We start from the raw sequence: 72,089 nt of genomic DNA, 5'->3' as shown, positions 1-72,089 counted from the left end.
ACGGAGCGGAAACGGACGGAACTGAGTGCTATCATATTTGTTTTCATATTTTTTTGCAGAAGCGGAAATGAATACAGAAACCCCGGAAATGAATACGGAAACAGATACTACCGGAAACGGACATGGAGCGAATACAAAGCGGATACGGAAACAGAAATAGGCATTGATCGGAACTTAAAAACCCCTTGAATCATAGAGAAATACACACAAAAAACAAATAAATTTATGAGTTGTTAACATGGCGACAAAATAATATCAGTATGTTAGTAACTTAGCGTAGTATTGTAGTAGCACCGGACAATTGCGTATAGGGTCAAGCTGAGTACATGTGGGGTAGTAGAAGTTGGGCCTTAGATCCATTCTACTAATTGTGTCATTGTGTTCTCTTTGATGGTTGGGCTACAAAGCAGCTATAGGTCTATATTAAAAACATAAATTCCATATTCACGGAAATGGAAAGTTCCATTTCCATGCATGTTCCACCGGAAAACACCGTTCTGTTTTTGTTTCCATTTCCGCATAAAAAATTCCATTTCCACTTCCGTTTTGCAAATTTCTGTTTCTATTTTCATATTTCCTCTCCGTTTCCATTTTTCCTCCGGAAAAACGGAAAGTTTCCACTCCATTTTCATCCCTACTGCTGGACATACCCTACACGGTGGCCACCTGGTTGAAATCCCGTCAATTCGATAAACTCCTGCAACTTGAGTTCTACCATTACTACAGCGATAGGTTACCACCAAGAGCTGCATCTGTGCCCTCACCACCGATGCCCATCTCATGGTTCTCCTCCTCTCTCCACACCGCCACCTTGACCCGGTGCCATCTAGCCGACAATCTGGTACAAATGCTTAGACTCCCACTGCTGAAAAAACATGCGCTTGTGTTGGTTGATCTGTCGGTGGCCTCACTTCACAGCATCATCCACTCTAGCTGCCCTGCACTAGAGCGTTTGGTGCTTGTTTTTGGACTAAGAATCCATATCTCTTGTCTCCAAATAAAGTCGTCTCACCTTGTAAGCATTGGAATTCATTTTGAAGGATAGGAGCTCATCATCGAAGATGCCCCTTCACTTCAAAGGTTGCTCCTTGATTGTTGTTATAAACCTTCGCAAATAACTGTGGCCTCTGCGCCTAAACTGGAGACCTTGGGTGTATTTCCTCATCCATTTGAATGTTACAAGTTTGTGGTTGGCTCCACACTTGTTCAGGTACTGTATGTTATCCATGTACACTTTAGTAATCTGCATTTTTCATTTGTGCGCATAAGTTAAATATCATCTTGGAGTACACTTTCGGTGCTAATATTATGTTCTATGCTGCATGAATAGCTTGTCCATAGATGGTGTATCAGGGGTGCTGGATTCTGTCAAGACCTTATATATTTTAATAGGGTGTCTTGATCTGTACACCACTATTGGCTTGTTGCGATGCTTTCCATGTCTGGAGAATTTGCATATAAAGGTGATGATTTCACACTGATACGTCTCCAACGTATCTACTTTTCCTAACGCTTTTCCTCTTGTTTTGGACTCTAATTTGCATGATTTGAATAAAACTAACCCCGGACTGACGCTGTTTTCAGCAGAACTACCATGGTCTTGTTTTTGTGCAAAAATAAAAGTTCTCGGAATGGAACGAAACTTTGCGAGGATTTTCTATATCAATAAAGAGAATTTCTGGAGCCAAGATCCACCAGAGGGGGGCACGTGGGTGGGCACAACCCACCAGGGCGCGCCCCCTCCTGGCACGCCCAAGTGGGTTGTCCCCACCTGGTGGCCCGCAGACCTTGAAACCGGCGCTATAAAATCCTATTTTCCAGAAAAAATTATGGAGAAAGAATTATCGTGATCCACGAGATGGAGCCGCCGTCACCTCCTGTTCTTCATTGGGAGGTCAGATCTGGAGTCCGTTTGGGGCTCCGGAGAGGGGAATCTTCGTTCTTCGTCATCACCAACCCTTCTCCATGACCAATTCCATGATGCTCCCCATCGGGAGTGAATAATTCCTTCGTAGGCTCGCTGGTCGGTGAGGAGTTGGATGAGATTCATCATGTAATCTAGTTAGTTTTCTTAGGGCTTGATCCCTAGTATCCACTATGTTCTAAGATTGATGTTGCTATGACTTTACCATGCTTAATGCTTGTCACTTTTGGCCCGGGTGCCATGATTTCAGATCTCAACCATTTCTGTTATCACCATTATATCCATGTTCTAGATCCGATCTTGCAAGTTATAGTCACCTACTACGTGTTATGATCCGACAACCCCGGAGTGACAATAGTCGGGACCACTCCCGGTGATGACCGTAGTTTGAGGAGTTCATGCATTCATCGTGTGTTAATGATTTGTTCCGGTTCTCTATTAAAAGGAGGCCTTAATATCCGTTAGTTTCCAATTGGATCCCACTACCACGGGAGGGTAGGACAAAAGATGGCATGCAAGTTCTTTCCACAAGCACGTATGACTATTTACGGAATACATGCCTACATTATATTTATGGACTGGAGCTAGTGCTGTATCGTCCTAGGTTATGACTGTCACATCATGAATATCATCCAACAAATTACTGATCCAATGCCTACGAATTTATCTTATATTGTTCTTGCTAAGTTACTACTGCTATCATTACTGCTGCACTTGCTACAAAATCAATGTTATCACTGTTACCATTGGTACTGCTATTTCCACTATTATCAAACTATCATATTACTATGCTACTGATCTCTTTGCTGCAGATAATTAATCTCCAGGTGTGGTTGAATTGACAACTCAGCTGCTAATACCTTCAAATATTCTTTGGCTCCCCTTGTGTTGAGTCTATAAATTTGGGTTGAATGCTCTACCGTTGAAAACTGTTGCGATCCCCTATAGTTGTGGGTTATCACACACACATTCAGAGCTCATATATCATGTACTAGAATTAACCATTCAGTTGTCGCTCCTTTGACATACTCTATTTCAGACATTAATTGTTTTCAATCTTCATGTCTATTTAGGTACTAGGCCTTCGATAAAAAGGTCTAACCAATCGATGGTAGAGGAAGCACAAGGATTTTCTCAGATCTCATGACATTCGTTTGAAGACAATAACGGTGGAAGGATATGCATCCAACCATGTAAACACTGGCTTTGTCATATTCTTCATGAGGAATGTGTCGGCGTCCTGGGAACGGGGGCGCCCAGACTTGCCTGCCTGCAGCCCCGAGCATGGCTCCACCAACGGCCTGGTATGACCCATCTTCAGTAGCAACAACTCAAGACCCTCGCGAGGGGCCAAGCCTCGCGAGGCGGGCGACACCAAGACCTCCATGGGGGCAGCCTCACTAGGTTGGCTCCTGAGGAGCGGAGATATCTATGCAGGGAGCACCTCGCGAGTTTCACGTGACGTGAGCCATGACGACCAAGGCCAGGCGAGCGCTAGCGGGCGCAGTGTACCCGTTTCCTCTTTGGTGCTAAGGAGGCAAGTGCAGGCGCGGGGTCCCAAGGAATTAGGCAACGGTTTCCATATCGGTGCAAGGAGACCAAGACTAGCAGGACGACAGGACGGAGATCATCATGGAGCCCACAACAGCATCACCACCAGAGCCTTTGGCAGGCGATGACCACCTTTTTTCAGGATAGCTTGTACTTGTTGTCCCCCTTCAAACTTGGCCGTTGTGGGATCTCTTCCCGCCTAACATTTTGGAAGAGGGCCAAGGCCACTATAAATAGGACTTAGCCACCACCATAGAGAGATCTGGGATCAGATTCATTCCACCCTAACGAGCTCACCAGTTCATTGAGACCAAGAACACCTCACCTCCTGAGGCGGTTCACCCATTGTATTAGTTCATCCTCAGCCCCCCGAGGCAATCCACCCACAAATTGGAGTAGGGTATTACACTGCAAGGTGGCCCGAACCAGTATAAACCCTCGCTTCTCTTGTTCTTTGGGTCCGTCGAGCTAGGCCATGGAATCGTTGAGCGTGTGAGTCGGGAAGAGAGTGTTCTTCGTGCGCACCCTAGAGTTCGAACCTCACAAGGGTTTTCCGGAACCCGTAATCCAACATTTGGCATGCCAGGTAGGGGGTGCGTCAGAGCTCTGCCTCTTCGCTCAATCCGCCCCTTCGCTCGCTTCATCTCTCTGCCCGGCCCTCATGGTAGGCACCGCCCTACCGGCTAGATTGATGGGCGCGGACAGAGGCGCCATGGGCCTCTGGGCCTTCACCTCCACCTTACGACAAGTGCAGTGGTCGTGCAAGTTCAAGACGGATATGCCACCTCGCTATGATGGCACAGCGGACCCAGCAGCCTTCCTGTTGGTATACAAGGAGGCCGTTCGGGAAGCTGGAGGAGATGACAGGGTCATGGCCAACTGGTTCCCCATGGCCCTGGCCGGCGTGACGCGCGCCTGGCTGCTCAGCCTGCCAGGATCCTTGGTGTCCTCCTGGGAAGAGCTACGTGGTCTCTTCATCGCGCGCTTCGCGGCACCAGTGCCACTCGCCGTTGCTTCCATCCTCAGCGGCTCGCAGGCACTGCCCTCAGATCGCCACGTCAAGTAGTTCTTCCGCTGAATGGGCGCCACCTCTGTGCAGTAGGGGCCTCCCCCGGGATGGGCAGCGCCCAAGGCCGACCTCACCTTCAACTCAGAGGACCATCTGGCGACCATCGTTGGCTCGGGCGTGCTACCGATGCTCTGCACGCCCACCATCTGCAATGTGGCGGTAACCAAGACCCTCATCGACGGCGGGGCTGGCCTCAACGTGCTTTCCGTGGAAGCTTTCGGCTTGCTCCACGTACCACACGACCGGCTCCGTCACACCAAGCCCTCTGCTCCGGAGTTGGCGGCGGTTCCACCAGCCCCCTAGGGCATATCCGCCTCCCTATCACCTTCGGCACCCGCAACAACTACTACACCGAGCTCATCGACTTTGACATCGCTCGCATCAGCCTACCGTACAACGCCATCCTCGGGTACCTAGCCCTGGCTCAATTCATGACAGCAACTCACCCCGCATACAACCTCATGAAGATGCCGGGGAGCAATGGCGTCGTCATTGTGGCTGGAGACACCAAGGAGGCCCTGATGGCCCTCAAGCTCGCCTTCAGGGCCGCGGCCGCAGCGCGCCCTGCGGGCCAAGCAGCACCCGAGACCTAGGGGGCTGCGCCGGCGAAGAAGAAGCAATTGTTCTCCCAAGATTGGGCCAAGATGAAGCAGGTGTCGGTCGACGAGGACGGGGCCTCAGGAGCCACCTTCACCATAGGCGCCAACCTCGACCCGGACCAAGAAGAGGCACTGGTGAAATTCCTGTGCGCGAACAAGGAGGTATTCGCCTAGGAGCCCAAGCAGCTGGTGGGGGTCCCAAGGGGAGAAATTGGGAAGCACTTGAGGGTGTGCCCCAATGTGCGCCCGGTGAAGCAGAAGGCGCGACGACAGTCCACAGAGAAACAGTCCTTCATCGTTTAGGAAACCCGCAAGCTACAGGCGGCGGGTGTTATCCGCGAAGTTCGGTACCCGGAGTGGCTGGCAAACCCCGTCGTCGTGCCCAAGAAGGGCGGGAAGGAACGCATGTGCGTCAACTTCACCAACCTCAACAAGGCCTGCCCTCAGGACCCATTCCCACTTCCGCGCATCAATCAGATCGTCGACTCCACCGCCGAGTGTGACCTGTTATGTTTCTTAGATGGCTTCTCAGGTTACCACCAGATTAAGATGGTGGTGGAGGACGTAGAGAAGACGACGTTCTTAACCCCGTGCGGGGTGTACTACTACACCTGCATGTTGTTCGGGTTGCGTAACGCGGGGGGGGGGGGACCTTTCAGCAGCTGATGCACAACGCTCTAGGCCAACAGCTCAGGAGAAATGTTGAGGCCTACGTCGACGACATTGTGGTAAAATCTCGGGAGGCTAGGACCCTCATTCAGGATCTAGAGGAGACTTTTGCTAGCATGCGCAAGATAGATCCGCGACTCAACTCGAAGAAATGCGTGTTCGGCGTTCCCTCCGACAAGCTGCTAGGTTTCCTCGTATCGCACAGGGGGGTCGAGGCAAACCCAGAGAAGGTCAAAGCAATAGAAGACATGAGCCCGCTGTAGACTCTCAAGGAAATGCAAAAACTCGCGGGCTAGGTAATCTCGCTGGGGCGCTTCATCTCCAAGCTGGGGGAGCACGCCCTCCCGTTCTTCAAGCTGATGAAGAAGAAGGTCCCGTTCGAGTGGACTCCAGAGGCTGATGTGGCATTTTAGGACCTCAAGAGATACCTAACCATCCCACCTGTAATGGTGGTGCCTCGTCCTCTCGAGCCCCTGGTGCTTTGCCTGGCCGCCACACCTCATTCCGCTAGTGCAGCGCTGGTGGCTGTCCGAGAGGAGCGCCAGGCCAAGAGCCTGACACCCGACGCCGCGCATCCGGTCAGAATGGTGCAGCACCAAGATGGCGCCCCTGAGGCCGCAGCAGAGCCAGCAGGTGACCAAGCACCACAAGACGGCGCTCCTCAGGCCACGGTAGCCCCGATAGGCGACCGAAATCCCGAGGTCCCCCAGCCTCAGGGAGCGCCCCGCCCTCAGGAAATCATGGACTCCGCCAACACTTCCGCCCTTGTCGAGCACCCGGCGTACTTCGTCAGCACGGTGTTGCGAGACGCGCGGGCCCGCTACCCCATGCCGCAGAAGCTTCTGCTCGCGCTCCTCGTGGCCTCGCGCAAGTTATGCCACTACTTTCAAGGCCACCCCATCAAGATTGTCTCAGCTTACCTGCTGGAGAGGGTACTCCGAAGCCCCTGCGCAACGGGGAGGGTCGCTGAGTGGAATATCGAGCTGCAGGCCTTCCAGCTGGAGTTCAGCACCACCAGGGTCATCAAGGGAGCCGTGCTACCTCTTGAGCACTGCGTTGGTTTTCCCTTGAAGAGGAAAGGGTGATGCAGCAAAGTAGCGTAAGTATTTCCCTCAGTTTTTGAGAACCAAGATATCAATCCAGTAGGAGACTACACGCAAGTCCCTCGTACCTACACAAACAAATAAGAACCTCGCAACCAACGCGATAAAGGGGTTGTCAATCCCTTAACGATCACTTACGAGAGTGAGTCTGATAGAGATAATAATGATAAGATAAATATTTTTGGTATTTTTATGATATAGATTGAAAGTAAAGATTGCAAAATAAATGGTGCCTGAAATAACTTGTTGGCGGGAGATTAATATAATGGAGAATAGACCCGGGGGCCATAGGTTTCACTAGTGGCTTCTCTCAAGATAGCATAAGTATTACGGTGGGTGAACAAATTACTGTCGAGCAATTGATAGAAAAGCGAATAATTACGAGAATATCTAGGCATGATCATGTATATAGGCATCACGTCCGTGACAAGTAGACCGACTCCTGCCTGCATCTACTACTATTACTCCACACATCGACCGCTATCCAGCATGCATCTAGAGTATTAAGTTCATAAGAACAGAGTAACACATTAGGTAAGATGGCATGATGTAGAGGGATAAACTCAAGGAATATGATATAAACCCCATCTTTTTAACCTCGATGGCAACAATACAATGCGTGTCGTTTCCCTTTCTGTCACTGGGATCAAGCACCGCAATATTGAACCCAAAGCTAAGCACTTCTCCCATTCCAAGAAAGATCAATCTAGTAGGCCAAACCAAACTGATAATTCTAAGAGACTTGCAAAGATAACCAATCATACATAAAATATTTTAGAGAAGAATCAAATATTGTTCATAGATAGACTTGATCATAAACCCACAATTCATCGGATCTCGACAAACACACCGCAAAAAGAGTTACATCGAATAGATCTCCAAGAAGATCGAGGAGAACTTTGTATTGAGATCCAAAGAGAAAGAGAAGAAGCCATCTAGCTAATAACTATGGACCCGAAGGTCTAAGGTAAACTACTCACACATCATCGGAGGGGCCATGGAGTTGATGTAGAGGCCCTCCGTGATCGATGCCCCATTCGGCGAAGCACCAGAAAAGGCCCCAAGATGGGATCTCACGGGTACAGAACGTTGCGGCGGTGGAAATAGGGTTTCGTGGTGCTCCTGGATGTTTTCAGGGTATATGAGTATATATAGGCGAAGGAAGTCGGTCACGAGAGCCATGAGGGGCCCACGAGGGTGGGGGCGTGCCCAGGGGGGCAGGCGCGCCTCCCTGCCTCGTGGCCTCCTCGGTTGTTTCTTGATGTCCACTCCAAGTCCTCTGGATCACGTTTGTTCCAAAAATCATGCTCCCGAAGGTTTCATTCCGTTTGGACTCTGTTTGATATTCTTTTTCTGCGAAACACTAAAATAGGCAAAAAAAACAGCAATTTGCACTGGGCCCTGGGTTAATAGGTTAGTCCCAAAAATAATATAAAAATGTATAATAAAGCCCATTAAACATCCAAAATAGAATATATAATAGCATGAAACAATCAAAAATTATAGATACGTTGGAGACGTATCAAGCCGCGCTTGCCGACTTCGTGGCGGAATGGACTGACGCTCCAGGGCCCGAAGCATGCGAGGATTGGTCTCTCTCGCCAGGGAGCAAAGCACCAGATGGCTGGGTCATGTACTTTGATGGTGCCTTCGCGTGCCAGGGCGCGGGGGTTGGAGCTGTACTCGTCTCGCCCACCCAGGACAAGCTCTACTACGCCATCCAGCTCTGCTTCCAACGAAGTGAGAAGGTCTCCAACAACATCACGGAGTACGAAGGTCTGATCGCCAGCCTCAAGGCTACGACAACCTTGGGAGTGAAGCGCCTCACCATCAAGGGTGATTCCCAGCTCCTCGTCAACTTCTCCAACAAGGTGTACGAGCCAAAGGACGAGCACATGAAGGCATACCTCGCGGAGGTACGAAAGATGGAGAAGCACTTTTTGGGCCTAGAACTGCAGCATGTGCCCCGCGGCACAAATAAGGAAGCTGGTGATATCACCAAAAGGGCGTCAAGGCGTCAGCCCCAGGAGCCTGGCATCTTCGAGGAGCGGCTCTTCAAGTCTTCAGCGGCCCCTCCAGCTGCAGAGCCTACGCCGCCTCAGGAAGAGGTCCCCCCGCCCCCAACCTCCGGAGCTCCCGCCTGCGGCCCGACCTCAGGAGTGCGCCTGCTCCTCGTGCTTGAACCCCAAGAGGGGTGCTGGACTGAAGAATTCAAGGCGTACCTGATGCAAGGGGCTCTACCAGAGAAGGAGGAGGGCGCGGAGCGAGTAGCTCGGCAGGCTACAACCTACTGCATCCAGGACGGCGAGCTGTACCGGAAACGACCGAATGATGTTTCCTTGCGATGCATCTCCAGGGAGCAGGGGCATGAGCTATTAGCTGACATACACGGCGGAGACTGCAGGCATCACTCGTCGTCGCACACCTTGGTGGGCAAGGCGTTCCGCAGCGGATTCTATTGGCCCACGACACTCAACGACGCAGCCGAGCTGGTGAAATCCTGCGAGGCTTGCCAGTTCCATGCCAAACAAATCCACCAGCCTGCCCAGGGCCTCTAGACCATCCCGCTCTCCTGGCCGTTTGCGGTCTGGGGGCTGGATATCCTGGGTCCGTTCCCTCAAGCACCTGGGGGCTACCGCCACCTCTACGTTTCCATCAACAAGTTCACCAAGTGGGCGGAGGTGGAAGCCGTCCGCACCATCCTGGCCGGCTCCATAGTTAAGTTCATCAAGGGCCTCGTGAGCCAGTTCGGAGTCCCTAATCGCATCATCACCAACAATGGCTCGTGGTTCACTAGAAATCTCTTCAAAGCATATTGTGCTAACCTTGGAACGCAGATATGCTATGCCTCAGTGGCACACCCCAGGAGCAACGGCCAAGCTGAGCGCGCCAACGCAGAGGTCTTGAGAGTCCTCAAAACAAGGACCATCAAGAAGAAGCTCGAGGCCTGTGGCAGGGGCTGGCACGACGAGCTCTAGTCCGTGTTGTGGTCCATCCGCACCACCGCCACCAAGCCAACAGGCGAGACCCCGTTCTTCCTCGTCTACATAGCCGAAGCGGTTCTCCCTCATGAGGTCAAGCATTGCTCCGCACGGGTCTTGGCGTTCGACGAGGCACGTCAGGACGCCATGCGGGGGATGGACCTCATGCTGGGGGAGGAACGCCGCCGCCAAGCCTCACTCCAAGCGGCAAGGTACCAGCAGGCGTTGCGACGGTACCACTGCTGCAGCATCCGCTCTAGGACACTTGAGGTGGGCGATCTCGTCCTGAGGCGGGTGCCCTCCAGGGAAGGGTTGCATAAGCTCTCACCCATGTGGGAGGGCCCGTTTAGGATTGCCCGCGTCTCCAGGCCTGGCGCTACGCGCCTGAAGACATAGGACGGGATCCCCATCCCGAATGCCTGGAACATCCAGCACCTTCGGAAGTTCTACCCATGAAGCAAGGCCCAGTGCCTATGAAGGTCTCCGCTTGTCACACTCTCACGTAATAATGAGGCGGGCTGTACATGCCCCGGAGTCTCCGGAGTGCCTCCCTCGGGCCTCGGGGCTCCCTCCCATGTCCTAGTGGAAGCACTTAGCTCCACGCTGGTGAGAAGACTAGACTAGGTGCTGGGCGCGACTGTTCATTTGCTTTCTGTAGCTGGTTGCAACCTTTTTATGTAATTTGGAGTTTTGGCGTTTCTCGATTGCTTGGTTGAGCCCCCTTTTCCTCTACTTCTTCGCTCGCTTCTTTGTTTTGCGTCGGGGAGGACGACAGTTTCCCGACATTCTCCCTCGTGCACCTCGCGCGGGCGCTAGGCAGATGTGTGCGTGCGTTGGGCTAGCCTAAACCGCAAACACACCTCGCCAAAGCCCTGTTGCTCCAGAGCTTTGGCTCCCTTGATCTCCGCGAGGCGCCCTCGATTCAGCTCGTGATTGGCACACCCCCCGAAGTCCGTGCCCCATGGGTACCGCGACACGGTGCGCTAAGCCATGATTAGCCCATGCCTGAGGGCTCACGTAAGGAGGAGTAAGGCACCCGACAGATGTCCTAACAAACTCTACAACTTTGTGACACCTCCCGAGGTCAGCGGCTCCCGAGTCGGCAACAAGGAGGAAGCCCCACTAGATGCCAGGAGGCGTGCCCTCTCGAGACAGGAAACTACCCCGAGCGTATCAAGCTAAGTTATCCTTCGGCGTCTACGTGGAGCACGAATGTCACAACACAACACAGAAACAATAAACACAACATAGCGGCATTAAACCGCGGTTCATTACATGCCCTCGCAGGGCCCCATGCATGTTTTTTGGAATGCAGGAAAAAAGGAAAGGATGAGCAAAAGCGGCCCGCATGACCGTGGCAGCTAACGAGGCGCGGCTCCAAGGGCCTTGCGGACTCGGCTCAATCCGAGTCCCTCTCACACTTCACCGTCGCGTGACGGCGGGACGACCCGCCGTCGTCCTCGAAGTGGGCCGGGCGGCGAGGCAGCTGGTTGTAGCCGTCGCTGCTGGTGCTCTCGCTGGTGGAGAAGCTGCCGGCGCTAGGCGAACCGCGGCCGTCGCCAAGGGAAAGCTCACCCTCAGCCTTGTCACGGTCGTTGCCCTATCCAAGCTCATCGTCGCCGTCGCTGTCCCCGGGGAAGCACCCTGCACGACGACCATCTTCCCCAAACACCCTCACAAAGAGGGTCGCGACGCCATCATACTTGAAGTGGAGGGTACACCGCCCACTGAGGCCGCGCGCGAGCAAACGTCTGCCAGCCGCGGGCCAGGGCCATGTTTCCCGTGGCGGAGACCTCCACCGCGACCCACGAGGCCTTGCTGCAGCAACCGTCGGCCTGCAGCCAGAGGTCGTCAAGACCCGGGCCGGCTGCTTGCCGGCAAAGGAGCGCGGAAGCTGGAGCCAGGTGCCGGCCGGACTCTCCGACCACACGACGAACTCCGGGAGCACCTCCGCTGAATGGAAGCGCGGCCGAGGAGGCCCGGCGACCACGGCACGCCTCCCCTCGGTGTAGGGGCTGCTCCGCCTAGAGCGGCCCTCGCCGTGGGAGGAGACGCCGCTGTGACCGCCGAGGATGACGCCAGTCCCCGAAGGAGTGCGGTCACGCCCCTGAGGAGCCACAGCAGGGGTCGCGGCGTGCTTACGGGGACGGCCCCGCCCCCTCTTGGGTGATGGCGAGCCGGGCCCCTCCTGGCGGGCCTTCTCCTTCTCCGTGACTGAAAACCTCTTCGTTGGCGCCGGGAAGTGGAGACACCCACGTCCCATTGATTGCCACGCGTCAATCAAGGCCAGGGCGGTTGGGGCCTCGAAGCCAAGTCCGAGCGCGCCTTGGGCCTGGGGGCTACTGTCGGCGTCCTGGGAACGGGGGTGCCCAGACTTGCCTGTTTGTGACCCAGAGCATGGCTCCACCAACGGCCTGGTATGGCCCATCTTCAGCAGCAACAACTCAAGACCATCGCGAGGGGCCAAGCCTCGCGAGGCGGGCAACACCAAGACCTCCCTGGGGGCAGCCTCACTAGGTTGTCTCCTGAAGAGCGGAGACATCTATGCTGGGAGCACCTCGCGAGGTTCACGTGACGTGAGCCATGACGACCAAGGCCAGGCGAGCGCCAGCGGGCGTAGTGTACCAGTTCCCTCTTTGGTGCTAAGGAGGCAAGCGCAGGCGCAGGGTCCCGAGGAATCAGGCAAAGGTTTCCATATCAATGCAACATGACCAAGACCAGCAGGACGGCAGGACGGAGGTCATCGTGGAGCCCACAGCAGCATCACCACTAGAGCCTTTGGCAGGCGATGACCACCTTTTCTCAGGATAGCTTGTACTTGTTATCCCCCTTCAAACTTGGCCGTTGTAGGATCCCTTCCCGCCTAACATTTGGGAAGAGGAACAAGGCCACTATAAATAGGACTTAGCCACCACCATAGAGAGAGATCTGGGATCGGATTTATTCCACCCTAACGAGCTCACCAGTTCCTCGAGCCCAAGAACACCTCACCTCCTAAGGCAGTTCATCCATTGTATTAGTTCATCCTCAGCCCCCCGAGGCAATCCACCCACAAACTGGAGTATGGTATTACACCGCAAGGTGGCCCGAACCAGTATAAACCCTCGCGTCTCTTGTTCTTTGGGTCCGTCGAGCTAGGCCATGGAATCGTTGAGCATGTGAGTCGTGAAGAGAGTGTTCTTCGTGCGCACCCCAGAGTTCGAACCTCACAAGGGTTTTCCGGAACCCATAATCTGACAGAATGCAAGGCCACTATTGTCCCTGAGGATTAAGTTTTTCAACAAGAAATTTCTCACAGAACTGTATGTTGAACATCATAAAAGAAGTTTCAGGTGGACCTAAGGGCTTCTTATCGTGCCCGACCTATATTTATAACAACTTGTCATCATCATGGACCAGTAGATCTTTTGTACCGGGATCTTGATTTTATGGATCGGACCTATCCATTTGATTGTGACTGCCAAAAACTTAGGTTGAGTTAGATGTTATTGCCTTGTTCAATCCGGGTTATGTGTAACCCTGATGAACAATTAATCCTCATGCTTTTGTACCTTTTGTAAGCTGGAGTTAGACATTGTTCCCTTTTCAACTAGGGTTTGACCCATATTTTCTTTCATACTAGACTTTGATATTTGTTCATTACAGAACCCGCAAGTTCTTAGCGCCCATGAAAGTACATGTAGTCCCCATGTGTGGTTTTGGTAATTGATGACAATCCTAATGGACTAATGTTTGCATTGGGTTATACATTTGAAGAAAGTTCCATTTCCAATGCATGAAGAATATTGGATGAACTGAAGGATGTTTGTTCCATGGTGGTGCAAGAAGGAGATAGAATGGATTCGGAATGAATGCCATATAAATATTGTTGTGCATGCATCAAGGCTTGTGGGTTGAACCATGATGGATCAAGATCTTGAGAGAATGATTATTGAGAACGAGCAAATGATGTCCAATATGATATTCAAGGAGAAACTTGATATGGTCATGGTGAATTGAGATATTGGCTATTATGTCATGAAGAAATGAAGCATAGTGAAGATATCAATCGGGCCTTCAAGACATCAATATTTTAATCATGGAGCAAAGACAAATGTTGACCAAGATGAAGATCAAAAATTGACCTCTAAGATGGTCAACACACAAGCGCATATCGTATGCCACATGGGATCTTGTGGTATGGTAAGAATTTATAAATTACGCTTTGTTTACTAACCCATATATACTATGTGTTGTCTATGTTATGTGGGTTAGGTAATTCTCATGAGCTTGGAGCTTATAAGAAATCTTGGTGCTCATCAAAGTATATCATCAAGTAATTAATGCTGATGGACAAGTAAAGATGAATGCAAAGCTTCCCACATTGTGTATGGGGGAGCTACTTGAAGACTTCTCCAATTTCTTGCCTTCAACTTGAGCCATGAGGAAACATCAATATAAAGCTCAAGTGAAAGGCTCTAGTCAAAGTTATTAGTTCCTTTGGCTTTAGATGTGAGGATCGATGACCATCGAAAATGATATATGCTCAAGAATGAGTTTCCGGAAGCTATCTAGTATAGTTCTTTTATGATTCTTGAGTTATAGGGATCCCGCACTATTAAAAGGGGATCAAAGTGGTTAGTGATGGATTTTCTCAAGTCAACATCATCTATTTCTATTCTTATCACATCATATTCCAACATAGGCATATTTCACTCCTATCCAATACAAATACAATATGCTACATATCTCAAAAGAAAATCCAAAGCCAACTAGGTACCCCAAAGTATATGTATAACCCTTGCATACTTTTCACCATCCATTTTGGCTTATCTTGGGTTGTTCTCTATGTGAGGACCTGGAGTTTTTCCATAGCTTCAAAACGAGTCCAAGATCATCAAAATCGGAGTCCGGATGTAAAAGTTGTGCATGTTTCAGTTTCAGGCCTCCAGCAGTTTGGTTTGGCCGGATCATCCGGGTCCTCTCCCATATCATCCGGGCTTTACCCGGATCATCCGGGTTATTCGTAAAATTCATCACAGTAACTACTTCACCACATTGTATATTGGCCTTCCCGGACATCTAGGCATTTCCCCTATCATCCGGGTATGTGTCCTGATCATCTGGGTAGGTCAACAATTGCGGGAAACGGCTCTATTTTCTTGGGGGTATAAATATCCCTCTCCCACTCCGGGAGAGGGTTGACCACTCCATCCAAAATTGCCCCAAGAACACAAGTGGCTCCCTCTCACTTCTCCTACACAAAATCTTAGATCCCAGAGAGATTAGTGAGTGTTCTTGAGAGTTGTTCCAATCAAAAGCTAGATTCTCTCCCTCTCCCTCTTGTGACCAAAGGAATTCGTGATTTGTGCAAGTCTTGAGAATTTCCCCCTTGATCTTGTTACTCTTGGAGGTTGGAGACTCCTAGGCGGTAGGAGTGCTCCGGTGAGGGATCAACTTGTGATTTGTCCCCTGGAAAGTTTGTGAAGGTTTGGAGGCCGCCTCAAGGTCTACCACTAGTGGTTGAGAATCCCCTTCGTGGTGATATCTCAAGGAGAATAGGGTGAGCCTTCGTGGTGTTGGTGTGCCTTCATGGTAACATCCACCTCTCTAACGCTGACTAGCTTCCCTCCAAGGAAGTGAACATCGGGATACATCCTCGTCTTCGTGACTTTGGTTATCCCTAACCCTAACTCCTTACTTGTGGTTTACGTTGGTCACTTGACCGTGCATTCACTATATCTTGTTGTCCTCATTATATTGTGTTGGTCATTCCCTTGAATAGATTATTTAGGCCTACACTTTATACTCGCAATTCATATTTTCTATTATTGTTCTATCTTATGCTTAGTGTGAATTGCTAGCTTGTAACATTCATTTCCATATATTGTGATACAATTTGTGTAATCTTGTATTGCTTACTTGTGGTTGTGTGTATTATTCATTTCCATATCTCGTGATATACATTGAGTAAATTTGTGTGACCTACTTGTGCTTACTCATATCCTCGTTGTTCTCATCTTGTTTATCCTACATTGTTGGTGCACTTAGTGGGCCTAGTATATTTATGATTTGTGCTTGGAAAGTATCCCCTTAGTTTAATTCCGCATTAGGATATAGCCAAATCCTTAAAAGACTTTAAAATGCATGTTCACCCCCCCCCCTCTAGGAGACATCGTGATCCTTTCAATTGGTATCAGAGTCCGGTCTCTCCTTATTAGGCTTCACCGCCTAGAGAGTAACGATGTCGGCTAGTGAACTAGTGCACGATGACACATTTTGTTTTAATGGCACAAATTACATTATGTGGAGATTACGCATGCTTTGTCACTTTCGAGCCATGGGTCCAAATGCTTTGCGGATTGTTGTTGTAGGGGATTCAAACCTAAAGGATGGACAATCTCCATCACTTGAGGATATGCATCTTGATAGTCAAGTTTTGAGTGCCATTCACCTAGCTATATCCTTCGAAGTGTTTAAGGAAATCTTGACTTGCAAGTCGGGTCATGAGGCTTGGACCAAACTTGAAGATATATATGGTGGGTCCAATCTTGATGAAGACAATATTCTTTTCGGGGAGTTAATGGAGGAGTTATCCACATTTTTAAATCATGAAGAACTCTCTATTGCTTCCACCTCCAATTACTTGGACACTTCAATATCTTCCACTTCACCAACATGTGGCGTGCCACAAGGTAATGACATGGTGAGTGAAGAAATATCTTGTGATGATGGTGTTAAGCTCATTTGTGATGATATACTTGATCTCCCATGTTGCCATGATAGAAATACTTTGGTTTCCTCTAATTGTTCTATGACTAACCATGTAGAGGAAATCAAGAAAGATGAGGCATGCTTTATTGATGAAGTACCCTCTTATCCAAAAGAATCATCATCAACCCCCTGTGTTCACATGTGCCTCATGGCAAGAGGTAATGATGAGGTATCATCTTCTCTTAGTGATAATGATGATAGTTGTAATGAGGATGATGATGATGACTTGACTCAAAATATCTATGAGATTGGGAAAACTCTTCATAGAGCTAAAAATAACACTTATAAAAGGTTCCAAGATGTTCTTGCTTGCTTTCAAAAACGTAATGACTTACTTCTTAATGAGCAAGCGAAAAGTGAACAACTTGAACATGAACTTGCTAAGGCTCATCAATGTCTTAGTGACTTGAGGTCTTTAAAATAAGAGATTGAAGTTACTCATTGTAAATTTAAAGAGGATTTTGAGCACCTTGACCTTGCCTACAAGAATGTCAAAGGAGAGCTCACCAAACTCTCTAAGTCTCATGTGGAACTTCAAGCTACTCATGCGGAGTCTCTAGTTTCTACATGCTCCTCTCATATTGATAATCATGCTTGTGCTACTAACTCTATCATGTGTGAAGCATCAATGTTAAAAGAAAATGTTGAGCTTAGGACTCAACTCGATTTGCTAACTAGCAATTATGGGAAATTGGAAGAAAGTCATGAAAAGCTCTCGGGCACTCACGAGGATCTTCTAATCTCTAATGATGGGCTAAAGTTAGCTCATGAGGCTATGGTTACCAAGGTAAAACGTGTGAGCCTCATGTGGATATTAGCACATCTTCTACTCAAAATGCTTTATTGCCATGTGCTAGTCCTTGCAATTCCTCTCTACATGATACTGATACATCTTGTGATGAATTTCTCACCATGCCTTGTTGCTCTAACAATGAAGATTCTATTTCCTCTAGTTCTTTTGTTAATACTAACCTTGTAGAGGAAAATAATGAGCTCAAGGCCCAAGTCACTAGTTTGAAGAAAGACTTGGAAAAATGTTGTGATAATATCTTGAGTGTGCAAAAGGACCCTCAAGACAAAATAGAACTTGATTTCGTCTACAACAAGAAGAAGTCCAAGAACAAGAAGAAGGGACAAGATCAAGTCAAGAATTCGACCAACATTATTTGCTTCAAGTGCAAGAATGTTGGACACCATGTGAGATCTTGTCCATTGAAGAAGAAGGCTTCAAGTGTGAAGCATCAAAGGAAGTGGCCTCAAGTTCAATCTCAAGATAATGAAAGGCCTCTTCCCATGCTTAGCCAATATAATGTTCTCCAAGTTGAGAAGGTAAAGAAGAAGAGAAAGGGGAGCACATGTTGCTATATTTGCCACGAGAAGGGACACATATCTTCATCATGTCCATACAGTAATGTGTCTAAGCCTCCAATTATCAATGATCATTATTCACTTAGGAAGGATAATGATGGTAATATGTTTGAAAAGTATGTTGGTGCCCAAAGTGGTTTGAAAGTGGATAAGACCATTTGGGTTGCCAAGCCGATTGTTACTAACTTCTTAGGACCCAACGTGGTTGGGGACCATCGAGCTCAAACTTGATCAATAGGTGTGTGGAGGGCATTGGAGACTTGGCTCGTTCATGAAGAAAAATGATTCTCACCATTCATTATGGTTCAAACCAAGTCATGTGAATTATCATCATATTTGTCATTCCAATGCTCCTCGCGGTGGTAACTTGTATTTATATTGTCTACATTGAAAGTTACTAGCCCCATGCATGTTTAGGTTTTGTGCCTAGCATGTGTTTGTATATGTTGTGTCTCCTAATATGCTTGATTGTTATCTAGCATGCGTAGGTTGCTATGCACATCATATAGTTGTGTGTGTGGTTTCAAGCCTTTATTGCTTCATTAGTTGAATCTTCCTTGGCTCTTTTGAGATATTAATGGATCATCACATTATGGGGGAGTGCTATGTTTTACGCATATCACAAACCTTAAATGTGTATATATGTAGGATACCACCTAGTATTTGTTAGGAAATATGCAACTTGTATTCCCATGGGGCCATAGGACAGTATATATACATGTACAGGTGCAGGAAATATGCAGAAAACCCCTTGTACAATGAGGTAAAGACAAAATGCTACATGACTATATATACTACTCTAACACCCCCCCTCAAACTCAAGGTGGATGAACAACATTGAGTTTGGAGAGATAGAAGCCATGTTGTGCTCTAGTCTGGGCCTCCGTAAAGAAATCCGCCAACTGTAACTCGAAAGGCACATACTGAAGAGCAATAACCTGATCCTGCACACCAGCACACACATAAAAAGCATCAACACCAATATGCTTGGTGAGCTCATGCTTCACAGGGTCACGCACAATGCTAATAGCACATGTACTGTCAGACAATAGCAGAGTAGGGGTAGTGACAGAAACACCAAAATCCTGAAGTAACCACCGTAACCAAGTCACCTCTATCGTCAAAAGAGCCATAACTCACAACTCAGCCTCTGCACTGGAACAGGAAACTGCGGTCTGTTTCTTCGTCTTCCAGGCAATGAGAGAACCACCAAGGAAAACACAGTAAGCAGAAAGGGAACGGCGATCCGAGGGATCACTAGCCCACGTAGCATCCGAATAGGCCTGAAGCTGTAATGAACTGGAGCGAGGAAGGAACAGACGATGAGAGATCGTGCCACGAAGATATCGGAGAACACGAAGAAGGTGAATGTAGTGAACCGAAGCGGGAGCAGAGACAAACTGACTCAAAATATGGACTGGATAAGAGATATCCGGACAAGTGACAACTAGATAGACAAGACTCCCAACAAGATGACGATAACATGTCGGATCAGACAAGCGGTCACCATCAGTATCACGAAGGTGAACATTGAGCTCCATGGGAGTCTCAACAATGCGCTCATCAGTAAGAGTAGCACGAGCAAGAAGATCCTGGGTATACTTTTCCTGGGAAATAAAAAAGGCATCAGACGTAGAAGAGACTTCTATCCCAAGAAAGTATTGAAGAGGGCCAAGATCAGACATAAGAAACTGCTCACGAAGACGGGCCTTCACAAAGGCAATATACTCAGTCGTCGATAGTGATGATCATGTCATCGACATAGAGAAGAAGAAGAGTCTGACCACGAGCTGAAAGGTGGACAAACAGCGTTGGATCATGAGCACTCGCTGAAAAACCAGCGGCAGTCACCACAGAGGCAAAATGCTCAAACCAGGCATGAGGGGCTTGCTTAAGGCCATAGAGAGAGAGACGAAGACGTCATACTATGCCATCAGGAACAGAATACCCAGGTGGGGACTGCATGTAAACCTCCTCACATAGCTCACCATTAAGAAAGGCATTCTTAACATCGAGCTGAGACACAAACCAGTGACGAACAGAGGCCACGGCAAGAAGTGTGCGAATAGTGGTCATATGGGCCACAGGAGCAAAAGTCTCATCGTAATCACGACCATGCTCCTACTGAAAGCCACGAGCCACAAGACAAGCTTTGTAGCATTCAAGAGATCCATTGGAGCGAGTCTTAACCTTGTAGACCCACTTACAAGTGATTGGACGAACACCGGGAGGAAGAGAAACAAGGTCCCACGTGCCGGTGCGCTCAAGATCAACAAGCTCCTCTGCCATCGCAAACTTCCATTCGGGATGAACAATAGCTTGACGATAAGAAATCGGCTCGAGAACAATAGCACCAGCGCTTGGAAAACCAAGACGATCAACAGGCGGAAGCGGACGAGGACGTAAGCCATAAGTAGGATGAGAGGAGGAAGATGGCACATCAGAAGCAGATGGCGCATCAATAGATGCATCCACAACACGTGGACGACGAGTATAAAAGTGAGAGAATGATGGAAGAATGCCAGGAGGAACCATCGGGGTAGACTCAGGTGAGCGAGAAGGAGATGTCACCGGAGAGGAAGGTGCGGAATCATGTGACAAGCGAGGTGAGGAAACCATCAGAGATGGCGAAGTTGGATGTGTAATAGTCGGAGAAGCAGGGGGTATGACGGATGGACAAGGGCTCGACGAGGGTGATAGGTGTGTCAGGAAAAGTGAGGAAAGAGATGTCCTCTACTGCAAAGGTCGATGAAGATGGACGCGGGTAGAAGGGACGAGACTCATCAAAAGTCACATCCCGAGAAATACGCATCCGACGACCGACAGGATCCCAACAACGATAGCCCTTGTGCTCATCACTATAGCCTAAGAAGACACACTCGACAGACTGAGCGGACAGTTTGGTGCGTTCACGAGGGGCAAGAAGAACATAGCAAACACAACCAAATAAACGAAACGCTGAATAATCAGGAGAAGGATCAAAGAGACGCTCGGAAGGAACACCACCCTGTAGAGTAGTGGATGGCTGAAGGTTGATGAGATAGGTGGAGGTGGAGACAGCCTCATCCCAAAAGTGAGGCGGAAGAGAGGTGGCGATCATCAACGCACGAGCCGTCTCAAGAAGGTGACGATGCTTACGCTCAGCCACACCATTATGAGCATGAGCACCAGGACATGAGAACTGGGCAAGAGTACCCTGCTCAGCAAGGACTCCACGCAACATCTTGGAGATATACTCTCCAGCAGAGTTAGCATGAAACACACGAATAGGCGTAGAGAACTGAGTGTGAACCATGGCAGCAAAACGTTTATAGATAGATAAGACCTCACTATGAGAAGGCATAAAATATATCCAGGTGTATCGAGAGAAATCATCTATAAAGATAATATAGTAGCGATGACCTCCTTTTGAGGCAAAGGGAGCTGGACCCCAGACATCAGAGTGAACAAGGTCAAAAGGACGCGGAGACACAGTCTCGCTGTGAGGATAAGGTAACTGTACCTGTTTACCAAGCCGACAACCCTGACAGTCTAAAGACACACCGCCAGAGACGGATCCAAGAAGACCACGTCGAACTAAGGATGAGAGACGAGAGCCACATAGGTGACCAAGGCGATGATGCCACTGCTGAAAAGAGCTGGTAGACAAGGCAACAAAGGAGGAGAGACTGGCTGGAGCAGCAGCGGACGGAAGATGAAGCCAGTCAAGCTCCCAGAGACCCTGAGAGTCACGACGTCGAGGACCGACACCAAGGAGAGTACTAGTATGACGGTCCAGAACAGAACAAGAGTCAAAGTCGAGAATGACACGACAACCTGAGTCAACAATCCGTCCACCAGAAATGAGCTGCATGGTAAGTCGGGGAACATGAGCAACATCAGGAACATGAAAAGAAGAAGTGCTAAGAATGCCTCGTCCAGTAACCGGGAGAGAGGTACCATCAACAGTAAGAACATGAACAGGAGAATCGAGAGGTCGAGTAGAGGACAGAGTGGATGAATCATGAGTCATATGAAAAGATGCTCCGGTATCAAGAATCCACGGAGATATACCTGCTTGTGTAGAGGGTGGTCTCACAATGCCAAAAGAGTCGGCAACAGAACCAGCAAAACCTGTCGATGGAGAACCGGAGGATGGAGCTAGCAGGCATCAAACTCGCACAATCTCCTGCTTGGTCAGGGGCGCAACTGAAGAGGTCGACGTAGATGCGCCCGACAATAGAGAGTCGGAGGCAACCAGCAGGGTGCGAAGTCGTGCAATCTCCTTCTCAGTGAAGTACACAGCTGAAGTAGTCGACGTAGTAGCACCGGGAGCACCGGGAGAGAAGCGGCCACCACCACCTGTGGAAGCCGCTAGATGTGGCAGTGTAGCATGACCAGTAGTATCCACACATGCCAGTGAAGGAGATGAGGCCGCATGTAGACAAGCACCAAGCGTCAATAGAAGACGCCTATGCGAGGCGGAGTCGACGGAGACATATGCACCAGCACTACCAATGAAAGTCGCGAGAGGAGTCGACGTAGAGCGACGGTCACCATATGCAGAGGTCGTGAGAAGAGTCGCTGAGGAGCGACCAACACAACCTGCGGAAGACGCCGCAGCGGACGACGTCACAGGCTGACGAGCACCAAGCACCGAGAAAAAGCGCATATGCAAGACAGGATCAGTGTAGGGTACACCTTCCAAAATCAGCGGACAGTGTGGAGAGGAAATTGTACCAGACGACATTATGCTTCCTTTTTTATCAGAAGGCAACCAGTCAAACAGCGAACGTAGCGGCCAAGCAAATCATATCGGAATCAGTAGGTGGCGGCGAAGCAGAATCAAGTGGAGGAGGCTAGTGCACTACGTCACGGGCCTTCACGGGAGGAAGATGGTGCAGCAGCCATATGTGGACAAAGCACAAGCACACATTGGGATGAGACTTGTACATGCACACGTCAGGTTCAGGCGGGCCGTCACGAGCCAACAGCGAGCGGCCAGATTAGTCTGCCCGACCTTGCAGACCACGCGGCGGCCGTGGCGTCTAGAAGAAGAAGCAGCGCCCCAGCGTGTGTTGAGGAGGCCTCGGGCGTAGATGCTTCAGGCCGGGGCGGCGGATCAGGACCTGGCGTGGACCGATGGGTAAGATTCCACCGGAGCAGAATAGGAGAGGAAGCAGAGGCGGCCGTCCGGAGAGAAGGAAACGGAAACGGCCGTGCACGACAGGATCGAGCACGAGTTGCGGTCTAATACCATGTTAGCAAATATGCAACTTGTATTCCCATGGGCTACATGACTATATATCTTTTCTTTTCTCTTCTCTCCCTAATAATAAAGCATGGATTGACTCCATGAGTTTACCGTCACAATGCGCTTTTTTTCCGTGATTTTACGCTTTCAGTTTTTATATTTCTTTGCAAAAAAACTTATTTTGTATCGTGTTATCCGAGGTGGTACTAAAAAAATTTGTCCGTCCGTAGGACAATCTGGCTCGTACCCGTCCTGCGATGCCGGCCCAAAACAAATTGCCAGTGGGCCGGATCGACCTCCCTAACCAATAGCATCGAAGGCACATTTCATAGAGAACGGCTGCTTCTTTAATAATCCCACCTTGCCCCCCTTACCTCCGGATGAACCAGTTTATATACATCATTGATTTTAAACCTGCAAGCCGCCTTGAGAGTCTTTAAGGAAAGAGATGAGGAGCATCGATGCTATATGGGTTGTTGTATCCCCAACACGGGAGGAGATGGAGCGAGCCAGGGGCCGGAGGAAAGGGAACAAATGAACAAATCATGGTCATGAAGTTCAGAAAATTCTGACCCAACATGAGGATGCACGAGACGAGATCTGCCGGCGGCGCTCGCTCTGCTGCTGGCTGCTGCGCCATTGGGATGAGAAGAAAGATGGAGTGAGAGGGAGATAGATGGGATTCCAGATAGATGTAGAGTATCTCGATGGAGAGAGAATAAGCTAGCTAGCGGTGGAAGAATAAGCTGCGACGGCTTCGAGACATGTGATGGCCGATGGCCTGATTGATGCGTCTACGTGCCGGCCGCTCAGGCCCCAACACGTGACCTTTAGGACAAGATTAATAGCGCAAAAAAGCAAAATATCTTCCAAATTAAAAAAGCTACATAACAAAAACCATTAGAATTCAAATCTTATGATACCCTCCGTTTTTAAATATAAGGCCTCCTTTGGTTTAGATGAATTTTATAGGAATTCTGGAGGATAGGATTCTTATAGGATTTTTTTCTTTAAAGCCCTCTGGTTCATAGGAATGGATTCCTATTCCTATATAGGATTGGTTCCTATCCTCCACATTTCATAGGAAAATAAAAAGAGACTAGACTCAATGGAAAATTTCCTTTGATGTCAACCAAATGACATCTTGTTTCCTATTCCTACTCATAGGATTTGAGATACATGTCATCTCATTTCCTACAAGATTCCTATTCCTATGATAATCCTATCCTATGAACCAAAAGAGGCCTAAGTGTTTTTAGACATCTCTGGACTACAACATACAGATGTATGTAGACATATTTTAGGCCTCCTTTGGTTTGTAGGAATGTCATAGGATTTCTATAGGATAGGATTTGCATAGGAAAATTTCCTTTGAGGCCCTTTGGTTTGTAGGAATGGATTCCTATTCCTATATAGGATAGGATTCAATCCTTCACATTTTGGAGGAAAAAAAATTAGCTAAGACTCAATGGAAAAATTTCTATCCTATGCATCAAATGACATCTCTTTCTCTATAGGAATTGAGATGCATGTCATCTCACTTTCTATGATTTTCCTATTCCTACAACATTTCTATCCTATGAACCAAAGAAGGTATGTGTAGATTCACTCATTTTGCTTCGTATTTAGTCACTTGTTGTAATCTCTAAAAAAACTCGTACGTGCCAGCCGCTCGGCCCCAACACGTGACCTTTAGGACAAGATTAATAGCGCAAAAAAGCAAAATATATTCCAAATTAAAAAAGCTACATAACAAAAACCATTAGAATTCAAATCTTATGATACCCTCCGTTTCTAATTATATAAGTGTTTTCAGATATCTCAAGTGGACTACAACATACAGATGTATGTAGACATATTTTAATGTGTAGATGCGCTCATTTTGCTTCGTATGTAGTCACTTGTTGTAATCTCTAAAAAACTTAAATTTGAGAACGAAGGGAGTATTTTATAAAATACTTTTAAATGAATTACTAAAGTCTCAAACAGTATGTAAGGGCATCTTTAACAACGTCCGCAACCGTCCAGGCCGTAAGGTCCGGACGTGTTTTGACTGTATTGGTCCACCAACTGGTCCGAACTTACTTTTTCCAACAATGTGAAAACAACCTGGAGAGTTTTGCGAGCGTCCGGACTGCTGTCATGCTTGATTCTATCTAACAATGGCCCACCTAAAAACTCCTTCCCTTTCCCATACCCCATCCCACCTGAAATGGCTAGCACCGGTGCCATATTCATGCCGGCTCATAGCGACGCGACCTCACTGGCATTCTAGCATTGAAGCGGCGCCGGTCGTGAGCGTCGCCCGCATCGTTTCCCGATGCACGTGACTCTTCCGCGTTCAAATGACAGGCCGTCATTCAGCCTCCCTAAGTTAAACATGCGCGGTTGCCGAGGAACCTACTCCGCCATTAACCACCTCGGCGCTTCTCCTGCCATTCATCGACTATTTAAACTCCATCCTCGGCTATAGCTGCATCCATCCTCCTTCTCGCCGCACCACATTCTTCATGGCCTCCTCGAGTTCCAAATCCATTTGGCACAACGTCTCGTCCGAGTAGAAGACGGAGATGCCACTATTGTTGCCGGCAAGCAAAAGGAGGTTGGAGCTGCGGACGTCCCAAAGAAAGACGCAATTGATGATGAGTCGCCGACACCCTCCTCGCCGGTCCATGTCAGCATCACCACGTGCTAGGCACGTGCTCACTACACCGAAATGGTGTTGGCCGAGCGGGAGGCCTTGTTCTGACAAGCGCAAGCCGACCAGGAGTACAATCTCCGCCTTCTCAACAAGCACCAACACGCGATGGAGCAACTCACCACTAGCACAGCTATATTGCGCCAAACGTGGACCAAGTGAAGTAGGAGGTGTTGGTCGACTCATATTGCACCGCCTGTGAAATCCGCCGCAATCGTCGGCGGTACCGCCAACGTCAGGCGGAGACAGATGCGGCCTTCAAGGAGATCCACGAGGTGGCCAACGAAGTCTATGGCAAGAGCGAGGGCGAGGATGACATTCCCAACTCCGCCACGACCATGAAGCCGACGCGTCCACAGGCGCTGCCGGCGGCGAAGAAGGCTAGAGCATGGGAGCTCGCCGGTGCTCGGGCCCCAGGAAGACCACCGCCCATTTTTGCTTCCTCTGAAGCCAAGCTTGGCGGGCTCAAAATCGCCGGCTGATTAACCGCTTGCAAGTTGTAGAGGCGGAGACTACGAAGACATAGCTGGAGCTTCAGTTCCAATGCTCATGGCCAGCCGGAAATGGAAGAACGTGTGTTGGCGGTCATTTGGACTAGATTTAGAGTATGGTTTAGTTCAAATATATCCAAATATAATTAGTTTGTGCCGTTCTATATGAAAAGCATCTGGGTTTAATAAAAAATATTCAAGTATGAACGAATACTTTCCGGTTTGTTTAAATATACATCAAATTTGTTCATTTTCCTTAAATTTCTTTCGTGAAGAAGATTTTCTTAATTTTTTGCCCGTTGCAACGCACGGGTCCTTTTACTAGTATAATAATCTTTCCCTATATTATATTATATATATATATATATATTATATACTAGTACAAATGCCAGTGCGTTGCACCGGGCGAAAAAATAGCACAACCTGCTTCTTGTGCCATCGTACACTATTTTTATATCCAACTTTACTAAACATTGATGATAAGGTTAAACATGCAAATTTTCTTATTTTTAATAAAATTTAAAGTTTTTAATTAAAATTGGAACACTTTTTAAAGAATAGTTACGTTTTTATGAAATTGGAACATTTCTCTACAAAGAATATTTTCTAAACAGATTTTTTGTGTGTCCTACATTTGTAAATCAAAATATTTTTTAGTGAAAGTGGAATATTTTTTCTGATTTTTTAAGCTTTTTTAAAAGGTGCAAACATATTTTTTTTAAACAAAAATGTGCAAACATATGTAAAGCTGTGAACATTTTGAACTATATTTACTCTGTTAAGGTTTTCTACAGATAGCTTTTTAGGGCATTTTTTAACTTTTACGGCTAGTTGGTTGTTTGGTTGGGAAGAGTTTTTTTTTTCTCTTCATGGTCCAGACACTCGGCCTCATCACGATCATATGCGCTCTGCTCCTCCATGACCCTCCGATACTGTGCCATCTACGTCCGCATCGCCGCCTTCTCCTCCTGCTGCCTGCTGATCATGGGCATGGCTTGGCTGGCCACCACCGCCGACACGCTCCGCTCCTCCTCCAGCTCCCTCCACATGAGCTTAATGGATTGCAGTCCAGCTCTACCGCCGCTTCAGCTCATCAACTGTGCTACACTCTTCAACTTCAGTATCAAGCATGATGCCGTCTGAGACGCCCAAGTAGTTTCGCTAGAGGGAGAGCGCCCTGGTGCTTCAGAAATAAGCAATCGTCTATGATACACTGATTAACTGGTTTCATGTTTGTTATCTTACTCTGATGGAAAAGGTGTTCTCTATTTTTGGTAAGGTGGCATTTGAACTAAAATGGGAGACTTCACAACATATTGAATGTGACTGGTATTTAATCTATCCCGGAGAACCGCGCTTTACAGGAAGAAAATCTCACTAAACCCTAAACATATATTGCTAAAGCAACTGAAGGGCCATCTTTCTCTCACTTGATAATCCAAAAAACAACTAATTTCAGACTGTCTGAGATTCATGTTAGCATATTCATGAGCCAGCGAAGACAATATATGAAACCTGAACCTGCATCATTGTACTGTTTAGTCCTTCCGTTCCTTTTTATACCATGTCTTTTGTTCCACATGTTCCTCTGCATTTTCACTTGAACAACTTTCTGTTGAACTAAAAGACAATACCACCAATGTCAATTACCAAGATGAAAATAAGAAAAAATTTGTTAGCAACCTGTGAGAGGTTAGCCAACATATTCCGTAGCTGATGGTCCATCTTCGCATGTAAAAATTCAGAATAGAGGTGTGTCTTTGTCAGCGGCTCGTATAACCTGCAGAATCGTGCATCATTCTATCATTCCCTTGCTTATAGAAGCACTACTCACTGGACCACTCAGCAATCACACAATTAAACTGCCCATGTAAGATTTTCCACACAATTTAATTAGCAAGATGAGTGTCCTCAACTGTAAAAAGCCCCCAACTCAACACAAACTAAGAATTGAAGTACAGAAGGAAGACAATGGCTGACAAATTGACCGCAATAATTCTCGGTTCATCGAGAGAACGACTTTTGTTTCTAAGCTAAGAAGGTTCAGTTAGATTCATCGCCTCCTCGAGAGAGAGAATGTGCTCCAGTCAAACAGCTAACGGAATGATGACCAGACAATTGGATAAGATCCAAAAGTCCAGGCGACGACGCATTCAGGCGCAGATTCTCTAACAGACAGAAGTCATGCATTCAGGCCTGACTGAGTAGTAAATTGATGAATGGCAGTACAATTTCTTTTAATTTGCACCATCCAACACTAAACGAAACAAATCAAATATATTTAAGATTGGGTTGTGACTTGTGATCATCAATCAATACGAGCAGAGTACGGTGCAGACCAACCAATATATTTAGGTGCCACTGGAAATACAACCGTTCATTATAATTTACCACAAACTTGAACAACCAAAAGAAGAGATCCTGATTCAACTTGTTTGGGCGTGCTCAAAAGCAGGGTTGTTGCCCGTAATAATCAAAAAACACTGAAGTCTAAAGCAATGAATCATTGGACTACTTGTGGACAAATAAATCAAGGAGCCCTTCATTCAGATTCAAGGTTTAATTTACCGATTAGTTAAATCTGCATGCCTTGCTCCACTGAATACACTTTTGTGATAGATAATCTAATAAAACCTATTTCCCCTGTTGTCGTTGTCATACTGTCACCACCTACATACGCAGTAATGCAGTATATATGAGGCTGGGAAAAGAAGTGAACCACCGTTGGGAAGGACACATCAGTGTATTGCTGGATGTTATTGGCGCCATCGATGATGCTTCTTGCGCTCGCGACCCATTCCCATGGTTCGCTACGGAGCAAACCATAGTTGCCATGAGCCAGGGTTGAACAGGTTTGGGCCTTGGAGCACCATTTCTGTCTGGCAATATCAGAAACGATTCATGAAGATACTCTAACGTAGGGCGAATATAGTAGCCTAATATTTGTGAGCACCGTCATCTAGTAAAACAAAAAAATGTGCCAGTAATACCTGATTAGAAAGTTTTGGGATCTATTTCAAAAATTATATCAGATTTGAAGCAAATGCTAGAACCTTGTCTCTTCACAGGCTCATGTTTTGTAACTAATATGCAGCTAGAGAAATCATCTACCACACTAATTTAAAACTCTAATTGGACAAAAGAATAAGAACAAGTGCTTCTACCACAATTGTACAGTATGCAGACATGAACCTGCAAATGTGTGTTATAATTTAGGAGCAGTCAACACAGGCAATGCATATATTTTATATATCATGGAGCTTATTTTTGAAAGCACGTACTTCCTTTTAGGTATAAAAATAAACACATAAATGATGTCATAATGTATAGATGGGTTACACAACTGCAAGTAGTTATGTAAACTTGTAAAGTGCAAGGTTTCATGTACACTTGCTGCAGCTAGGTGCTGGGAAGAGCATCAGTGGGCTCCTTGTATGAAAAAATTAATGAAAGGAAAATAGATATTAGACAGATTGATTTTCCTGCAACAGCCCTGTAAATTATATCATCACAAAAAGTTAGTGTACTGCTTTCAAGATTTCTCCATTACATTTCATTATGCTTTAACTTCGCCCTAGATGTTTTCAAAAGGGGATTGTTGGACTCAAAAGCTTTCATTGTACATTGATCATGCCCAAATGAACACAAACAGCCTAAACATGAGATTGGTGTCGGTGCATTCGGCAATGAGTTCAATCACGTATCTTATCATTTGGACCGAAGGTTGACACAATGTGTCATCCATACTGAAAAATCTAAAAAATAGCATCATTAAGAACCTACAGACCTATTCAACCTATCCTCGACCAAAAACCTATCTTATTGATTCACTCAATCAATCAAATCGAGACTCCATATTGTGCAAACTCACTCTGAATATCCAGGATGCAAAATGGGGTGCAGAGATGAAACCTTTAGAATAGTATTACAAGTGTATTTGAGGAGGAACATGAACCAGGCTTAATCTCTGTTGTTCGTCCACATACAAAGATCTGTGGTGTCATCTCAGTTGGGAATATGCTGCGAATGTAAGTTTCAGTGAGGCAAGGAGACTGGACTAACCTTCAAATGAGTGGTTGTTAAGGTGTGGAGGGTGATGCAGGGAAGAAAGGATCTGTGCCGCCACAAAACTCAGGGACCTCATAAACCTTGTTGACATGGGTTGACGATATGAGTAAAACAGTGCACATTTAGCTTCACATTCAGTAATTGGAGGGACATCTAACAAAATCTACTGCTGTAGAACATAAGGTGCAACGGAGTAGAGTGCCATGCCAAACTTCAATAACCTTTATAGATGTGACATGTCTTCTCTTCTTCAAAAAAGTAAAATGTGACCATGTCTTTGACGAGAGCAACTTCCATGAAGAGCAGGGGAACCCCAGCGTTAAAGAAGACAGTAACAACATTTAGAAAAGTTAGTAACATACCTCAAACCACCACTCTAGAAACTGTATCACTCAGTTTAAAAACCCATGGAAAATATTGTTTATTTTATCCGTATAAGACAGTTTCAAACAGGTGCAGAAATTACTACTAATGCATGCAAGTTAGATGTCAACTCTTGGCACCACATTTGGTCGTGCATGGTGAGTAAAAATTTCTAGGCTTCAGTTGTAGCATCAGTACTAATAGTCCCATGTGCAAATAATCAGAAACAAAATTTCTAAAAGTAGAATTTCTAGGCTTCGAGTGATGCTATTATAGATGCGAAACAAAATTCTACTTTTGGTTGCTCTACTTTTAAAAGATTTTAATTCAGAATTAACCAAAACCAATACCATTGCAAAGCGTATGACAAAGACTGCAATATTAACGTTGGGGACATGTATAAATTATGAACCACTTAGTCCCAGATCTCAATTTAAACTGTTGCCTTTATTTCTAAAATACAAACTGCATCTACTATGTGCGATTTCTTCCAATCTGCGGATCAAACTATCATCTTAGATATAATCTAGATGTTACCTTTAAAACGTAGCTGGTCAATTTGACTTCAACTTGAGAACTCTGATGAATTTCTTCTCAGTGGATGCCTACTTCTTCGTTTGGTGATGCACACATCAGCCTGAACCAACACCGCCAGGAGCCAACTCCAGCTCATCCCGCAGCACACCAATGCAATCCCTGCAAAGGCCTCCGTGCTCCCCCAACATCGGCTCCCATAGCTGCCCCTATAACTCACTGTTGCGCCAGCCGAGTTGTGGTCGACCTCCACCAGCGTGCTCTATCAACACAAGCGCCCTCCGTGGGCTCACCCTCAGACTGATCTCTCTATTTGAGAACGTCCTCATAGCCTTGATCTTGATTTGAGCATGGAGAATCTTGTGCGCCGGGTTGGGAAGAGATGTCGACTCGCTTGGGGACGGCTGAAGATGGCGGCTCGCGAGGTGTTCGAGAGGTGGAAGTGTGAGTACGGAGGGTTGGGACGGCGCCTGGAAATCCCGTCAAGCTTGGGGTTGTGGGACTCCGAAGGCGGCTGGCGAGCCCTCCATGGCCACAACGGCGGCCACCTCCTGCAGTGGCGGAGCTAGGTAGAAAGTGTTGGGGGGACCAAGACTAAAACATGACTGTCTGAGGGTGTAAAATGCTAAAAAAAAGTCTCATCTAAGTCCTCCATCAAAAAAAAATCTTCACAGTTTGGTACAAGGTTGGGGGGGCCACAGCCACCCCAGACTTGTACATAGCTCCGCCACTGACCTCCTGCGATCCACGACGACTCAGGAAGGGAGAGGGGTGTCGCTGGCGGTGGTAGGCGGCGGGTGTGGGGCACTTGGTAGGGTAGGCGTACCCGCAGGGTAGGCGATGGCGGCGCGTGGTGACGGGCGGGGACCGACGGCGTGCGACGCTGGGGGCGGGCCGGCGGCGCAAGGTGAGGCGGGGCATGGCGTGGGAGGAGGCGGTGGTGCGCTGGAGTGTTGATTGGGTCGTGCGGGCGGCTGCGTTAATTTTTTTCTTTTTCTCCCCCGAATCGGTATTACTTATTACGAGGACCGCAGGTTGATTACTAAAACACAAAGGGACTTTTTTTTGTAAAATTACAGCGAGGACGACCAGAAGCAATACCTGGTTTATTATTATATATAGGGAGAGATATAATATTATATATATATTATATATATTATATATTTATTTATTTATCTCTTCCTAATAATAATAATAATAATAATAATAATAATAATAATAATAAAGCACGGATTGACTCCGTGGGTTCACCGTCACAATACGTTTTCTTTTCATGTCATAATACGCTTTTACAAAATCGTAATATAAACAAGGTGGTACTAATTTGGGGTACGCACTAAAGATTTTTGTCAAAATTCCTTATTAGAATGTTCTTTCGCTCACGGGCTTGGTCGCTTGGGCCTGGGTAAAAAGGAAAATAGACGAGCAAGCAATCCTTCGACGCACAGGCGAGCAGTTGACTAAAAAAAAGAAGCACAGGAGCACGGCCTCGGCGCACAAGATACGGAGGTGAGCGCTCTGCGTGGCAGAGTCGCTCCCGTGTCGGGGCGCCGGCAGGAGGCCCCACGGCGGCGGTGAGCCGCGAAGGAGAAGAAGGAGCGCCAGGGAGGGGGACGCTCCCGTGCTCCCATTCTCCCCCCGTCTCGCTCTGCCGAGGAAGGAAGGGCATGGCCCTGCGAGCGGCCGCGACGAGGCTCGCGTCCTCCAGCCTCCGCCGCCGCCACGGCCACCTCCTGCCGGCATCCACCACCAGCTTTAGTACACCCCTTTTCCTCGCCGCCCCCTCTCTCGTGGCCTGCTTGCTGCTCACCGTCCGTCTCATTCCTCGTCAGGATTCAAGCAGGTGCACGAGGACGAGAAGAGCAAGCTGGTTGGAAACGGAGAAGATGTTCAGGCCCGGCGCGACGGGCGGAGCAGCAGAGGTTCAGGCGCGGCGCGGCGGGCGGAGCAGCAGAGGTTCAGGCGCCGCGCGGCGGGCGGAGCAGGAGAGGTTCAGGGGAGGTGCCAGCGGAGCAGGAGAGGTTCATGGGTGGTGGAGCAGGAGAGGTTCATCGCCGGTGCCCTTGTCGCCGAACGGCCATCCTTGCTGCGCTTGATGGAGGACAGAACGGGAAACATTTTCTGGTGGGTACGCCGGCCGCGGGCGCGCTTCGCTGTGACCTGTCCGCCGCCGCCAATCCTCTCCGGCCTCCTCCGTATCCTTATCAATCTCGGACGAGCTATTCCCATGTCGTGATTTGGATGGACAATAGGAGGCCGTGTCCTTCTCGAACACCAAGCAATGGAGTGCCCGACCCGGATTTGAGTTGTTTGCTATAAGAAGGAGCGGTCCTCGGCCAAAATCTCCATCAGATTGCGTCCTTGGACCATAAGCTCCATCAAAGCCCGTCCAAATTGCTTTTTTGACGCAACGTGTAATGTCGCCGTCGAGTTCGCCGAAGGAGGAAGTGCCGAGTTTGCCGGAGGAACAAGACCATCTGTCCAACCGTCCAATTTCGCATGCCTCGGCTACACCAGAGGTAATGTATCGCCTTCATATTCACTGGATGAAATCCCTTCTTTGTCCCCTGTCTCTTGTCTCCGATTCTGTTCTGTAGCCAGACTGAAATAAGGGACACTACTTAATTTATAAAGCATGAGAAAACTGATGGAGGATGGTTAGTACACCAGCAAATTTTTGTAAGCTCAAGTTTGTAGACTGATTTAGTAGTCTCTGTGATTGCTACATGCAAGTCAGTTTAGAGTTTCTGAGGGGAACGGCCTGGTCCATCCTTTCTTGTGATCTGAATTATGATGTACTAGGACATAGCCACAAGGGTTATTTCTTGTGTTGGCAAGTAATCTTAAGACTTTTTTCCCCGGGTGATTCGTAAGACAGATTACCCTATACAATTCACAGTTTTAGTATCTCTTGTGCACATAAATATATTTGTAACTGAAAAAAAATTCAGGTTCCCGCAGGTTTTGACTTGACTAACAAATTTAAGTGAATTTGTTATTCCTTTTTGTGCTTTCTTTTTATTACTCAAATAAATCTGTAATTTAGCCAGGCTAACATCAATGGGCTGCAGGCCATAACTATGCTAGCTTTATATTGCTGAATGTAGGAGCTTATTTTTTTTCTTTTTAGTTATTCACTGATATTGGGCAGGGAATCTGAATGAACCAATTCGTGTTGAAAACAGAAACATGTCTGTTTCATGCACCTATTTTCAGTTGACAATATACTAAATAATTGCACAGTGAAAAACTACAGAAAACGCTCTTAAGATGCGATAGTTTTGAACTTGAATTTATAAACGATCTTAGGCATCAAGTCCAGCAAGTTTGAGATGTTCACTGAAACATGTCGGTTTCAGGCAGCTATAATTCAGAATTCTTTGCCAAACTGTAATGTTTCAGTCATTCAGAAACATTGCCCATGATGTTAATATGTTGACTAGGGGCCTTTTGTAGAAACTAAAGTGTGGCATCTCTTTTGATGGTTCAATAGAACTAAGTGTCTGGAGTCACTTCATATTCAGAATTGCCCTGCCATCCATGCAATAAATAAAAAAGTGATTTGGTCTGGTTTTCATGTCTCTTCTGTGTATGCGCGTGCAGGTGGCAAAGGCATCCAATCCAACTTAGGTGGAGGCCAAGGAGGTTCGGCTCTCGGACCTTGCACCAATGATGCTGGATGATACCGACGTGGAGACTGTAAGTTTCATATATTCAGACTGGGACCTTGTGACGCCCCCGATTCAATCGTACACTAATCATACACGCAAACGTGTACGATCAAGATCAGGGACTCACGGGAAGATATCACAACACAACTCTACAAATAAAATAAGTCATACAAGCATCATATTACAAGCCAGGGGCCTCAAGGGCTCGAATACAAGAGCTCGATCGTAGACGAGTCAGCGGAAGCAACAATATCTGAGTACAGACATAAGTTAAACAAGTTTGCCTTAAGAAGGCTAGCACAAACTGGGATACAGATCGAAAGAGGCGCATGCCTCCTGCCTGGGATCCTCCTAACTACTCCTGGTCGCCGTCGGCGGGCTGCACGTAGTAGTAGGCACCTCCCGAGTAGTAGTAGTCGACGGTGGCGTCTGGCTCCTGGGCTCCAACGTCTGGTCGCAGCAATCAGGTATAGAAAAGGAGGGAAAAGAGGGAGAAAGCAACCGTGAGTACTCATCCAAAGTACTCGCAAGCAAGGAGCTACACTACATATGTATGCATTGGTATCAAATGGAATAAGGGTATCGTATGTGGACTGAACTGCAGAATGCCGGAATAAGAGGGGGATAGCTAGTCCTATCGAAGACTATGCTTCTGGTAACCTCCATCTTGCAGCAGGAGAAGAGAGTATATGGTAAGTTCACCAAGTAGCATCGTGTTGCATAATCCTAACCAATGATCCTCCCCTCGTCGCCCTATGAGAGAGCAATCACCGGTTGTATCTGGCACTTGGAAGGGTGTGTTTTATTAAGTATCCGGTTCTAGTTGTCATAAGGTCAAGGTACAACTCCAAGTCGTCCTGTTACCGAAGATCACGGCTATTCGAATAGATTAACTTCCCTGCAGGGGTGCACCACATAACCCAACACGTTCGATCCCATTTGGCCGGACACACTTTTCTGGGTCATGCTCGGCCTCGGAAGATCAACACGTCGCAGCCCTACCTAGGCACAACAGAGAGCTCAGCACGCCGGTCTAAATCCTATGGCGCAGGGGTCTGGGCCCATCGCCCTTTGCACACCTGCACGTTGCGAACGCGGCCGGTGAGCAGACCTAGCAACCTCCATTACAAAGGAAGTTGCGTTACGCGGTCCAACCCAGCGCGCGCCGCTCAGTCACAGACGTCACGAAGGCTTCGGCTGATACCACGACGTCGAGTGCCCATAACTGTCCACGCATAGATGGTTAGTGCGTATAGGCCAGTAGCCAAACTCAGATCAAATACCAAGATCTCGTTAAACGTGTTATCTTGAAGACACCGCGAACGCCGACCAGGGCCAGGCCCACCTCTCTCCTAGGTGGTCTCAACCTGCCCTGTCGCTCTGCCACAAAGATCCACCCAGAGGGCCGTCGGGACAAAGGTCCTTTCAGCCCCCAATCCGTGAATCACTCGCAGGTACTCCTCGAGCCAACCCGACTTTAGTCATCACATGTATCATGTATAAAGTATAGGTATATACCCGTGATCAACTCCCGAGTGATCACGGCCCGATAGTATAGCATGGCAGACGGATAAGAATGTATGGCCACTGATGATAAACTAGCATCCTTACTAAGCATTTAGGATTGCAGGTAAGGTATCAACAGTTGTAGCAACAATGACAGGCTATGCATCAGGATAGGATTAATGGAAAGCAGTAACATGCTACACTACTCCAATGCAAGCAGTATAGAGGAGAGTAGGCGATATATGGTGATCAAGGGGGGGCTTGCCTGGTTGCTCTGGCAAGAGAGAGTGGTCGTCAACACCGTAGTCGTACTGGGTAGCAGCGGCATCGGTCTCGGTGTCTAGCGAGAGAAGAGGGTGAAGAAACAATAAATATAATGCAAAAAAATGCATGATGATGCATGACATGACAAAGCGTGATGCTAGGCGTGCCCTAACGCGGTACGAGGTGGTACCGGTGAAGGGGGAAACATCCGGGAAAGTATTCCCGGTGTTTCGCGTTTTCGGACAAAGGAGCCGGAGGGGGAAAGTTGCGTGTTCGGTATGCTAGGGAGGCGTGGTGGACGAACGGGTTGCGTATCCGGGTTCGTCTCATCGTTCTGAGCAACTTTCATGTTGAAAATAATTTAATCCGAGTTACAGATTAAAAGATATGATTTTCTAAAGATTTTACTAATTTCTGGAATTTAATTAATTATTTAATTTAATTCGAAATTTGGATTTATGACATCAGCATGATGTCATGCTGACGTCAACAGTTAACAGGGGTTGACTGGGTCAACTGACGCGTGGGTCCAGTGGGACCCACCTATCATACTCTGCTAGGTTAATTAGGGTTTAGTTAATTGATTAGGCTAATCTAATCAGGATTAATTTGTTTAATTAATTCGTTTAATTAAGTAAGTAATTATCATTTTAACTAATTTTAATTCTTATTTATTAATTCATTCATTTTTTTAAAATTATTTTTTATTTCGTTTTCGTTTCAAGGGGGCGTGGGACCCCGCACACAGGGCCACCGCGGGGCGGTTGCTAGCGGGCGCTGGGTGCGGGCGCACCCGAGCGGGCACTTGCCCGCAGGGCGGGACGAGGCCGCCGAGGCATCGACGACGGGGCAAGCCGGCGCGGCCAGCCGGGGCCACGCCGGGCGGAGACGAGGGATGGCACTCGCCGGCGGGCAGCGACGGGCGCAGGCCAACCGAGCGGTGGCCGCGGCTGATAGGGCGCAGGAAGGAGAGAGGCGAGAACGCGACGCACGGGGAAGGAGCATCAGGGGCGAGGAGCGCCGCGGGACGACGCGCAGCGGGCGCCGGTCGCAGGCGCGTGCGGGCGCGCACCTCACGCGGCGGGGCGGCTGCTGTGCGAGTTGCGGCGCGGGCGCGCGTGATGCAGTGTGGGGGGGACAGGGCGGTGGCGCGGTGCGTCAACGCGGAGCAACGGGCACGGCCGGACGGTGCCCGGGCGCGTGCGGGACGGGGGGGAGAGGGGAGGGTGAGGCCCTCACTAGCGTTGGCGGGCAGAGGATCGGCGTGGCTCGGTGGAGCCGTCGAGGGGGAGACGAGGACGGGGTGATGGGGAGGCAGTCCGGCGTGGGGGCTCCGGCGACGGGGAGGTCGAGGCGGAGGCGCTCCGGGTGGCTGCGGCGAGGCGTGGTGGAGACCCGCGCGGAGGGGGGTTCGGGGAGGATGTCCGGCAACGATGAGGCGGGGGCGATGGCCGACGCGGCCGGCACGGCGAGAGGCGCCGTCGAGCTCCCGATCCAATCTGGATCGGGGGAGCAGAGGGAGGAGTGGGACGAGTGGGGGAGTGGTGTGGTCAGGGGTTAGGGTTCGGGGGTAGTGGATATGGGGGAGTGGGGTGATGGCCGGTTGGGCCGGTAGGCTAGCTGGGCCGCACGACCAACTGGGCCAAGGCCGAGTCGGGAGGGGGGGGTTTGTTTTCCTTTTATTCTTTTGTTTTCTTTTTTTAGTATTTTTTCTTTATTTATCTTTATGCTCATTTAATTATGTTTTACAAAATATATACAAAAGCACCTAAATTAGTGTGACTAGTTTTACCATTGCCACAAAAGTCCACACCTAATTAAAATATTTTAACACTCTATAAATTATGAAAGACATTTATTTAAATGTTTAAGCTAATGTTTTATTTATTTTAGAGTCTTTAAACACTTTATCAAAGTTTGGTTTCTCCGCCACAATTACCTATGCAATATTTGGATTACTCTGAACATTTTAGTTTTAATATTTGAAAACTTTTATTGTTTGCCTCTGTTTTGAATTTGAATTTGAATCGGTTTCGAACTAACGCGAGATTAGCGACAGTAACGGAGGTGGCGTGGCGTCATTAGCAGAGGTTACTGTAACTTGATTATCCGGGTGTCACAATTCTCCTCCATTACAAGAAATCTTGTCCCGAGATTTAAGAGGTAGTGAAAGGGGAGAAGGTTTGGTAACGAATCTAGCGGGTCTTCTCATTCTGGCTTGCTCTTCTCGAAGAGACCGGTCCAATACATTGATGTCTTCATTTCTCTGCTTCGGGTCATCATGAGGGAATCATCATCCTTTTCTTCGGGAACTCCAACGTACTTACGAATAGGTAAGGGGCAGCTCGGCTACGACAGCATGCTTACGAGGGAAACAATCTGGGGTTAACCATGAATGAGCATAAGATTATCTCTCGAGTTGAACATATAAAATACAACGAGAGTACGATACGAAGGTACAATGAAAGGGTTCAAGCGGATAGATAGCTACTCAAAGTCTGAACCAGAGTGAGAAAGGGGTTCAGAGCGGCGAGAGTAAGCACTGTGTCTGATACCAGAATAGAGCAGTAGGAAGATGGCTCGTGAATTACATACGAAGCCAAGCATGAGGAATAGCCTTTAGGAGCTGTGGTGTACAGGAGACTCAGGTTTCGATCCTGGGACCTGTGGGTTATGGGCCCACCATGTGGGTTGAAAGTAGGAGTGGTGGCATCTTGCATGGTCATGATAGCAAGGCATGTCAGAGGGTAGCCTGCCAATTATGTCGGCAACAACGTCGGTACCAAGGGCGAGGGACGAAGAGAACCATCTTCCTGCTCGTTGAACGAGGCGGACCAATAGGCAAACTTCTCGACCATCGGTGGTTACCGGAATGTCATCAACAATAGCAACAGGGTCTTACCGACCGATTGTACACCTAGGTGTTTACATAAGCAGAAGAATAGTACTGCTTAGATCATATAGAACACCAGAAAGGTTAAACAAAACAATGGAAAGGAAAGAGGTGATCTTCAGATTAAACCGAACAATGGAAAGGAAAACATGTTTAAACACATATTTCAGGGGTATACCCTTCCCAAGAACAAGCAGGGTATGATATCCAAGACCGGATAGAAGGTAGAAAACCACTTAGGTAAGGGGAGAGGAATTTCATGACGTTACACATACAACGGTGTTCGGATAATTGAGCAGGAAACATTTAGCATTAGCTTCAATGTTCTTGTTGAAAATCGGAATACCATAGACATGCTTCGAGATAGCATTGGCACGGTCTTCAATCAAAGGTCAGACTCTGGATACACGAAGGGATTCATCATTAAGCCAAGGAGAGGATGAGGAGGTGGCTGGTGGACTCAGCAATAATTCAACGAGGTATCCAAAAGATGGATTTCCACCGTTATGTGAACAAGGAGATAACATTTGTCGGATCAAATGATATAATGATGTATGCTCAAGGAAAAACATACACAATAAAACACTAGTTGGAAAGGGTCCCCAAAGTATGGCCTTGGGTAGCATGATCAATGTCAGAAAGGTGATCCAACAACCAATAGTCTAAGAATGAAATATCGACCATTAACTTGAAAGCAATAGGGTTGCTAGAAGTTTAGAATTTACACATCACAGACCATTTGTCGGTATTCCGGTTAGAAACAACACGGAGACCAAGAAAGAATGGTGATGGTGAGAAGCATCAATATACCAAGAATTCTTAAGAGGTGGAGCAATCCTCACTACATCCTTGTCATAAAGGACATTAATACTTCAAGGTGGAACATCATACAAGCTGGACAGCAAGTTGCAATCATAACATGAACACGTTTGTGTTGTGGGAAGGCAAGAATGTTGTCGATGATAACACAATCATCGAGGGGCAAGGATGGTAATTCTCATCATGAATTTGATTGATATCCTGGAAGAGCTCAGGATGTTGCTGATGACCACGACACATTTGTCGAGAGATTTCATGAAGATGTAATCGGTCGGCGATGACAACAAGTCAAATGATGATGCAACGAAGGTCAAATAATACTTGAAGAAGAACTCATAGGAAGTTATGCAGTTCCGTGATAATCTCGAGATACTGGAGGGGGTAATATTCGATGACAGATCAAAGTAGAGGTTGAATTGGAGTATTGCTATACAGAAGACAAGCGCTTAAACTTGTACGCGAAATGGTATTTAAAGGAGAACATGGTCGGAACCACGATTGCAAAAGGCCAGATCCCGGATATAAGATGAACTTATACCAAAGGAATAATTTAATTTAAGAGAAGCTTTAATGATAAGATCTACATCGTGTCCATGGGCATGAACACAAAGTTCAAGGTCGACTCCCACTTCTCCAATGCATAACCTTTCATTCACTTCTCACTTTCGAAGAAGTTGTAGTGTTGAAATTTTATCTGGCAAAATACCAGAAGTGTATGACTCGTGAAAACTTTTGAGTTCACACAGTTTAGAGAAGGCATATGTTCAACCCATAGGGGCTTCTTAGAAACATATACCACAAGCTTCAAGAGTAAATATCACAAGCTCGAAAGTAGAGCAAGGTTGAGAAAGTAGATGATACAATTTACCAAAGGCATTATGTATCCGAGGGAAGGCTCACAAGGTTATTGAATATGAAGGACACTGTCGGATAAAATCCATTAAACGATCTGCCGGTCCATAACAGAGCTGACGTGAGCATCGGCACACAACCAGAGGAAGTAACAATGCAAAGGCATTGGATTATGGAAACAACTGACTAATCCAGAGCTCAAATGCAAAGGAATTATGATTTTCAAATCAAGGGATCAGAAGCAATGTTCTGATTAGGGGTGGATAAGTTGAATAGCCTTAGGGGTACAATCGACGACAATTGGATTTTTTGAGAACCAGCTCATGTTTAAAATGACGTCTGAACCGGAAAGATAATTTAAAAGGATAAACTGATGATTGTGTGCATTCGCACTCATGTTGAATCAATAGGATCAAAAAGACGATGCCTAAGGATACTGACGAATATTGCCAGACATATGGAAAGCATCCATAGTGCAAGCAGCCAAGTATTGCAGAGCAATAAGCTACTAAGGATTTTAGGAGGATCGAATAGTATTTCGATGACCATTGTGAAACACATGAACAACTGGGGGATGAGCGGATACTCGATAAGTGCGAGAATTATCCGTAGGGGTATTCAGGTGACAAAGAACAGCAAGGCAGTAAGCTCAAAGGATTATCGAAACACCGACGAGTATTTCGGGGTATCTTGTAATAACAAGACCAACTGGGAATAAAAGTAAGAACGACAGGTGTAAGTATTTATCCATAGGGATTTTTCGGTGGTAGGGAATTGCAAAAACAACATGCACAAGGTCTCGAGAAAATATCGGAAAGTATTGTCAGAATCTTCTGTTGAAGCGGTAGATCATCCGTAATGAAAGGGTTCTCCGACAGGAAGTGGTAACGAGAACCTAGAGTTAGATTTTGCAAAATTTATTTAACCCGAATAGAAGAGAGTTCAGAGTCCCAGAGTAAGGATCGAGGAGTAAAAGATCCTAATACCACCCAGATGGCGACGTGGGCCCGTAAGGCACACAGCCATGTTAGTAAAAGTTTTTGAAATGTCTAGACTCAACTTCGGCCAAGGAGTGTGGAAGGGGGATTCCTACAGGCAGTCGGCTCTGATACCAACTTGTGACGCCCACGATTCAATCGTACACTAATCATACACGCAAACGTGTACGATCAAGATCAGGGACTCACGGGAAGATATCACAACACAACTCTACAAATAAAATAAGTCATACAAGCATCATATTACAAGCCAGGGGCCTCAAGGGCTCGAATACAAGAGCTCGATCGTAGACGAGTCAGCGGAAGCAACAATATCTGAGTACAGACATAAGTTAAACAAGTTTGCCTTAAGAAGGCTAGCACAAACTGGGATACAGATCGAAAGAGGCGCAGGCCTCCTGCCTGGGATCCTCCTAACTACTCCTGGTCGCCGTCAGCAGGCTGCACGTAGTAGTAGGCACCTCCCGAGTAGTAGTAGTCGTCGTCGACGGTGGCGTCTGGCTCCTGGGCTCCAACGTCTGGTCGCAGCAATCGGGTATAGAAAAGGAGGGAAAAGAGGGAGAAAGCAACCGTGAGTACTCATCCAAAGTACTCGCAAGCAAGGAGCTACACTACATATGTATGCATTGGTATCAAATGGAATAAGGGTATCGTATGTGGACTGAACTGCAGAATGCCGGAATAAGAGAGGGATAGCTAGTCCTATCGAAGACTATGCTTCTGGTAACCTCCATCTTGCAGCCAGAGAAGAGAGTAGATGGTAAGTTCACCAAGTAGCATCGTGTTGCATAATCCTAACCAATGATCCTCCCCTCGTCCCCTGTGAGAGAGCGATCACCGGTTGTATCTGGCACTTGGAAGGGTGTGTTTTATTAAGTATCCGGTTCTAGTTGTCATAAGGTCAAGGTACAACTCCAAGTCGTCCTGTTATCGAAGATCACGGCTATTCGAATAGATTAACTTCCCTGCAGGGGTGCACCACATAACCCAACACGCTCGATCCCATTTGGCCGGACACACTTTTCTGGGTCATGCCCGGCCTCAGAAGATCAACACGTCGCAGTCCTACCTAGGCACAATCGCCCTTTGCACACCTGCACGTTGCGAACGAGGCCGGTGAGCAGACCTAGCAACCTCCATTACAAAGGAAGTTGCGTTACGCGGTCCAACCCGGCGCGCGCCGCTCAGTCGCTGACGTCATGAAGGCTTCGACTGATACCACGACGTCGAGTGCCCATAATTGTCCCCGCGTAGATGGTTAGTGCGTATAGGCCAGTAGCCAGACTCAGATCAAATACCAAGATCTCGTTAAACGTGTTATCTTGAAGACACCGCGAACGCCGACCAGGGCCAGGCCCACCTCTCTCCTAGGTGGTCTCAACCTGCCCTGTCGCTCCGCCACAAAGATCCACCCAGAGGGCCGTCGGGACAAAGGTCTTTTCAGCCCCCAATCCATGAATCACTCGCGGGTACTCCTCGAGCCAACCCGACTTTAGTCATCACATGTATCATGTATAAAGTATAGGTATATACCCGTGATCAACTCCCGAGTGATCACGGCCCGATAGTATAGCATGGCAGACGGACAAGAATGTATGGCCACTAATGATAAACGAGCATCCTATACTAAGCATTTAGGATTGCAGGTAAGGTATCAACAGTTGTAGCAACAATGACAGGCTATGCATTAGGATAGGATTAATGGAAAGCAGTAACATGCTACACTACTCTAATGCAAGCAGTATAGAGGAGAGTAGGCGATATATGGTGATCAAGGGAGGGCTTGCCTGGTTGCTCTGGTAAGAGAGAGTGGTCGTCAACACCGTAGTCGTACTGGGTAGCAGCGGCGTCGGTCTCGGTGTCTAGCGAGAGAAGAGGGGGAAGAAACAATAAATATAATGCAAACAAATGCATGACGATGCATGACATGACAAAGCGTGATGCTAGGCGTGCCCTAACGCGATACGAGGTGGTACCGGTGAAGGGGGAAACATCCGGGAAAGTATTCCTTGTGTTTCGCGTTTTCGGACAGAGGAGCCGGAGGGGGAAAGTTGCGTGTTCGGTATGCTAGGGAGGCGTGGTGGACGAACGGGTTGCGTATCCGGATTCGTCTCGTCGTTCTGAGCAACTTTCATGTTGAAAAAAATTTAATCTGAGTTACGGATTAAAAGATATGATTTTCTAAAGATTTTACTAATTTCTGGAATTTAATTAATTATTTAATTTAATTCGAAATTTGGATTTATGACATCAGCATGATGTCATGCTGACGTCAGCAGTCAACAGGGGTTGACTGGGTCAACTGACGCGTGGGTCCAGTGGGACCCACCTGTCATACTTTGTTAGGTTAATTAGGGTTTAGTTAATTGATTAGGCTAATCTAATCAGGATTAATTCGTTTAATTAATTCTTTAATTAATTAATTAATTATCATTTTAACTAATTTTAATTATTATTTATTAATTCATTCATTTTTTAAATTATTTTTTATTTCGTTTTCGTTTCAAGGGGGCGTGGGGCCCCGCACACAGGGCCACCGTGGGGCGGTTGCTAGCGGGCGCACCCGAGCGGGCACTTGCCCGCAGGGCGGGACGAGGCCGCCGAGGCATCGACGACGGGGCAAGCCGGCGCGGCCAGCCGGGGCCACGCCGGGCGGAGACGAGGGATGGCACTCGCCGGCGGGCAGCGACGGGCGCAGGCCAACCGGGCGGTGGCCGCGGCTGATAGGGCGCAGGAAGGGGAGAGGCGAGAACGCGACGCACGGGGAAGGAGCATCAGGGGCGAGGAGCGCCGCGGGACGACGCGCAGCGGGCGCCGGTCGCAGGCGCGTGCGGGCGCGCACCTCACGCGGCGGGGCGGCTGCTGTGCGAGCTGCGGCGCGGGCGCGCGTGATGCAGTGGGGGGACAGGGCGGTGGCATGGTGCGTCAACGCGGAGCAACGGGCACGGCCGGACGATGCCCGGGCGCGTGCGGGACAGGGGGGAGAGGGGAGGGCGAGGCCCTCACCAGCGTTGGCGGGCAGAGGATCGGCGTGGCTCGGTGGAGCCGTCGAGGGGAAGACGAGGACGGGGCGATGGGGAGGCAGTCTGGCGTGGGGGCTCCGGCGACGGGGAGGTCGAGGCGGAGGCGCTCCGGGTGGCTGCGGCGAGGCGTGGTGGAGACCCGCGCGGAGGGGGGTTCGGGGAGGATGTCCGCAACGGTGAGGCGGGGGCGATGGCCGACGCGGCCGGCGCGGCGAGAGGCGCCGTCGAGCTCCCGATCCAATCTGGATCGGGGGAGCAGAGGGAGGAGTGGGACGAGTGGGGGAGTGGTGCGGTCAGGGGTTAGGGTTCGAGGGTAGTGGATAAGGGGGAGTGGGGTGATGGCCGGTTGGGCCGGTAGGCTAGCTTGGCCGCACAGCCAACTGGGCCAAGGCCGAGTCGGGAGGGGGGGTTGTTTTCCTTTTATTCTTTTGTTTTCTTTTTTTAATAATTTTTATTTATTTATCTTTATGCTCATTTAATTTTGTGTTACAAAATATATACAAAAGCACCTAAATTAGCGTGACTAGTTTTATCATTGCCACAAAAGTCCACACCTAATTAAAATAGTTTAACACTCTATAAATTATGAAGACATTTATTTAAATGTTTAAGCTACTGTTTTATTTATTTTAGAGCCTTTAAACACTTTATCAAAGTTTGGTTTCTCCGCCACAATTACCTATGCAATATTTGGATTACTCCGAACATTTTAGTTTTAATATTTGAAAACTTTTATTGTTTGCCTTTGTTTTGAATTTAAATTTGAATCGGTTTTGAACTAACACGAGATTAGCGACAGTAACGGAGGTGGCGTGGCGTCATTAGCAGAGGTTACTGTAACTTTGATTATCCGGGCGTCACATACCTTTCTTCCTCTTATTTTGTCGTCAAAACTGAAAAGGAGTGAGGCTAATTCGCCAAATGTCGATGTGTTCATCAGCCTGTATGCTCTCAATCTCCTGGCAGATGGATATCATGGTTCTCTGACCTTCGATCACTTTATTCTGCATTTACATGATATATTGCTTCTAGCCGATGAAATTTGGTCCACATCTATGTGCGTATGTATAATAGACTTGTGATCACAGGACTGCTAGCTTAAAGTTTTTTAGATTATGTAAATGGGTTATTTAGTTGTCTGCTCTTGTAAGCTGAAGAAGGGAGGTCTATTTGAGATTAAGGGAAAGATAGTATGATTTTAGTTTGCTAGAACTTTTTATGCCTGAAAAATAGCAAAATGCATATATGCTAGGATCAGGAATTCTTTAAGTTATCTTAATATATTTCTTTCTGGTTTGATTTTAATGCAGTTAATTTGCCGCATAAGTGTCTTCCGTAAGATGCTATAAGGATCACATAACTTCCTTTACCGAATACAGCGCTGACGGTGGCAGGACACTTTCTATATGCAGTTCTCCAACTTTGAGGATGGTGGCCACCTGTTTCTTGATTGTAAACTGATCAAGCAACGATGGCGAGCACTGCTGTTTGAGGATATCAGACTTAGACTGCTCCAGTGTACATCTGCCAAAGAAATTATGTCTATAATCCTTGACCTGCCAGAGGAGAGGAAGCTGTTATCCATCGCTTTGCTCTGGTGTTGGTGTATGGAACGGAACAGGGGCAATCATGGGGAGCGACGGCTGGAAGTTGAAGCTTTTCGATACACTGTCTGTCACCACGCTAATGAATGGAAAGAGTTTTTGAGCGCTAAGCCTACTGAACCGATCGTGCGGCAGCATAAGTGGGAGAAGCCTCCAAGCAATATGGTGAAAATAAACGTCGATGCTGCGTTTGCAGAACAAAGGGGAGTTGGAGGCTGGGGCCTGATCTACATAGATGACGCTCAAGATATTCGTTTTGCAGTGGCTGGAGCTCAGCATAATCTGCACAATGCCCTACAAGCTGAAGTTGTTGCTCTTTCCAAGGCAGCGACTCTGGCGGATAGGTTAGGAGTTGGGCGCGTCATTTTTGAAACTCACTGTATGGTCCTTAAGTAAGCAATGAACTCAAACGACTATGAGTTGGCGTAACTGGGTGTTTTGTTTAGTGATATCAGGTTCAGACTTAGGACCCTTTTCATTGAGGCTCATGTGGTGTATGTGCCGAGACAGTGTAATGGACCAGCACATGTGCTGGCGTCCTTAGGTGCAAGTTTAGCTGATGGTGGGTACCGTGAGTGGTTCACCAATTGCCCCAATGATGTAATTAGTGATGTGACCAGCGACCAAGCCTTGTCGTAATGGAATACAAGTGTTCCATTTCAAAAAAAAGGTCATCTTAATTCAATATGATATATAAAATCTTCTTTACTTAAGTAGCTGAAACTCATGGACTATGTATTGTCTGCTACAGTATATCAAGTAGGCAGACATGTAACCATAAACGTTGCTACAATATATCAAGTAGGCAGCCATGTAACCACAAACGTTGCAGACTTCTCTGTTCAAATATGTATTTTTGACCTATTTTTGTTACTACTAAAATTTTAGTTATATTTCTCAGAACAAAAGTAACTAATACATTTTGTATGAAACATATATATCTTATTAAATTTTGAATTCGCGGTAATTTAGTTACTCTCTCCGATCTATATCACTTATCGCTGGTTTAGTACAACTTTACATTGAATTATTAAACTCTGGAATAATATGTAACAATTGATACAGATCTCAAAAACATCCTTTCTATTGTTTTTTTGCAAAAAGGTCTAAGGCCAAAGATTAAGTAACACGTGTCCTTACAAACATGGAAGAAGGGGCTGCCAAGTTGTTGATGTAGACCATGAGATGACATGTAGAAACTCCGAAAACCACAAAAACTGGTTGAATTTGGACAGATCCCCTGGAAACCTAAACATAATAGATCTGGAAGACCCGCCGGGGAAAAAGATCCACACGCCCTTCACTGGCGATGAGCATACTGGAAGTGGCACATAGTGGGAGGCACAGTAGTTTTTTAAGATTTTTTTTGCCCGGTGCAACGCACGGGCATTTGTACTAGTCTTTCCCTAACATATATATATGTATATATATATATAGTGTTATTATTCATCACCCAGGGTGCAGAATAAGTTATTCTTTACCCGAGGTAATCTTATGATCATTTCATAATTAAATTAGGTTTCGAGTTCAAATAGTTACATTCCTATTGATTCACTACGTAAAATTTGACATAAGAAAATAAAAATATAGGTCATAAGACAAGAAAATTTGCAGTTTATGTGTATTTTAGACTACGTTTTTACGTTTGTAATTTTACATAACATAAAATATTTTTTTACGGCGATTATATATTTTCTTATGGTCCCTTTTTGCGTCGGAAATAAGACAAAACTTACGGAACGTAAAATTACGGTGCATTGATGGTAAAATAGAAATGGTGAAAAATAACTATTCCTCACCCAGGATGACAAATAGCGCGACCCATATTATATATATATATATATATATATATATATTATAATAAATAATAATTCCCAAAGAAAACAACAGCAACAACGTGGTGTTCCCGAGATCCAGAGAAAACAAAGTGTAGGTCCGTCCCTAACCTCCCCCAGCACGATCTGAAAATCCCCATTGCCGTGAGGCTCCACCCAACCCACCTCCATCCCCTGGCTCCGGCGCGCCTCCCGCCGACGGCCCTTGTAACGCCCCGAGACCGATGTGCCAGGTGTTGTCCAGTTATTCACTGTTGTTGCGTTGTCATTGCTTGCGCGTCATGCATTGCATATCATGTCATCATGTGCATTTCATTTGCATACGTGTTCGTCTCATGCATCCGAGCATTTTCCCCGTTGTCCGTTTTGCAATCCGGCGCTCCTATGTCACCCGGTGTCCCTTTCTACCTTTCTTTCGTGTGTGGGGATTAAACATTTCTGGATTGGACCGAGACTTGCCATGCGGCCTTGGTTTACTACCGGTAGACCGCCTGTCAAGTTTCGTACCATTTGGACTTCGTTTGATGCTCCAACGGTTAACCGAGGGACCCAGAAGGCCTCGTGTGTGTTGCAGCCCAACACCCCTTCAATTTGGCCCAAAACCCACCTAAACCTCCTCCATTATCTCGGTCATTCGATCACGATAGCGTGGCCGGAAACCGCACCTCATTTGGACTCTCCTAGCCCCCTCTACCTATATATATGTGCTCTCCTCCGAAATTTTCGCGCAGTCTAACCCTAGTCTTCTTCATCCTCGTGCCGCCGGACACGTCCGCGCCGAGCCGAACAATGTCCGCTGCCGCAGCCACCTCATTCCGGCCAATGGAGAGTCGCCACATCAGCCGCCTCCAACCACTCACACGCCGCCACGCGTCCCCGCGCCCGCGCCCACTTCGCCGCGGCACCCGGGGCCCAGATCCCGCCCGCCCTGGGCCGAACCGGGCCGCGCCGGGCCCGCCTCCGCCGCCGCTCTCCCGCGCCGCCTTGGCTCCCATGCGCAGCGCGCCTTGCCGGCGGCCCTGCTCGCCTCCATGCCGCCGCTCGCCCGGTGCCTGCCGCCCTCTCGTCGTTGACCCGCTGCCCGGAGGGCGCCTCCGCCGCCAGGCCCCGCTGCGGCCGCGCCCTAGCCGCCGCGGGTTGCCTTCACCGCCGCGCCCCGCATCAACCTCGTCGCCTCGCCGGAGCTTCGCCGTCTTTGCACCGCTCCTCCGCCGTCCGGCCGCGGCCTCGCTTCCTCCGGCCTCGTCGCTTCGTCCTCGCCTCGCCGGAGCCCCACCTCACATCGTCGGAGCTCGTCCCGCGCCGGATCCGTGGAAGATGGATCAGATCCACCACTTCCCCATCCAAACACGTTCCGTCTCAGATCTGCACCGCTCCGTCCCGGATCCCTCCGTCCCGCGTTGACTTTCGCGGAGGTAAAATTCCACTAAGTCCCCGAGTTTTCCATGTTTCAAATGCCCATATTCATCGCATCGTAACTTTGCATCCATAGCTCCGATTCATGCATGTAGCATATCAAAATGTTCGTCTCAGAGAGCACATCATTTCATCTCATTGCATCATTTTCATTTGAGCTCATCTTGATGCCCGAAATGTTGTTGGAAGAGAGCTATTTGAGTTAGTTGTCAGATCTGCTGCTCCAATTAGATATTTGTCATTTTTGCCCTGATTAATGTGTGCATGTTATGCCCCTATGCTCTACATGAGTTTTGTTATATGTTTTTCCATCTATCCAGAGGTGCAATCCATGTATTTTTGTGATGTGTGTGGTGACTAGCACAAGCTTGCAAAGTGGGGCATTCGTTAATGCTGATTTCAGGGACTTAGCATTTCCACTAAGTCCTTGATCTGTTTATTACAATATGCCATATGTTCATGTTGTTTCCTAGTGATCCGTGCCTCTTTTAAGGATGATCAGTAAGGATGTTTTGTTAATCTTGTAGTGCTCTATCCATCCATGTCTTTGTTTGCAATTATGGAGCACCCTAGCTTGAGCCAATCGAGCTCTACTTTTGCTATTTCATGAATCTGGGCAGATTGTCTACTTGTTAGCGATTTTGCCGAGGATGTTGTAGTTGATCCGTGCATGCTATGTTATTGTTCTTGCCATGTCTAACTTTTATAATGTGTATTATTGATGGGTGTATGCTTAGATTGTCATGCCTTGTTCTGTAGGGAGTGCATCGAGCTCGTAAACATGCCTACTTGATATCTGTTTCAGCATGCTCCAGTTTTCACTAAGTCTGTAATCTGATTATGTTTTTTTCATGTTCACATGCTTGCAAATGTATTTTCTGATCCTTTTTGGCTCAAGGTCACTAAGGGACTTTTGTTAAGCTCTTTGAGTAGCTCCATGCCATGCCTTGCCTTGCCATGTTAAGTTCCTGTAGCATATAGTTTTCTTGATCCAAAGTGTGCTACCTGATCTGAAATTCCAGGCTTGTGTTAATTTCACTAAGTCTGAAATCTGTTTTACCGTTTGCACTTTTGCCATGCTTGTTTGAACCTGTTAATGGATGAATTGGCCGTAGCTCAGTGTTCATCTTTTATTAAGCTGTATGAGTGGATCCCTTCCATGTATTTTGTTGCCATGTTTGTGTGTTGTAGCATGTTCATCTTCATGCATTTAGATGGCTACTTGCTGTTTATCACAGACCGGTGCCATAATTGAATTGCTTGCCATTTCCAAACCGTAACTCCGATTCCGGTGATCTTTATATCATTTTCAAGCGATTTCATCTCACCTTTCTAGTGGCACACTTGGATTTCCATGTTGAGGCCAGGTTCTTTCTTTCCCTTGCAAATCATGCATATGCACCGCATACCGCATCCCGCATATCATACCATGTTCATGTGTTGATTGTTTACTATGTTGTGTGCTTCTTTCCGGTGTTTGCTTCTTCGGGTTGGTTCTGGTAACGTCGCGTTTGTGAGGATCCGTTCGACTACGTCCGTTTGTTCTTCTTCATGGACTTGTTCTTCTTCCTTGCGGGATTTCAGGCAAGATGATCATACTCTCGAAATCACTTCTATCTTTGCTTGCTAGTTGCTCGCTCTTTTGCTATGCCTATGCTGCGATACCTACCACATGCTTATCATGCCTCCCATATTGTTGAACCAAACCTCTAACCCACCATGTCCTAGCAAACCGTTGATTGGCTATGTTACCGCTTTGCTGAGCCCCTCTTATAGCGTTGCTAGTTGCAGGTGAAGATTGGAGACCGTTCCTTGTTGGAACATTGTTTACTTGTTGGGATATCACAATATATCTTATTTAATTAATGCATCTATATACTTGGTAAAAGGTGGAAGGCTCGGCCTTATGCCTGGTGTTTTGTTCCACTCTTGCCGCCCTAGTTTCCGTCATATCAGTGTTATGTTCCCGGATTTTTGCGTTCCTTGCGCGTTTGGGTTATAATGGGAACCCCTTGACAGTTCGCCTTGAATAAAACTCCTCCAGCAAGGCCCAACCTTGGTTTTACCATTCGCCACCTAGCCTTTTTTCCTTCGGAGTCGCGCATCCCGAGGGTCATCTTTATTTTAAACCCCCTGGGCCAGTGCTTGTCTAAGTGTTGGTCCAACCCAGAGCACCGTGCGGGGCCGTCCCTTGGCAACTTGGGTTACGTTGGCTCCCGTACGCTTAGCTTATCCGGTGTGCCCTGAGAACAAGATATGTGCAGCTCCTATCAGGATGTCGGCGCATCGGGTGGTCTTGCTGGACTTGTTTTACCATTGTCGAGGATGTCTTGTAGAACCGGGATACCGAGTCTGATCGGAATGTCTCGGGAGGAGGTCTATTCCTTCGTTGACCGTGAGAGCTTGTCATGGGCTAAGTTGGGACACCCCTGCAGGGATTTGAACTTTCGAAAGCCGTGCCCGTGGTTATGGGCAGATGGGAATTTGTTAACGTCCGGTTGTAGAAAACCTGAAGTTGACCTTAATTAAAATGCATCAACCGCGTGTGTAACCGTGATGGTCTCTTTCCGGCGTTGTCCGGGAAGTGAACACGGTGTTGGAGTTATGCTTGACGTAGGTTGTTCTAGGATCACTTCTTGATCATACTTTTATCGACCGTGCTTTGCCTTCTCTTCTCGCTCTCATTTGCGTATGTTTAGCCACCATATATGCTAGTCGCTTGCTGCAGCTCCACCTCATACCTTTACCTTACCCATAAGCTTAAATAGTCTTGATCGCAAGGGTGCGAGATTGCTGAGTCCCCATGGCTCATAGATACTTCCAAAACCAGTTTGCAGGTGCCGATGTTACCGAGCAGGTGACGCAACCAAGCTCAAGGAGGAGCTCGATGAAGATCTTGTCCTTTGTGTTGTTCCGTTTCCAGTTGATCAGTAGTGGAGCCCAGTCGGGACGATCGGGGATCTGTGTAGCATTTGGGGTAGTCTTCTTTTATTTTGGTTCCGTAGTCGGACCTTGATTGTATTTGGATGATGTAATGTTTTATTCATGTATTTGTGTGAAGTGGCGATTGTAAGCCAACTATGTATCTCTTTCCCTTATGTATTACATGGGTTGTGTGAAGATTACCTCACTTGCGACATTGCTTTCAATGCGTTTATGCCTCTAAGTCGTGCTTCGACACGTGGGAGATATAGCCGCATCGAGGGCGTTACAGCCCTCCTAGCCCCAACGCGCCTCTCGTCTTCATCGCCCTGGCACGCCTCCCACCGCTGGCGCCCATCCCCCGACGCGCCTCTCGCCCCTGTCGCCCCGGCCCCGACGCACCTCTCTCCATCCCCAGATCGCCTCCCACCCCGCCGTCCATCCCCAGCACGCCGCCACTACCGGACCTCCGCCGGCGACCGCATCCTCTAGCTCGGCTGCACGTGACCGGGATCCCCCATCTCCCACGAAACCTCGCTGGTGCACGCCACCTCCCTCCTCCTAAGGTGCTCCCCGTCCGATCCACTCCACTGGTGTCCACGCCCCGACGCCGCCGGCAAGAGCCACCACTCCATGTGCTCCTCTCTCATCCAAGTTCATGCAACCCTGATTCTCTTTGTGTTCTATTGCAGGTTGGGAGCGGTGTGAACTTTGAACGGATCAGTGGTTGGACCATCAGCAGTTAACTGCACCAACCACCTCACACGCGTTCGTCTTCGTCGACGGCGGTCAGCAGATCCAACGCAAATCGATTCAGTACCGTCTGTGCATGGCTCGGCTCCTGCGCTCTGCTGCCGCCATGGGAACCAGTGCACCTCCCGTCCTCTGCTTTTTTCCGTGTGCAACTGTCTGTCTCGTGTCGCTGCTTGCACCTGCTACTGCTGGGAATACACTGTCCCGCGACGCCCTGTACTCAAGCTGTACCCATGCTCTCTTTGGCTCACGAACCATCCCTATGGCTGGGAAGCTTCTGTCAGACCGGCCACCATGCATCAAACTGAACTGCTGAGTTCATTCCCCCAAAGTCCTGCAGAGCTTATAGTAAAGAGGCGTACCCCGATCTCCTCTGCTACTTAACAATATGGTGTGCTTTCTGATGGAACGGACTAGCGGTAAACTAGGCAAAAAATCTCATGTTTATGTGGAGACAATTAGTAGCCTTAATCATCATATGTTTTTTTTGAGACAACCTCGCGAAGCTTTTTATTATGTCGTCACAATGTTTACAGGGACGAAAGAAAGGTCACCCGGATTGCCTAACCACACACGGCGGCCAATCCTAAGTGAAAAAGCATGCTTCGCTAAGTTGTGAGCCTCGAAATTCGAGCTCCTAAATTCGTGATTGAAAGAACACAAAGTAAAAGTTTTAGAGTGGTCTATAATCTCACGAATAACAGCACCATAAGTAGCTGCGCTGCCCTTGTTGATATCCTCGATAACCACCTTGCAATCGGAAGATACAAAAATCCTGCGCTCATAAAAATCTTCAGCCAATGCTAGCGACTCCCGGACTGTAATTGCCTCCAGAGTTGTAGGGTCCTCAATTCCCGCTAGAGTAAAAATGGATGCACCCAAAAAACAAGCCCTGATGATCCCTGCAAACTGCTGCAACTGCTCCTGCAGCATGTCTTCTGTTAATCGCCGCATCTACATTGATCTTAACCATGTTCTCTGGAGGGGGGATCCAGTGATTCGGTCGGGTATGCACCTCCCGTGGTTCACTTGTTGGCTTCTGTAGCACCTGAAGATCGCTTATAAAGGAGTTTACAAAAGCATTTGTGGCAAAAGGAGTCTGATGTATATCCTCGTGAATCACTTTCCTTCTAGTGTACCAAATTGCCCAAAGTGTAATGCCCATCCTTGTAAATTCCTCATGAGATAGAAGATTTTGCATGTTGAACAACCAGCTTCTAGCACTTGTGTTTGCATCCCTGCTCATCTGCTCCACTATGGAATCCGGCGCCAATGCCCATACTAACCGCGCCATGGAACACTCGAGCAGCCCGTGTCGCCAAGAGTCCGCCGAGCCGCACAACCAGCACGTCGACGTAGTGGCCATATTGCGGTGGTGGAGGAGATCGCTAGTAGGGATTGATTCCCTAGCCAGGCGCCAGAGAAAGACACGGATCTTGTTTGGTACTTGCGTGCGCCACAGCATGGTCCATCCGTTGCTCTCATCGACGCTGGATGGTCCTCTCGTCTGATATAACCAATCCTCTCTGGTGAGCTTAGTTTTCAGAATCATTCTGTATGCAGAGCGCACAGAGACATTGCCCCGAATCTCCTTGCTCCAGGCCCAAAAATCATCAACATGTCTCGTACACAGCGGTATTTTAAGTATTGCCTCTGTTGGGGAACGTAGCATAAATTCAAAATTTTCCTACGTGTCACCAAGATCAATCTATGGAGTCATCTAGCAACGAGGGAGGATTGGATCTACATACCCTTGTAGATCGCGTGCGGAAGCGTTCAAGAGAACGGGGTTGATGGAATCGTACTCGTCGTGATTCAAATCACCGATGATCCTAGCGCCGAACGGACGGCACCTCCGCGTTCAACACACGTACAGAGCAGCGACGTCTCCTCCTTCTTGATCCAGCAAGGGGGAAGGAGAGGTTGATGGAGATCCAACAACACGACGGCATGGTGGTGGAAGTAGCGGGATTCCAACAGGGCTTCGCCAAGCGCTGCGGGAGGAGGGAGATGTGTCATGGGAGGGAGAGGGAGGCGCCAGGCCTTAGGTATGGTTGCCCTCCCTTCCCCCCACTATATATAGGGCCAAGGGAGAGGGGGGAGGCGCAGCCCTTGCCCCTTCCTCCAAGGAAGGGTGCGGCCAAGGGGGGGGAGGAGTCCATCCTCCCCAAGGCACCTCGGAGGTGCCTTCCCCTTTTAGGACTCTCCCATTTTTCTCTTCTCTTGGCGCATGGGCCTCTTGGGGCTGGTGCCCTTGGCCCATGTAGTCCAAGGCGCACCCCCTACAGCCCATGTGGCCCCCCGGGGCAGGTGGCCCCACCCGGTGGACCCCCGGGACCCTTCCGGTGGTCCCGGTACAATACCGGTGACCCCGAAACTTGTCCCGATGGCCGAAATAGCACTTCCTATATATAATTATTTACCTCCGGACCATTCCGGAACTCCTCGTGACGTCCGGGATCTCATCCGGGACTCCGAACAACTTTCGGGTTACCGCATACTAATATCTCTATAACCCTAGCGTCACCGAACCTTAAGTGTGTAGACCCTACGGGTTCGGGAGACATGCAGACATGACCGAGATGACTCTCCGGTCAATAACCAACAGCGGGATCTGGATACCCATGTTGGCTCCCACATGTTCCACGATGATCTCATCGGATGAACCACGATGTCAAGGACTTAATCAATCCCGTATACAATTCCCTTTGTCTAGCGGTACAATACTTGCCCGAGATTCGATCGTCGGTATCCCGATACCTTGTTCAATCTCGTTACCGGCAAGTCTCTTTTACTCATTCCGTAACACATCATCCCGTGATCAACTCCTTGATCACATTGTGCACATTATGATGATGTCCTACCGAGTGGGCCCAGAGATACCTCTCCGTTTACACGGAGTGACAAATCCCAGTCTCGATTCGTGCCAACCCAACAGACACTTTCGGAGATACCTGTAGTGTACCTTTATAGCCACCCAGTTACGTTGTGACGTTTGGCACACCCAAAGCACTCCTACGGTATCCGGGAGTTGCACAATCTCATGGTCTAAGGAAATGATACTTGACATTAGAAAAGCTTTAGCATACGAACTACACGATCTTGTGCTATGCTTAGGATTGGGTCTTGTCCATCACATCATTCTCCTAATGATGTGATCCCGTTATCAATGACATCCAATGTCCATGGTCAGGAAACCGTAACCATCTATTGATCAACGAGCTAGTCAACTAGAGGCTTACTAGGGACATGGTGTTGTCTATGTATCCACACATGTATCTGAGTTTCCTATCAATACAATTATAGCATGGATAATAAACGATTATCATGAACAAGGAAATATAATAATAATAATAACTAATTTATTATTGCCTCTAGGGCATATTTCCAACAGCCTCTGCATCTATGGGTATGAAAACAGACCGGACCAGCTCCTCCTTCCACGATGAGGTAGTGTGCTCAATCAGCTCGTGCACATACGTTGGCGGATCGGCCACCAGAGATGTCATAGACCGCATTATATCCCCTCTGGGGATCCAGTTGTGTTCCCATATGAGAGTATCTTCTCCAGTCCCAATCCTACGTATGACACCTTGCTTCATTATATCTCTACCGTCCAGTATCGCACACCATATTTGAGATGGATGTGAACCCAACTCAGCATGTAGAATATCACAGTGAGGAAAATATGCAGCCTTAAGTATGAGCGAGCTGAGAGTATTGGGAGTTTGAAGAAGCCTCCATGCCTGTCTCGCTAGCAACGCGAGGTTAAAAAGCTCGAGGTCGCAGAAGCCCAATCCTCCCATGTGTTTAGGCCTTGTCATAATATCCCATGCCACCCAGGATGGCTTGAGTTTACCTTGTTTACTGCCCCACCAGAACTGCCTAATTATCGAAGTGACATTCTCACACAGGCCCCGGGGATGCCATTGAGTAGACAGGAATTGCTTGAGCAACTGATTTCATAAGAATCTCCTTCCCCGCTGCTGAAAGAAGCTTCTCCATCCACCCTTTAATCTTCTCCCACACACGGTCACGCAAATATTTGAAGGTACCATTCTTTGAGTGTCCCACATCCGTTGGCATACCCAAATATTTACCACTCAATGATTCCTTATGGACTCCCACCGCTTGTTTAACATTATCACGCACCACCTGCGGGCAACCTCGACTGAAGAAAATAGATGATTTCTCATTGTTCACCCTCTGACCCGATGCTCCACAGTAAGCATTCAGCAGGTTTGATACCGCATGTGCCCCCTCTGCACTTGCCTTGAAAAACAGCAGGCTGTCATCTGCAAACAAAAGGTGGTTAATAGCCGGAGCTGTGGGTGCCACCTTGATTCCGCCAAGTACTGATGACTGAGAACTGGATTTTAAAAGGCACGAAAGGCCCTCTGCTGCAATCAAAAACAAGTAAGGGGAGATGGGATCTCCCTATCGAATACCTCTCGAAGGTTTAAACTGATCTAGCTTCTCACCATTAAAAAGAACTGAGAAGGATACCGAAGTCACCATGTTCATTACTATGTTCACCCAAGACTGAGCAAATCCTAACTTGGTCATGATAGCCTTCAAATATTGCCACTCCACCCGATCATAGGCCTTCATCATGTCAAGTTTGAGAGCACATGAACTATTTGATTTTGCTCTAGACCTTTTCATGAAATGCAAGCACTCATAGGCACATATGATGTTATCAGTTATGAGTCTCCCTGGGACAAAGGCTGATTGCTCCTCAGAGATGATGTCCGAAAGAATCTGCTTGAGCCTGTTTGCAACCACCTTCGAAGCAATCTTGTATAGCACATTGCATAAACTGATAGGTCTAAACTGAGGGAGTAGTGTTGGATTCATTACCTTTGGTATTAGAACCAAAACAGTATCATTTATGCTATCAGCACTCTCCTCCCCTCTTACAATTCTGAGGACGGCTCTAGTGACCTCCTCCCCGCATAAAGACCAATGTCTTTGGTAGAAATGTGCTGGGAAACCATCAGGACCCGGCGCCTTTGTTGGTGCCATCTGAAACAGGGTTGTTTTCACCTCGTCGCTGGTATATGGTGCGCATAAAATATCATTCATCCCTGATGTTACCTTCTGCGGTACATGCATCAACACCTCGTCCATGCCCGTCACTCCTTCCGATGTGTACAAGTTCTGGTAAAACTCATTGACCATCTCCCTTAGGTCTCCAGGATCATCAATAAGCACGCCAAGTGAGTTAGCCAGCGCCTTAATCATATTATTCTTTCTCCGGATGCTTGCTCTCAAATGGAAAAAATTTGTGTTTTTATCCCCCGCGGCCAGCCACTCTATCCTGGATCTTTGACGCCACATCAACTCCTCCCGATGGTAGAGCTCCACCAACTTATCATTGATCTTGATCTCCGCATGTGACGGTCCAGTCCTCCCCGGATTCCCTCTCAAGCGCTCAAGTTCAGCTTTAAGAGATTTTATCTCCATCGGACGCTGACGAAAGTGTCATTGTTCCACCTAGATAGGTCTTTAGCAAGATCAGACATCTTCCTCCTAATCTCCTCAACTGTATGGCCCGGGTGTTTTGAGTTCCACCTCTCCAGAATGGTGTCCCTCCACTGCTCGTGGGTCTCCCACATGGTCTTGTACCTGAAAAACGTTTACATGTAGGCCTCTGATGCTCATTAATCTCCAGTAGAATAGGACAATGGTCCGAAGTTGCAGCAGTGAGGTGTGATAGGCTTGCAAGAGGGAATTGAGCGCTCCACTCAGCCGATCCAAGAGCCCTATCCAGCCTCACACGGGTAAAAGTTCCTCCAGCGACCTTCTTCTCGAAATTCCAAAGCGTCCCTTATAGCCCAAGTCCATCAACATGCAAACATCAACAGTGTCTCGAAAAGCCTGAATTTGGGCATTGCTGCGCTGTCCAATACCCACATGTTCGTCCGGACGTAGAACCTCGTTGAAATCACCAATACAGAGCCAAGGGAGTGCACTCAAAGTACTTATATTTTTTAACACTGTCCAAGTTTGGTGTCGGAGATGCGTTTGTGCCTCTCCATATACACAAGTAAGCCTCCATGGATCCTTGCCAGGATCAACAACCGAGCAATCAATACGATAACACGAGTAACCCAAAATATCAAATTTTATTGGATTGTTCCAGAAAACTCCAATTCCTCCACTCCTCCCTTGACTATCTATAGCATAACAATTATCATAACCCAATGTTCCAGCAAGAGCTTCTACCCTACCTCTCTCTACTTGAGTTTCTACGATACAGAGGATAGGGGGGGAAAACTTCTTCGCCAGATCGCGAAGCTCATTAACTGTCGCGGCATTGCCCACGCCACGACAGTTCCAGCATAAGGTATTCATTGCCCCCGGCGTTCCTCCGAGGTGGAGGACGCCGATTTTGGATCTAGGGTTGTAACAATCTTTGTAACCTTCTCTGTTGACATCTTGGTCCGCTTCGGCTCTTGCTTTGATCTTGGACTGACTGGAGGGGGTGGGGGCGCCGGTAGCATCAGCGGGGTCTTCCCTGCTAAAATATTGGCGTCTGCAGGTGCCACCTGCGCTGGAGGGTTTGCCACCAACAGCTTTGCCTTCATACCATCTTGGGTACGCTTTCGGTTCTCATCGGCCTCTTTCATCACTGTGTCATGCTCATCTTCTGCTTCAGAGTAGAACTCTGTTGTTGCTCCTCTCCCAACAGTTTGTCCCGCCCTTCCTGCACCTCTTCCACGACCTCCACGAACACCTCTTCCCCCATTGGGATTCTTCCCCGGTCCCGGTCCAGCACCTCTGAACCACCCCGCACGCAGTTCTTTAAACACTAAAGCAGATTTGGCATGGATGCTGTCGCCGTGCTCTTTGTACTGATGTCCCAAGTGGCCGCATACCGCGCACCAGTCCGGTAACCTCTCATATTTAACCTTGAAGACCTGCCGCTTCCCCTCATGAACCAGACTGACAGCATTCTTAAGAGGCTTGTGTACATCAATGCGGATTCTCACTCTGTAGAAATTACCCTCGAAATCTTGTGACTTAGGTTCAACATATATATATTCTCCCACCTTCCTTGCAAGGGGTTTGATGAGAGGGTAGAAGCCATCAGGTAGATCATGTATCTGCAGCCATATCTCCAGGGAATCAAGCTTGACCAGCGACGGCTTTGTGAACCCGTCATATTCAGCAAGAATCACCGCATTGCCTTTGTAGTTCCAGGGCCCCTCATCCATAGCTCTCTCCCAGTCGCCTAAGCAAGCAAATTGCAGAGTGTAGAGGTTCTCCTTGAGGGGTCAAAACTGCACTGGTTGGGCGAGATCCCATGCTGCCCTCATTGTCTTGAAGAAACCATATTGACTGTATTTCTTTTCCGTATGGACTCGCGCTATGGCCATCCATCGAGTTGTCGTCGGCGGCAGCGGATCTTCCTTCTCCACCACCACATCATCCATGTCCTCCTCTTGGAGTCCCAATTCACTCATCAGCGCCTCCAGGTCCGTCGCAGCGTTGGAGCTCGACGCCTCAGACGCCATCTTCTTTCCCTGACCCGAAAAGAGAATTGATCGGGTACTTTGTGACCTAACCCTAGCAACCCCCAACGCCAGAACCCGAGCGCCAAGACCGGGCATCGCTCCAAAGAGCACCCCCTTGATCGGTCCGAACGCTACTGGCCGGCGAGAACGGAGGGAGGGGAGACGAACCCTACAGTGGCGATCAAATCGCCGCCGAGGGGAAGAGAAACCCTAACAGGAGGGGAAGGGGTGCTCATTAATCACCATATGTAGCAGCCGCTAGCTTCAAAACATATTGATTTAAGCTGGGCCATGGGTGAGAAGAGATAAGTTGGGCCCAAAAGAAGTTGATTTACGGCCATGTTGACCAATATGATTTTAGATTTAGAAAATATACATGGTGGAAAATAAATCAGCAGACTATAGTTATGCCAACTGTTCTGACATACAGAATGCAATGTCAAAGCTCAGAAAAAACAAGAACACAAAAGCATCATTAAAAATTGTTCTTTTGACGATTTGTTTGACAAAGTAACCAGACGGAATTCACTTACAATTTTCTTTTTGAAAAGTTCAGAATCGCATCCTAGAGAAGGTCAATAAAAATGGTTGCACAAAAAAGAGACACCGAGGGATTCATCAAAAAAGTTGCAAGTTGCTGTCAGTGGTGTTTTAATTGATATGTGTGCGTTTTTAGTTTGCTAGAATTTTTTTTTAGGTTGCCAGAATAAAAAAGGGATTTTCACGGTTTTGTACAAAAAAACTTGAAGTTCAAATTTTAAAAATGCACAATGTTTATTAAAAAGCTATGATTTTTTCCGTTACAAAAAGAAATAAAACCAAGAAGTCGAAATCAAAAAAGAGGATCAGTTTGATGATTATACAAAATTTCGATTTGTCAGAAGTGGCGCACCGAGAACATTTATAAAATGAGCCACATTTTACAACTCATTAAATTTGATTCTACGTTAAAGTTTTCTCCCGTTGCAACGCATGGGCATTTGTGTTAGTCTTTCCCTAATAATAATAAAGCATGGATTGACTTCGTGGGTTCACCTTCACAATATGCTTCTTTTCGTGAATTTACGCTTTCAGTTTTTTCACCTATATTATTTTCTACATCCGAGATGGTACTATTTTACTTGCTTTTCCCTTCGTATACGGATCGAACTCCCGCCGATCGGGTAGAGAAAGAGCCACCAAACCAAGTCGCCCTTAGTCCCACCTCGCTATATTATACTCCCTCTGTCCGGAAATACTTGTCTTAGAAATGGATAAAATGGATGTACCTATAACTAAAATAAGTCTACATACATCCATTACTAGGACAAGTATTTTCGAACGGAGGGAGTACCACATTACACCAATTTATATTTGTCTGTGATTTGAAATTAATCAACCACCTCAAGGAGTGGGTCCTAGGATATGAGCACGAAAGGAAATAAATCAAAAGAAGAAATAAATTTCTCTTTGAAGGAAAAAGAAGGAAGGAAATTAATCCTCCACCTCAAGAAGTGGGTCCCAGGATATGAGCACGAAAGGAAAGAAACCAAAAGAAGAAATAAATTTCGATTGCGCTATTATGAGCAGGAAGTTTGAAACATAAATTCCATTCGAGCAAGGCAAGGAAGGAAAGGGAAAAAACGTCAAGGGTAAATGTCAACATATGTGTAGATAGATTCAATTCTACATGCACGACCATGTGAGGCTATCCCCTGCACAAGGAGCAGCACTTTGCATTTCATAGGATTCAGACTTCAATAGACTATATAGGAGCAGCTGGGGGCTTGGCGGAAAATAAGTGCATATTACATGGTAAACATTAAATAAACAATATTGTTGAACCTATGCTCGAGTAATATCAGATGTGCCTTGCTTGTACATGATCAAATGGAATTCGGCAAAAGTAAAGAATTTGTGTGTTGGTCACTTGAGCAACAATACGCATGAGACATAGGCCATTTTTTAGGCCACTTGCAAATCTGGCATTAACTAATTCCAGTGTAGATTACTTATGATTGCTCAGAACAAAAGATATGTTTTTTTATAAATTTTCCACTATTAATCCTTAGCTACTTCAATTTCATAAAACGTCATTCACATAAAATTACACGTCACTACCAATATGACATATATAGATGTAAGAAAATGATTGATTACCTTTTCTCCTTCTGTATAGATGATACCAAGCAATTGACTGAATTCATATCGGAAGGCGACTAATGTGACCATCTCAATCTTTTTGGATTAATGAGGGTGCAGAAATTGATGTAGTTCAATTTAAAGTAGGCTGATATATTGTAGCTTTATCCACAGTTATAAGAATTTTGTTACCTTCGTGTTTTTGATCGAAGATTAAGATGTTGGTGTTATATGCATTTTCTATGTAGCTAAAGATATTTTATTAAAATTTGTACGAAATTCATATAGGTATTGTCATCAAGTTTGCCAATAAAATAATGTCTATGTCTTTATTACCCCGTTGCAATACACGAAGATATGTCGGGTTCACCGTCACAATACGTTTTTCCCCTTAAGTTTATACTTCATTTTGAATTTAAAACATATACGTGAGGTAGTACTAATTCGGGAAATCACGTCATGTGCAATCTGACTATGCATGCGGTGCCAGGCTGCCAGCCCAAAACAAATTGCCACCGGACCGGATCGACCTCCGGAAACATGCAAGCATGGAATCTGACAAACACGTGTTATTTGGATTGCACGCACAAGGAAACTACACATCTTCTTCCACGACACGGCTGCTACGGATAAGTCGGTTGATTTCATCCATAATTAAAACCACCTTGCTGACCGTTTGATGTAGCCCGACCGCACCATTTGATTTGTTTCTCTAAGCTGTAGATAAGTCAACGCACGCACTTCTCTGCTTGAGTAAATTGCGTAGAAGTACCACAATTGGGGCATTGGAAACAGATTGGTACCAAGTTTGGTAATTTTTACATGTCAGTATCAAGTCTAGGGCTAGACGTTACAAAAAGGTCTAAATCGCGTATAAACGCGTATTGACGGTGTATCTGACCGGCGGGGCCCGCATGTCAACTGCCGATGTGGCATTCTTTTTGCAGAAACCCCCCGCGCCTCCTTCGTCCTCACGCGCGGCAGGGCCCGATCTGGATCGAGGGGAGGAGCCCCTCGAGCCCGAGCTCCTTCGCCTCCCGTAACCCCCGCCCCGCCCTGGCCTCCTCCTCGCCACACCGCCGGCCGGCCACCGGAGCACCACCACCGGCGATCAGGACCAGGTCGTCCCCGCACCCTGCCTCTCTCCTTCTCTTCCTCCTTCCATTTTTTCTTCTCTCTCTCTCACCCGAAGCTCTCTCTCTTGACGCGTCGCCTTGGTTCCCGTCTTCTTGGACTCCGGCGGCCGCATAGCCTCCTCCAGCGCCCACGCCTCCTCGATCCTCGCGTCCTGCAGCATCGCATCCCGCACCGCCTCCTGCAGCTCCAGTGAGGGCGGAACCCTGTCGGAGGCCATCTCGTCGAGGGCGACGAGCGCGCTCCTGGCGTCCCCGAACCTGCAGAACCCGGCGACGGCGATGCCGTAGGTGGCGGCGTCGGGCCGGCGCGGGGAGTCGAGGCGGCAGAGCCAGCGGAGCACGAAAGCGGCCTCGCGGGCGTGGTGCATCACGAGGAGGTGGCCGAGGAGCGGGGTGGCGAGCGGGAGCGGCGAGGGGCGGACGGGGTGGTGGCGGAGCGCGGTGAGCAGGGCGAATGCCGGGGTGAGCGTGGGGAGGGAGGCGAGGTGCTCCGCGAGCGGAGGGGACGGGAGGCGCTCCGGGGAGCCGGGCAGGAGGAGTGCCGCGGAGAGGAGGCGGCCGACGGCGGGGACCTGGCCCTCAGAGATGAGTCGTGGGATGAGCGCGGAGATGGCGTCGAGCTCGGACGGGGAGAGGGGGGAGGGAGGCGCTTCCGTTGTGCAGAGGCCCCGAAGGAGATGGTGGAGGCCACGAGCAGAGGCCGCGGCGGTGCGAGCAGGGGCAGCTGAAAGCACAAGTGCTCCCTAGGTGGTTTTGGTAATTGATGACAACATATCTTTTGTTGGACTAATGTTTCTATCTAGTATGTTTCAGATAAGTTCAACAATGGAGTGGCATGGACTAAAGGTTGTGGGAACTCATACAAGATGCTAAGGACAAAGGATTGGCTAAAGCTTCAAGCTCAAGACTCTTCATTTTACATTTTAGTGATCCAAGATCACATTGAGTCCATAGGAAAAGCCAATACTATCAAGGAGGGATGAGGTGTTGCTTAATGAGCCTCTTGCTTCATGTGCTTAATGATATGCTCCAAAATCCTCAGCTACTTTCCCACTTCCACATATGACCTAAACACAAAGCCAAACTCGGACCTACCGATTCTTTCTATCCGGCGCCACCGAGTTTTCACTTGTCATAAGCCACTGCCAAAACCCTAGCAATTCGGTTCTACCGATAGGGATCTCGGTCTCACCGAGATGGGGTTGCAAACTCTCTGTTTCCCTTTCGTAACTTTTCGGTCTCACCAAAAAAGCGAATCGGTCCCACCGAGATTGCAATGTAAATTCAGTGTTTTCTTTTTGTAATTTTTCGGTCTCACCGAAAGAGCAAATCGGTCCCACCGAGTTTGCCTGACCAACTCTCTGGTTAGCTAATTACCAAAATCGGTCTCACCGAGTTTGTGTAATCGGTCTCACCGAGATTACGTTATGCCCAAACCCTAACCATATCGGTCCTACCGAGTTGCATGTCAGTCCCACCGAAAATCTCTAACGGTCACTAGGTTTACCTTTTCGGTCCGACCGAGTTTGTTGATTCGGTCCCACCGAGATTGGAAAACTGTGATGTAACGGTTGGATTTTGTGTGGAGGCTATATATACCCCTCCACCTCCTCTTCATTCGGGTGAGAGAGCCATCAGAACACATACACCATTCCAACTCACATGTTCTGAGAGAGAGCCACCTACTCATGTGTTGAGACCAAGAAATTCCATTCCTACCATATGAATCTTGATCTTTAGCCTTCCCAAGTTGCTTTCCACTCAAATCTTCTTTCCACCAAATCCAAATCCTATGAGAGAGAGTTGAGTGTTGGGGAGACTATCATTTGAAGCACAAGAGCAAGGAGTTCCATTATCTACACACCATTTGTTACTTCTTGGAGAGTGGTGTCTCCTAGATTGGCTAGGTGTCACTTGGGAGCCTCCGACAAGATTGTGGAGTTGAACCAAGGAGTTTGTAAGGGCAAGGAGATCGCCTACTTCGTGAAGATCTACCACTAGTGAGGCAAGTCCTTTGTGGGTGATGGCCATGGTGGGATAGACAAGGTTGCTACTTCGTGGACCCTTTGTGGGTGGTTGCTTCTTCGTGGACCCTTCGTGGGTGGAGCCCTCCGTGGACTCGCGCAACCGTTACCCTTTATGGGTGGAGCCCTCCGTGGACTCGCGCAACCGTTACCCTTCGTAGGTTGAAGTCTCCATCAACGTGGATGTAGGATAGCACCACCTATCCGAACCACGGGAAAAACATCCGTGTCTCCAATTGCGTTTGAATTCTCCAAACCCTTCTCCTTACATTCTTGCAAGTTGCTTGCTTTACATTCCGCTGCTCATATACTCTTTGCATACTTGCTTGATATGTATTATGTATGTTGAAATTGTGCCTAAAACTCCACTCAAACCAAAGAGGCCTAAAAATTGCAACTTTAGCACTAAGTGTCTAATCCCCCCCCCCCCTCTAGACACATCTACTTCTAGATTCTACAAGTGGTATCAGAGCTTTGGTCTCCATTGCCTTGGTTTAATCACCATTGGAGGAAGATGGATGTGTCTACTTTAGGGAGTCTTAGACATAGAGTGCCTATTCTTGATGGAGAGTATTTTCATGAGTGGAAAAATGAGATGCTTGTAATCTTCAATCAATATCATTTGAACAAGTATATTGCTAGTTCTTGTGCACCTCATATTGATCCTGTGCATCCTACCCTAGATGAAGATATTGACATGATTCGCAATCTTAAAACTGCTGAGCTCATCATTAGAGGATTGCCCAAAAATTTGATTGCTAGTTTGCCTACTCTTAATTGTGCCTATACTATATGAAAATTTCTTGAGGAACGATTTCCCGATCATTCCTTAAAACTTTGGATGAAATTCTCCATAAATCCATTGCCTTGAGTAAGATGAACTCTAGTGATCCTAATTTTGGTAGTTGTCTATTTGAACTTACCAATCTTAAGCATGCTAAAGGAGATGTTGGAATTATTAGTGATATCATATTCGAAGCTATAAGAATTCATAAAAGTGACCACTTTGATGATCATTTATCTAATGAATTACCCTCTCTAGGAAATGATGAGTCACAAGATCATGATGAACATGGATACTGTGATGATGATGATGATAGTGACTTCGATCTTGATGATGCAATGAGACATTTTGGTCTTATGGCAAATCTTCGGGGATATGAATCAGGAGGAAAGGAATGGGTTCTTGATAGTGGATGTACTGATCATATGACCGGAGATGAAGAGATGTTTCGTGAGCTTGCTGAAAATGACGGCCCTCGAAAATATGTCACCTTTGGTGATAATTCAAAGGGTAAAGTGGTTGGCCTTGGTAAGGTGGCCATCTCACATGATAGTTCCATTCAAAATGTCATGCTCGTTGAATCTCTTGGCTACAACTTACTTTCAGTATCTAGACTTGCTGATTTCGGTTTGAATGTCCTATTTACTGAGATAGATTGCCAAGTATTTCGTCGAGACAATCATAAAATGGTATTTACGGGTATGCGTAGAGGTGATCTTTACATTGTCGATTTCTCTAAAAAGGCACAACCTAATACTTGCTTTGTTGCTAAATCCTCAAAAGGTTGGTTGTGGCATAGACGACTAGGTCACGTTGGCATGAGAAACCTTGACAAGCTTATTAAAGGAAATCATATCCTTGGAGTTAACGATGTCATATTTGATAAGGATAGACTTTGCAGTGCTTGTCAAGCAGGTAAACAGGTTGGAGGAAGACATCCCGTGAAGAACATCATGACCACAAGGAGGCCACTCGAGCTACTTCATATGGATCTTTTTGGTCCCAACGCCTACAAGAGTCTCGGTGGAAATTATTTTGGTCTAGTTATAGTTGATGATTTTTCAAGATTTACGTGGGTGTTCTTTCTTAATGAAAAGTCGCAGGTCCAGAAGATCTTCAGAAACTTCGCTAGGAAGGCCCAAAATCAGTTTGACATGAAGATCAAGAAGGTTCGAAGTGACAATGGAACGGAGTTCAAGAACGCAAATGTGGACACCTTTCTTGACGAAGAAGGGATTTCGCACGAGTTCTCGGCTACATACACACCTCAACAAAATGGAGTTGTTGAGAGGAAGAATCGGACGCTCATCGAAATGGCAAGAACGATGCTTGATGAATACAAGACGCCGAAGCACTTTTGGGCAGAAGCGGTTGAGACAGATTGTCACGCAACAAATCGTTTATATCTTCACAAGCTACTCGGCAAGACGGCATACGAGCTTCTCACCGGTAACAAACCCCAAGTTGGATACTTTCGAGTATTCGGCTCAAAGTGCTACATTCTTGATAAGCATCGTCGTTCAAAGTTTGCTCCTAAATCTCATGAAGGTTTTCTACTTGGTTATGGCTCAAACTCTCACACTTACCGTGTCTACAACAATTTCACCCGAAAGGTTGAAGAGACGGTAGATGTGAAGTTTGATGAATCTAATGGCTCGCAAGTAGAGCAATTGCCAATTGATGTAGGAGACAAAGACCCTTCAGAAGCAATCCAAGACTTGTCCATTGGCAAAATTCGTCCAACGGAGGTGAAGGAGAGTACTTCATCCGTCCAAGTGGAAGTTCTACTTCACGACTAGGTGAACCAAGAATTGACACGGAAGCATCCACAAGTGGGACACACCAAGATGAAGAAAACGAGGAAATGCATCAAGACGAACATCAACAACCTCCTTCTCCACCACGACAAGAGAACGACGACGTCAACAATGAAGAAGGCCAAGAAGAAGAACAAGATGAAGAAGATGTTCAACGAAGACCCAAGCAAAAGCTCTCACGAGTTCGAGCAAGAATTGCCAAAGATCATCCCGTCGAGCAAATCCTCAATGATATACAAACCGGGAGAATCACTTGCTCAAAAACTCGTTTAGCTAACTTTTGTGAAAACTATTCATTCATCTCTAGTATTGAACCTATGAAGGTTGAAGAAGCATTGGAAGATCCGGATTGGATAAACGCTATGCATGAAGAGCTACACAATTTTGAGAGAAACCAAGTTTGGACATTGGTTAAGAAGCCCGACAACAACCACAACATCATTGGTACCAAATGGGTGTTTCGCAACAAGCAAGATGAAGATGGACAAGTGGTTCGCAACAAAGCACGTCTCGTCGCCCAAGGGTACACACAAGTCGAAGGTATGGACTATGGTGAGACATATGCTCTCGTTGCTAGACTTGAGTCCATTCGCATCTTACTTGCCTATGCTAATCACCATAATATCACCTTGTACCAAATGGACATTAAAAGTGCTTTTCTAAATGGTGAAATAGAGGAGGAAGTTTATGTCAAACAACCTCCCGGCTTTATAAATCCTAAGAAACCAAATTATGTTTACAAACTTCACAAAGCTCTTTATGGTCTTAAACAAGCTCCTAGAGCATGGTATAAATGCTTGACCAAGTTCCTTATTACAAGTGGTTTTGAAATTGGTAAAATCGATTCTACTCTTTTTACTAAAAGAGTTAATGGAGAACTATTTGTATGCCAAATTTATGTTGATGATATCATATTTGGTTCAACTAACCCTCTCTTTAGTGAAAAGTTTGGAAAGCTAATGTCAGAGAAGTTTGAGATGTCTATGATGAGTGAACTCAAATTCTTTCTCGGTTTGCAAATCAAGCAAACTAAGGAATGTACATTTGTCTCTCAAACAAAGTACACCAAGGACTTATTCAAGAAGTTCAATATGCAAGAATGCAAAGGTATGTCTACACCCATGCCTACTAGTGGACATAATGATTTGACCAAAGATGATGAACCGGTTGATCAAAAGGTTTATCGCTCTATGATTGGTTCATTGTTATACCTATGTGCTTCACGTCCCGATATTATGCTAAGTGTGTGCATGTGTGCACGATATCAAGCTGCTCCTAAAGAATGTCATCTTAAGGCTGTGAAAAGGATAGTGAGATATTTAATCCATACACCAAATTTTGGCATTTGGTATCCTAAGAGGTCTTCTTTTGATCTTGTTGGCTATTCCGACTCGGATTATGCCGGAGACAAGGTTGATAGAAAGTCCACTTCGGGTACTTGTCAATTTCTTGGTAGATCTCTTGTGTCTTGGTCTTCCAAGAAACAAAACTCGGTATCCTTATCCACCGCCGAAACAGAATACATTGTCGCTGGTTCATGTTGTGCTCAATTACTTTGGATGACCCAAACTCTTAAAGATTATGGGATTTATGTGAAACATGTTCCACTGCTTTGTGACAATGAAAGTGCTATCAAAATTGGTCATAATCCTGTACAACATTCTCGAACTAAGCATATTGAAGTTCGTCATCATTTCATTCGAGATCATGTTGCTAAGGGTGACATTAATCTTAAGCACGTTCGCACCGATAAGCAATTAGCGGATATATTTGTCGGGGAACGTAGTAATTTCAAAAAAATTCCTACGCACACGCAAGATCATGGTGATGCACAGCAACGAGGGGAGAGTGTGATCTACGTACCCTTGGTAGATCGACAACGGAAGCGTTTGGTTGATGTAGTCGTACGTCTTCACGGCCCGACCGATCAAGCACCGAAACTACGGCACCTCCGAGTTTTAGCACACGTTCAGCTCGATGACGATCCCCGGACTCCGATCTAGCAAAGTGTCGGGGAAGAGTTCCGTCAGCACGACGGCGTGGTGACGATCTTGATGTACTACTGCCGCAGGGCTTCGCCTAAGCACCGCTACAATATTATCGAGGACTATGGTGGCTGGGGGCGCCGCACACGGCTAAGAATAAGATCACGTGGATCAACTTCTGTCTATGGGGTGCCCCTTGCCTCAGTATATAAAGGATGGAGGAGGAGGAGGCCGGCCAAGGCAATTGGTGCGGCCAGGATGTGGAGTCCTACTAGGACTCCAAGTCCTAGTAAGAGTCCACCAAAAGAGGAGGAAGGGAGAAGGAAGTGGAGGAGAAGGAGAGGTGGCCGGCCCCCTTTTCCCTAGTCCAATTCGGACTAGAGGGGAGGGGGGCGCAGCAGCCCCTTGGCCCTTTTTTCTCTTCCCACTAAAGCCCATCAAGGCTCATTGCTTCTCCCGTAACTACTCGGTACTCCGAAAAATATCCGAATCACTCGGAACCTTTCCGATATCCGAATATAGTCGTCCAATATATCGATCTTTACGTCTCAACCATTTCGAGACTCCTCGTCATGTCCCCGATCTCATCCGGGACTCCGAACTCCTTCGGTACATCAAAACTCATAAACTCATAATATAACTGTCATCAAAACCTTAAGCGTGCGGACCCTACGGGTTCGAGAACAATGTAGACATGACCGAGACATGTCTCTGGTCAATAACCAATAGCGGGACCTGGATG

At 47.4% G+C, this 72,089-nt stretch overlaps 1 protein-coding gene and 2 long non-coding RNA genes across 5 annotated transcripts in view; 1 reads left to right on the top strand and 2 right to left on the bottom strand.

The window, feature by feature from the left end:
- Window positions 1-27,948: 27,948 nt before the first annotated feature.
- Window positions 27,949-31,999, bottom strand: LOC125525335. 3 transcript variants are annotated; one of them, XR_007291258.1, is made up of 3 exons: window positions 30,729-31,999; window positions 30,502-30,587; window positions 27,949-29,318 (listed from the first exon to the last, which is right to left on the bottom strand). It is a non-coding gene; the product is annotated as an uncharacterized LOC125525335 (long non-coding RNA). The 3 variants fall into 3 exon arrangements; XR_007291259.1 differs by having other exon boundaries at window positions 30,502-30,797; window positions 31,408-31,999; XR_007291257.1 differs by having other exon boundaries at window positions 30,502-31,999.
- An 831-nt stretch (window positions 32,000-32,830) lies between these two features.
- Window positions 32,831-47,516, top strand: LOC125520586. Its single transcript, XR_007288741.1, has 4 exons — window positions 32,831-33,162; window positions 33,237-33,923; window positions 35,008-35,103; window positions 46,741-47,516. It is a non-coding gene; the product is annotated as an uncharacterized LOC125520586 (long non-coding RNA).
- Window positions 47,517-61,240: 13,724 nt separating this feature from the next.
- LOC125518691 overlaps window positions 61,241-72,089 on the bottom strand; it is a 14,914-nt gene continuing 4,065 nt past the window's right edge. Inside the window, exons 2-3 of the mRNA XM_048683511.1 lie at window positions 64,788-65,461; window positions 61,241-61,489 (exon numbers count right to left, since the gene is read on the bottom strand). Of these exons, the coding sequence (XP_048539468.1) occupies window positions 61,241-61,489; window positions 64,788-65,461 (923 nt within the window). The remainder of the gene's footprint in view (window positions 61,490-64,787; window positions 65,462-72,089) is intronic.

The sequence above is a fragment of the Triticum urartu genome, chromosome 7 (genome assembly GCF_003073215.2).
Source record: "Triticum urartu cultivar G1812 chromosome 7, Tu2.1, whole genome shotgun sequence".
In the NCBI taxonomy this organism is placed as follows: Eukaryota; Viridiplantae; Streptophyta; class Magnoliopsida; order Poales; family Poaceae; genus Triticum; species Triticum urartu.
The sequence above is the reverse complement of the archived record's forward strand: the minus strand, read 5'-3'. Positions and strand labels throughout refer to the sequence as shown.